The sequence below is a fragment of the Silene latifolia genome, chromosome 6 (genome assembly GCF_048544455.1).
Source record: "Silene latifolia isolate original U9 population chromosome 6, ASM4854445v1, whole genome shotgun sequence".
Lineage (NCBI taxonomy): Eukaryota > Viridiplantae > Streptophyta > Magnoliopsida > Caryophyllales > Caryophyllaceae > Silene > Silene latifolia.
In genome coordinates this window covers 3,898,237-3,969,743 of record NC_133531.1, presented here as the reverse complement: position 1 = coordinate 3,969,743, position 71,507 = coordinate 3,898,237, and the positions used below count along the sequence as shown (strand labels likewise).

General features: G+C 42.8%; 4 protein-coding genes and 1 non-coding gene across 8 annotated transcripts in view; 3 read left to right on the top strand and 2 right to left on the bottom strand.

Annotated features, from left to right (window-relative positions):
* LOC141586036 (MADS-box protein SOC1) overlaps window positions 1-7,925 on the top strand; it is a 16,691-nt gene extending 8,766 nt beyond the window's left edge. For all 3 annotated transcript variants that reach the window (XM_074407133.1, XM_074407135.1, XM_074407134.1), the window contains 6 exons: window positions 184-268; window positions 5,564-5,625; window positions 6,387-6,486; window positions 6,590-6,631; window positions 6,741-6,782; window positions 7,553-7,925. In XM_074407133.1, coding sequence (XP_074263234.1) covers window positions 184-268; window positions 5,564-5,625; window positions 6,387-6,486; window positions 6,590-6,631; window positions 6,741-6,782; window positions 7,553-7,708 — 487 coding nt within the window. In that variant the 3' untranslated portion in view covers window positions 7,709-7,925. The remainder of the gene's footprint in view (window positions 1-183; window positions 269-5,563; window positions 5,626-6,386; window positions 6,487-6,589; window positions 6,632-6,740; window positions 6,783-7,552) is intronic.
* Window positions 7,926-32,810: 24,885 nt separating this feature from the next.
* LOC141658481 (agamous-like MADS-box protein MADS3) lies at window positions 32,811-50,420 on the bottom strand. The gene is made up of 6 exons (XM_074465425.1): window positions 50,133-50,420; window positions 39,620-39,713; window positions 39,172-39,233; window positions 38,906-39,005; window positions 38,514-38,719; window positions 32,811-33,180 (listed from the first exon to the last, which is right to left on the bottom strand). Exons 1-6 carry the CDS (start codon window positions 50,312-50,314, stop codon window positions 33,045-33,047), a joined length of 780 nt encoding a protein of 259 aa, XP_074321526.1. The 5' UTR covers window positions 50,315-50,420; the 3' UTR covers window positions 32,811-33,044.
* A 2,433-nt stretch (window positions 50,421-52,853) lies between these two features.
* LOC141586035 (histone deacetylase complex subunit SAP18) lies at window positions 52,854-56,896 on the top strand. 2 transcript variants are annotated; one of them, XM_074407131.1, is made up of 6 exons: window positions 52,855-53,053; window positions 54,225-54,257; window positions 54,476-54,586; window positions 55,856-55,951; window positions 56,366-56,437; window positions 56,512-56,896. In XM_074407131.1, exons 1-6 carry the CDS (start codon window positions 52,922-52,924, stop codon window positions 56,575-56,577), a joined length of 510 nt encoding a protein of 169 aa, XP_074263232.1. In that variant the 5' UTR covers window positions 52,855-52,921; the 3' UTR covers window positions 56,578-56,896. The 2 variants fall into 2 exon arrangements, with proteins under 2 accessions (XP_074263233.1, XP_074263232.1); XM_074407132.1 differs by lacking the exon at window positions 54,225-54,257 and having other exon boundaries at window positions 52,854-53,053.
* Window positions 56,897-57,271: 375 nt separating this feature from the next.
* Window positions 57,272-57,343, bottom strand: TRNAM-CAU (transfer RNA methionine (anticodon CAU)). The gene has a single exon. It is a non-coding gene; the product is annotated as a tRNA-Met (tRNA).
* A 4,523-nt stretch (window positions 57,344-61,866) lies between these two features.
* LOC141586034 (polygalacturonate 4-alpha-galacturonosyltransferase) lies at window positions 61,867-69,719 on the top strand. The gene is made up of 10 exons (XM_074407129.1): window positions 61,867-62,284; window positions 65,728-65,762; window positions 65,865-65,924; window positions 66,012-66,140; window positions 66,244-66,283; window positions 66,418-66,464; window positions 66,549-66,883; window positions 66,981-67,338; window positions 67,836-68,417; window positions 69,108-69,719. Exons 1-10 carry the CDS (start codon window positions 62,146-62,148, stop codon window positions 69,381-69,383), a joined length of 2,001 nt encoding a protein of 666 aa, XP_074263230.1. The 5' UTR covers window positions 61,867-62,145; the 3' UTR covers window positions 69,384-69,719.
* The last annotated feature ends 1,788 nt before the right edge of the window (window positions 69,720-71,507 follow it).

The window sequence follows — 71,507 nt, the reverse complement described above, 5'->3', positions numbered from 1 at the left end:
AAACTAAAAATCCATTCTTTCAATGAGGTTTAGTGAATGGAAACATTTAGAAATTAGTTGCGTTTAGATTCAGAGTTTTGTCAAACTGAACCGTTTTCAAATTGAATTAAATTAGCGGTTTGGTAAAATGTACCCTTTTTAAACATCCCTAATGATAATTGCTAAAGAATTGGAGAAAAACAGCATGCAGGAAAGCATAGGACGATATCAGAGGCACGTAAGAGAATCACAACCTGACAGGGAGAAATCTATGGAAGAAGACCTTCAGGTAATGTCATACACCCTTTACTACGTCTCAATACTCTTCCGTTTAACCAAGTGCTTACAGTCTAGTGGTAGTTTGGGTAACCTCAAAGCTTGCAAAGGCAAGAATTGCGAGGTTCCGTGTTCGAACCCACGGATGAGCAATGCATGCGGTTATCTCGGCGGCCCCAATTGGGGTGGTTTACATGGTCCAGGTGGTGACGCTGGATTACCTGGGCCCGGGGGGATTAAACCCCTCGTCACCCAAAAAAAAAAAAAAAAAAAAAAAAAAAAAAAAAAAAAAACTTTTCCGTTTCGATTAACGTTTATCTGTTATTTTCCGCACAAAAATCAAGGAAATGAACGGATGAATAATGGATGAATAGGTAGCACCTGACTAAACTTTGTGGATCGAAAACAAAACAAGAGTAAAATGTTGGGCTGTGGACTAATATATGGCCCGGTCTGGTCTAAACAAAAAAATTGCATGGAGAGGACCAGGCCTAATCGGCTAACCATATGGAGTATGGACCAAATAACATACGAGTATTGCTTATTGATTTATTATTTCTACGATTGATTTTAAATTTACTTTAGAGATCTAGGTTTAGTCTTTTTAAGGGTACGTGTTTCGTTTGCGGCTAACCATATGGAGTATGGGCCAAATAACATACGTGTTTCGTTTGCGGAAAAGGCAACGAAGGTAAAATGTTTTCAGGTTAAAGACGGGCGCAAGAGTAAAATTCCTGCCCGTAGAAAGGTGGAGAGCAAAAGGTTTCTCTCCGGAGTCATTGACTAGGTTTAGGCTGTACAAGGTGCATTGGTCGTGATATTGAGTTAGGGGTGGGGACCGGATACTAACTCCGGTGTGCAGCTGGTAATTTCAAAAGGCCAATGGTTGATTCCTCGGTGGTTGTCTCTTGTGTTGGAGAGGGAGATTTGTTGGGTAACACCCAATTGTCCAACACAAGTTTTGTGCAATGTTATAAGATGTTACATGTACATACATTACAAAGTTACAATGTACATGGTGGAGTTCAATGAATTATATTTGATTCATTGTATTAGCTATGGACAAGAGGGATTAATGTCTTTATGAAGATGTTAGTACATGGAATTTGTTCCATAGGCTTTCCTATATAAAGGATGATTTTCATTTGGAAAATAACACAACAATATTTGACAACAAATATCAAACAAGGTGACTTAGCTTGGTAGAAAATAGCAAGTCGGGTTTGAGAGTGAGAGGCAGTATAACGGGTGTTATAATACAATAATTTAGGAGGTTACTCTAAGGGTGATATTAGTGACATTGACTAATATTACTGGAGGGCTAGAGATTTTTATCTTATATTATTGTGGGTTTCGAATTGGTATTAATTCGGGACGGTTACGTTGTACTGGTACTATATTATTATAGTGGATTCTAGTCGATTTGGCTAGTGAGTTTTACTTCCGGTTTGGAAGGTTTTACCCTGGGTTTGACCCTAAAATATCGTCTCATCTTATTATTGCTTACATTTATTTACTTTTACGGTTTACTTGTCGATTGGTTGCTTCCGTTGCACGTGGGAGATTGGCGCTAATTTCCCACCAGTGGTATCAGAACCACTAGGCTCGGTCTGGTGGCTGGTTTAATTGGCAAGGATGTCAAATATGGGGTCTCAATTTGTAGTACCAAAATTTGATGGTAAAAGTAGTTTCACCCTTTGGCAGAGAAGGATGAAGGATCTCCTAGTACATCTTGGCTTAGCTAGAGCCTTGAAAGGAGATGATGGTAAGCCGCAGAAGATGAGTGATGACAACTGGGAAGAGGTTTGCACCAAGTGTGCAAGCACTATTAGATTGTGCATCTCGGATTCAGTCATCAATTGTGTTCTTGATGACGACTCTCCATCGGTGATATGGGAAAAGTTGGAGAAGCTCTACATGGCGAAGAGTTTGACCAACAAGTTGCTTTTAAAGCGACGGTCATATCGGTTGAGGATGGACGAGGATGAAAATTTAATTGGGCATCTAAATGTGTTCAATGGATTGTTAGACGAGTTAAAGAAGATCGAGGTGAAGCTTGAGGAGGAAGATAAGGCGTTACTACTCCTCGATTCTCTCCCGGACACATATGAAACTTATGTGGATACTATTCTGTGCGGGAAAGACACCATCACGATGGAGCGAGACACATCTGACTTTATTGTCCTTTGATGCGAGGAAGAAGGACAAGGCTGAGATACGGATCGGAGCGACAGTACGGGTACAGTTGCAGTTGCTCGGGATGGGAGAGGTCGATCGTTTAACAGGGAGGATGGATCGAAGCATGACAGGTCTCAGTCCAGGAACGCTTCTAAGAATAATGATGTGAAGTGTTTCGAGTGTGGTGACCTTGGGCATATTAGGCGGTTTTGTCCTAAGAAATGCGGGAATGAAGAAAACAAGGACGACACCAACTTGGTTGCCGGCGAAGGAAGTAGTGGTTGTTTCCTTACCGATGGTAATGACATATTTGCGGTCACGGATGTGAACGACGTGTCTTCCAAGTAGAGCTGATCAAATGTGGGACGACCCGTTCGGCCCGCTAAAATAACGGGTTTGGACAAGCAAAATAAAAAATTAAACGGGTAACGGAGAAGAAAACTAGGCCCGCTAGTATAAATGGACAGACTTGGACTAAACAAAATTGTCCATGGGCGGCCCGCTATTAAAAGTAACCTTATAAAAGTTCTTAAAAACCCTCAATCATCCGACGTTTCTGCTCATTTCATTTACTATTTGTACACTCTAAACCAATTAGGTAGCGCAAATGAATACTTATGTCTTACGTATAAGTGGAAGATTGTCGGTATTTACACTTGTCGTATAAAGATTCATCAAGAATGGACATGCTAACGAGATTGTCGTATAAAGATAGTACCTTTTAAGTATTTATTACACGGGAGTGTATGTAACCGCTAACAATGCCGCACAAAGACCAAGGCAAAAATGAACTTTTGATGTTTGTAGTATAACATTGTCAAACTTGTATTTTTTCCAAAATCTAGTAAACTAATCATTTGAAAATTACTTACTTTCTTAAGGGTAAGCTTTTAAAGACAATTGTTAAGTTTTAGTGGGATGTAGCGATAACAAACTCGTGTTTTAATAAAAACACTAATTTATGTATTTGATTTTAGTCAGGCCCGCGAGCGGGCCCGCTTTTTTGAAGTGGGAGGGTACGAACAGTGGAAACTGGCCCACTTAGCGGGCTCGGGCTATAAAATAAGGCCCGCCGGACACTTTTTTAGCAGCTGGGCCCGGCCCGTGTCCGGCCCAAGCCCGCTTTTGATGAGCTCTACTTCCAAGGAAGAATGAATATTAGATTCTGGTTCTCTCAACCACATTTGCACCCGGAAGGATAGTTTTGACGTGCTCCAAGAAGGCGTGGCTAGGAAATTGAGTTTGGCTGATAACTCAATAGTTGATGTCATGGGTGTTGGGGTGGTCAAAATCAAAATGTCAAATGGGGGTGGTGCACACTTTGGACAAGGTTGCTTATGTTCCAAAGTTGCGGCAGGATTTAATTTCACTTAGTCAACTGGACTCCGAAGGTTATGGGTGTAAAGCTCATGGGGGAGTAATAAAAGTTATTAAGGGTTCTATGGTCCTCATGAAGGGGGAGCTACGTCATGGTTTATACCGTCTGGATGCATATGCAGTAAAAACCTTACAGGATGGCTTGAAACGGAAAAGTCGTGCACGTGTTTCGTTTGCGGAAAAGGCAACGAAGGTAAAATGTTTTCAGGTTACAGACGGGCGCAAAGGTAAAATTCCTGCCGGTAGAAAGGTGGAGAACAAGAGGTTTCTCTCCGGAGTCATTGACTAGGTTTAGGCTGTACAAGGTGCATTGGCCGTGATATTGAGTTAAGGGTGGGGACCGGATACTAACTCGGGTGTGCAGCTGGTAATTTCAAAAGGTCAATGGTTGATTCCTCGGTGGTTGTCTCTTGTGTTGGAGGGGGAGATTTGTTGGGTAACACCCAATTGTCCAACCCAAGTTTTGTGCAATATTACAAGATGTTACATGTACATACATTACAAAGTTACAATGTACATGATGGAGTTCAATGAATTATATTTGATTCATTGTATTAGCTATGGACAAGGGGGACTAATGTCTTTATGAAGATGTTAATATATGGAATTTGTTCCATAGGCTTTCCTATATAAAAGATGATTTTCATTTGGAAAATAACACAACAAATATCAAACAAGGTGACTTAGCTTGGTAGAAAATAGCAAGTCGGGTTTGAGAGTGAGAGGCAGTATAACGGGTGTTATTATACAATAATTTAGGAGGTTACTCTAAGGGTGATATTAGTGACATTGACTAATATTACTGGAGGGCTAGAGATTTTTATCTTATATTATTGTGGGTTTCGAATTGGTATTAATTCGGGACGTTTACGTTGTACTGGTACTATATTATTATAGTGGATTCTAGTCGATTTGGCTAGTGGGTTTTACTTCCGGTTTGGAAGGTTTTACCCTGGGTTTGACCCTAAAATATCGTCTCATCTTATTATTGCTTACATTTATTTACTTTTACGGTTTACTTGTCGATTGGTTGCTTCCGTTCCACGTGGGAGATTGGCGCTAATTTCCCACCAGTGGTATCAGAGCCACTAGGCTAAATTTGCACGTGGGAGATTGGAAATATTATTATTTTAACCTAAATTTGGAAATTTTAAGTCAAAACAATTAGGTTTTAATTAATTGCATATTATGGGGAATGCTAAACATAGCACTGGGAAGAAATAAATGCATTTAATTATATTGAATACGGAGCATCATTATACATTTATTTTATTTTATGTTATTTACAAAGTATTATGTTAACCTAAATTTGGAAAATAAAAGTCAAAACAATTAGGTTATAATTAATTGCATATTATGGGGAATGCTAAACATAACACTTGGAAGAAATAAATGCAAAAATAAAAACGCCTAGATGAGGGGTCGAACACAAGAAGTCTAACTCTCAGTAACTGCACTCAACCACTGGGCCAATATCATTGCTATGCACCATTACTACACTTAAATTAACATATCTTTGGGGATGCAGCTGCAGCCACTGCATCCCCATGGCAACAGGTGGACCGTTGGCAGCACAAATAAAGTACTCTGTATGATTTTGGTCCAGATTATTGAATGAACATGTAACTATTGATGCCTTTAATTTTTCCATGCGTAGAAATATGAACAAATTCAGTTTACCTTTCTGATGCATATTTTACGAGTTATTTCGCTGATGCGCATGGTGTTGTTGTTACATGATTCTATAATGTAGAACATGAAGGAGGAAGCTGCGATTTTAGCAAAGAAGGTCGAGACTATGGAAGCTTCCAAACGGTAAATTTACCTCCTTGCATGTTTTGGAATTTCATTTCATATCGAAAACTTATTATTGTATGACCCGGTGTCACAGAAAACACCCTGAGATATTTTAGTCCATTATCAGTTATAACTTATATCGGACCATAGTCCATACCGGTAAAATACTAGCCAAGTACTGATAGTATTGATCCAATCCCGGAGTTCCAGCAAAATATCGACTTTTTTTTTTTTTTTTGGAAAGAAAACGTCTTTTATTCATAACATGAAGTCGGAAGTTACATAAGCTGAAATACTCTCGGGCTTTGTGTCGAGTAGACTTGTACTCGGGCCGGGCTGGGCTGGCTAGGAGGCAGGCCGGGCTCTCCTGGTTAGACCCGGGCCAGGTCAGGGGAAGGGCGGGCTTGGCCCGGATGGGATATGCTTTACCCGGGCCATGGCACGAGGCGGGCCAGGCTGGTGGGGCTTTCCAATTTTTTTTATTTTTGCTAAAATAATGGGCCGGGCTGGGATTTTAGGCCCCGGGCCCAAGGCCGGGTCGGGTCGGGCAAAGTTGCATATGGTAACGGACAAAGCCGGGTTGGGGCCGGGCCGGGTCAGCCCGTGCTGATGTCCAGCTCTAGTGTCGAGTAAACAATAGGGTGTAAATATCGACTATTGTTGCAAGGTAATAAATTATGTAAAATAGAATCGATTTCACCAAAAAGTCGCAAATGTGGTACTTGTATATGGTAATAGTATATGCAGTATAAGTCTTGAATTGTGTTGCATAATTATAGGAAACTTCTTGGAGAAAATATTGGAGAATGCAGTTTAGAAGAGCTGCAGCAACTAGAGAACCAATTGGAAAAAAGTGTAAACAAAATCAGATCAAGGAAGGTTCGTCCCACCGAACATATAACTTCAATCCTCGATTTTATTTTAAATAATATCTGCGTTCGAATTCTTATTTTGCTTAATTAATCGCGTTTTCTTATTTCAGAATCAAGTTTACGTCGAACAAATTAAGAAGTTGACAGAAAAGGTACTTTTAATATAGTTGTCTGAAATAGTTATGTCCACTGTTCTATACGAATTGAAAATGAGATAGCGTAAAATGTCGTTCGTATTCTAACTTTTGACATGAAATTCAGGAGAAGCACCTTGCTGCTGAAAATCACAGGCTAACTGAAAAGGTGATGATCCCCTGTTTTTTCGAAATTCCTAATTGTTTTCTTATTTCACCCGTTTAATACCGTTATATGCGTACAATCAAATTATTAACGCGAAAGTGGTGATTAGGCTCTATAACTTTGAGCAATTGTGAGATTAAGTCCCATAAATTACAAATGTAGCAATTAGCCTCCATAATTTTTACAAAAAGTGAAATTCAAACCTGTTTTTAATTTTAACATAAATATATCATTAAATAATTTTATATTTATACTCATTGTACATTATATAATTTTTAATATTTTAAAAGTATTTAAGTAATTTATTAATTAACATAGTTTTTATATGGAATATTTTAAATATTTTCACTAGTTTTAATATAATTGATATTGATATACTTGTGAAATTACTTTACAAATTCTAAATTTTATGTAATTCATTCTAATATTAGTTTTTTTTTCCAAAATGTGTAATAATTAATAAATTCATACAATTTATAAATGTATTGACAAATTGCATAAATGAATGAAATTATTTTTTTTGTGCAACTTTGGTTGGAAACTAAAAATCTTGATTCAATTTCACTTTACTTAAAAGTTATGAGGCCTAATCAGTACATTTGTAACTTATAGGGCTCAATCTCACAATTGCTCAAAGTTATGGGGGCTAATCATCAATTTCGCATAAAAATATGTCATACTCCGTATGCATTGTGCGTAAAACATTCTCATATAAACTTTGTAATATAAATATGATCCGACTCAAATGTGTAATGTACTTGGGTTGATAACAGTACGTTGTCGTGCCAAAAGAATCGTCATCATCCGCAGTCCATCAAGTAGAAGAAGCATCTCCGTCTGAGGACATTAATAGCCAGATTTCAGACGTAGAGACCGATTTATTCATTGGATTGCCGGAGAGTAGATCGAAGCGCCTTAGCAATGCTTAAGTAATTCGTCAATTTCGAGTTCTTTGCAATGTATAATATGTATGTATAATGTCGGAGTTTTAAGGTTTTGTTTTCGGAACGTGAATTGCTGCTAAACGAGTGCAAACGCCCTATATATATAGCAATTTACTTAAAATGTTCCATCTACCTTAGCGGGTTTGCTCAACTCTTGTATAAGACGGTTTTTATCGTGAGTTGGTAGTTCTCGGAATGAATGTTCTATATAGTTTTCTGATATGAATATCGTAGATATACGGTTTTTATATATACGTATTTTTGTATTACTAACCATATCTGGTGTAGAATGTAAATTGCCAAATTGTAAATTGTACGTTTGAACTTGATACTTATTTGACGGGTAAAATAGCAAACACAAATTGTTGTGTGAGACCATTTTTTATATAAGTCTAAGGCTCTGTTTGGTAAAACTGACCGAAAATGTACCTGAAATCTGAAAATGTACCTGAAACCTAATAAGGTGACTGAAATTAAAAATGTACCTGAAAAGCTAGCTGAAAATTGGAAACTGATAAGGTAGCTGATTAATAGTAAAGTGTTTGGTAAAACTAACTGAAAAGGTAACTGGTTTTTGTAAAATGACATAAAAGGACATTAATAATTATAATAAATTAATTTAAATAAAGGATAAATATGTAAAGTAGAACATTTCAGCTATCTGAAACTTTAAAAAGCTACCTAGAGTAGCTTTTCATTTCAGGTACCTGAAAAGTCATTTCAGTTACCTGAAATGACTTTACCAAATAGCACTAGGTAAAACAACTACCTGAAATATTAGTCAAATCAGGTTGCTTGTTCAAATCAGGTACCTGAAATATCTTGTCAAACATAACCTAACCCAATAAGAGAAACCCAATAAAATTAATTGATAAATATATATATTAAAATATTTTATTTTGATAACCTAATATTTTATATTGATAACTTGCATTTTTAAATGTGTCGGTATTTATCATAAGATGTCAGGTTATCAAAATAAAGTTAAAATATAAATAAAACAAATTTTTAATTTTGGGCTATACTCCTTGATGGGGCATATTCTGCACCCGCTGACCAGGTCAACATATTGAGCAAGGTCAAAGATATCCACAAGCAAGTCAACGACCTAGACACCTAGCAAGCGCGACTGTCGGCTGTCACACACTGGTCCCAGTAGGGGCAACTAGCCAGTAGAGGCACGGTCCGCGAACTCATATCCAAGACCCCTCGGCGGCGAGTCAACAGGGCCCGCCGCCATGGGGTCCTCGGCCGAGGGTAGATCGATCTTTTCACCGCTAGCCACTTGGCCACTTGGCCACTACGGGACAAAAGGTGAAAGTCTATAAATACTCCTCAACTCTCATTGAGGAGGGGATCCACAATTTAACCTAAGAATCACTATTCATCTGGTATGATCTTCCTTATCTCTCTACAAAATACATTTCGCCAAGTAACAACAACTTATCTCTCTAAGTTTACTGACTTGAGCGTCGGAGTGAGTTCGCTCGGTCCAAAGCCGAGCCCTCGGTTGTTCAGCTGTTTCGAGACCGAAAGGAGGATTCAATCAAAGACGTCATTCTACAAGCACGGGTGGTAATAAATAACTGCTCTGGAATTACACCCGGAACAATTGGCGCCGTCTGTGGGAAAGGATACTAGAAGCTAGTCACATTCATTCCCAAACAAAAAAAAACACAAAACAAAAACCCACCCAAAAAGCTAAGAAGATGTCAAAACAGCAATAGGTATTCGTGACGGACGAAATCGAATTCTACCAAGATGATACCGTCCACAATTCTGGAGTTGCGTAGCCCTCCACCGGCCGGGTAATTCAACCGGAGTACGGGATGCCAATAATACCAGATACGCCGCTGCCCGCCAACCAGGTCACCATCATGGGACATGTGGTTGATGCGAAAAGCGAAGCTACTCTTGGACTTAATTGGTAGTACGGCTCACACACTTTCACACCGACAAGAGCGGCGGAACCCGTCCGGGAGACCGGGGCCCCGAGAATGTGACTCCAAGAGACTTGAATGGAGCACCGGAAGAAGGCGGCCCCGTCAAGACGCCGGGGGAGCCCAGAGTGCTAGTGGTAGACCTGAGTCCTTCCCGCACTCGCGGGAGGACGGCGTCGCCGCAGCACCGACGAGGCATGCCCCAGAGGAGTGAAAGAAGTCCGACTCGCCAGAGTCGGAGAAGGAGTCCGACTCACCAGAGTCAGAGAAGAAGCCCGACTCACCAGATTCGGAGAAGAAGCCCCTCCCGCCACGGGGAGAGGAGCCGGACTAGGAATGCGAGGAGCCGATCGCCTCGTGTCGTTCGACACGTGGTCAGACAGCCCCTCAGTGCCTACGTCCTTGAAATCGCCGTGCCAACCAAGCTAAAGTTGCCGGCGTTCACATACAAAGGGGACAACGACCCCACCGACCATGCCGAGGCCTTTGAGTCGTACATGTCGGTGTGGGAACAACCCGATGAAGTCTGATGCCGAGTCTTTCCAACGACCTTGCATGGGATGGCTCAGAATTGGTACAAGGGGCTGCCCGACGGCTCGGTATACTGTTACGCCGACCTAAGGGACGCCTTTTTAGCCCAGTACTCTTGCAATAAGAGAAGGGCCGTTGAGACATCGGATCTCCTGACTATCAGACAGGAGGGGAGCGAGTCTCTACGAAGCTATGTGAAGAGGTTCGACGCCAAGGTTCAGCAGATTCGAGAGCTGAACCCCGAACCGCGGCCTTCGGCGATGAAAGGCCTCCTAAGGGAGACTTAAAAAACGAGCTCATCAAGTACGGAGGCCTGGGCCTAGACGCCGCCAGGAAGATGGCCGATCAAGCCATAAAAGTGGAGGACTACCACAAAACCTGGGTAGGCCCCAGCGAGGCCGGGTACTCAGAGAGAAAGAGCCGCCGGGAGGACAACCCGAAGGAAGGACGCCGTGACAATAATAGGTCACGGTCTGACAGGTCCGCCAGGAAACAGAGCTCGGCGGGCGCCGGGGGGAGTTCGGGAACGTACTACCAGAAGCGGTACAGTGATCACACCCCCCTGGTCGTATCTGCCGCCGAGGTCTTCGCCCTGAGCAAGAACGAGGGCCAGAAGTGGGAAATGCCCCCCAAGCCGAAGGGAGACGGTGACACGAGCTAGTACTGTGAGTACCACGGCCACACCGGTCACCTTACTGACAACTGCCGGCATCTGAAGAATGCCATTGAAGAGCTGATCCGGAAGGGGAGCCTCGGCAAGTATGTTGGCAAAGGCCAAAAGACTGATGCCGGCGGTTCAGATAAGAAATCCGTCTTTGAACGGATAGGTGTGATCCATGTTGTCATCGGGGGCAACGAGAACGGTGGGTCCGCTCATGGGCACAAACGGCACCTGAACGAGCTGTATCAGGCCATCAACTTTGTGCCCAAAACAGCGGTCCCCGCTTCCAACATCCCCGACATGACTATTGGGAAGAAGGACTACGAGGGAGTCATCGCCCCTCAGAGCGACCCACTTGTAGTCCACTTGGACATATCCAACCACCTGGTCAAGAGGTGCTTGATTGACACAGGCGCCTACACGAACATCATGTTCAGGGAGTGCTTTCTCAACCTCGGTCTGAAGGTTGAAGACTTGAGCCCCCGCACCAATCCGTTGTACGATTTTTCCGGGGCGCCTGGTACCCACAGGGTCGATCGGGACCGCCGGTGATGTTCGGCGAGGGGGATGCGGCTAAGAATGTCCTAGCTGAGTTCGTGGTCATTGACGGCTCGTCCGCCTACAACGTTCTCATAGGCCGAGTCACTCTGAGCGAGGCCGACGCAGTGATGTCCATCCGGGCCCTGACATTGATGTATGTCTCGGACCGGGGGGAAGCACATAAGCTCGTCTCCAAGGACGAGGTGGTCAACGTCCAGATATCTGCCAGAGGATGCAACATGCAATCCCTCAAAGTGGCGAAGAAGTCAGAGAAAGGGAAAAGCACATCCTTACAACAGGAGGGCGACCTCATGGATGCAAATCGACGGCTAATCGGGAAGGTCCCTACAAAGTGGTTGAAGGAATAAGGCTGGGTACACACCGGTGACGATGACATGGAGGGTGTGCCTTTGATGAGCCATTAGGACACTGACAATCTCGGGAAAAATTTTGTATAGCGGTGGAGGTGCCCGAGATAACTGTGGGTACCCCGACGCATGTTTATATCTAATGAAGAATCGTCCAAGTTTTCCATAAAAGTGTTCATTTTCCCCCATAGTCACTATCAAGAAGCAGACGCCACGACAGTCACCCCAAGAAGTAGACGCCACGGCAGTCACCCAAAGAGGTAGACGCCGCGCCAGTCACTCCAAGAAGTAGACGCCACGCAGTCACTTTCAAGCTGTGCGCCACAGCGATCACCCCAAGAAGTAGACGCCACGGCAGTCACCCCAAGAGGTAGACGCCGCGACAGTCACTCCAAGAGGTAGACGCCACGGCAGTCACTATCAAGAAGCAGGCGCCACGGCACTCATCCCAAGAAGTAGACGCCACGGCAGTCACCCCGAGAGGTAGACGCCGCGGCATTCACTCCAAGAGATAGACGTCACGGCAGTCATTATCAAGAAGCAGGCGCCACGGCAGTCACCCCAAGAAGTAGACGCCACGACAGTCACCCCAAGAGGTAGACGCCGCGGCAGTCACTCCAAGAGGTAGACGCCACGGCAGTCATACACACCATAGCTTGATACTCGCGAAAGCGATCAACATGCCTTAGAAACGTGAAACACAGTTGAGATACGCACTCTAAACTGCCTCGTGCAGGCCGAGGCGGAAACAAAAGAAGCGCTCAATTGATAACGTAAGAGGACAACTCAGACGAAGACAAGAAAAGACCTCGGCCAAGCCAGAGGCAAAATAAGCAAACTCTTATTAAAAATTATAACAGGTTACAAGTGAGGAGAATAGAGACGACGGCCGTCCCCATAAGGATAAGCCAAAACACAACCTACCAAAGTTGTACAAAATACAAGGAAAAGAAAAGCAAAAGGTTACAGACATATCATTTGAAGCGCCAAAAGATGGCAGGGAGGAAAGGCTTAATAATTGGCTCCCGAACAGCTGAAGCTATCCGAGACGCCGGGTGAGCCTGGTGACGACCGCCCGTCTCCCTATGCCTGTTGCCGCTTGCCATCAGTAGCGTTAGCAGCATCATCGTTGATGGGCGACCCAGAAGCTGTCTTGGCAGCCTCAGTTTCAAGGACTCGGCTTGACTTTCTTAGCGACCTCGGCCTCGGCCTCACCCGCCTCGCCTTCATCCTCTCGGCTTCCTCCTTGGCGCCTTAGCCTTCTCGGCAAGGGCCGCTTCTCCGCGGCCGCCTCTTCCTCCTTCTTCACCCTTACCTCCTCCTTGGCCTTCTCCTCCGCGGCTTTCTCCTTAGTTTCGAGCTTGTCGTCAAACAGCTCGTCAAATTTGTCCCACGTAAAGGAGCCATCAAGGGGAAGAGCTCCCAATCACTTCCCCGGCGACTTCTTCGGCCAGGTCCGTGTATTGGCGCACATGTTAGGGAGGATAACGGTTTGGAGCGTCTCAATGTCCTCCTCCCTTTGGGTGATGATAGCATCCTTGTTCCGAACCACCTTCCCCCAGGGCACTGAAACATGCCCCTCCATTCGTCCCTCTGCGTACGGTAAAGGTCGGCGTGCTTCGAACAAGGTCACGCCCCTCCAGGCTTAGCGGCTTCAGCCGCGCGACCTCGGCCTTGGCTCTCTCGGTGAGACCTCCTTTTCAGCGTCCTCCCAGAGTTTTCTCTCGACGGACTGCCTCTTCACCTCGCCACATCCCTCTTAGCCTCCTTGTTCGCTGCGTCGAGCTCAAGCCTTAGCCGCTCGAGTTGTGGGGCAGCTTCAGCCATGGTCTTCTCTTGCTCCACAATAAGAGCACCGGCCGTATCAGCCCACTTCGCCAGTAACCTAATCAAACTTAGGCCCTCCGACTTAATCTGGAGGGGGGTAGGCTTCGGGAAGGAGGTGACAACGGTGGCGTCTTGACCATTTGCTTGCGCGATTTTCCCCTCGCACGCCGTTCAATAGTGTGACCGGTGAGGCGGGGGGGTTGATCTACAAAAAATTCAATTAAAGCATCCGTGTCAATATACATGGACATATCGGAGAGCTTGTCATCATCGAACGCCTAATGAACCAGAAGCTAAGTCCGAGCCACATGATAGATCTGTACCATGCTTGGCCTTCTTGGGCGGAGGACGCACTTCCTTGCGGCGTGTAGCGACGATGCAGCGGCCAGCGTTAGCGGCAGGGGCAGGCTCTTTCCTCTTACGGACAAGGGGAGATCCCTCCGCATCGGAGTCCTCCCCATTGGTAATGTCAACGATCACCACGGTTTCCTTCTTAGCTGAAGGGATGGGAGGTGGAACGGATGTCGACGCCGTCGCCGCCGAAGACTTTGTTTTCCGCGTTCGGCGCGGCATGTTACTAGCAACTTTCGCCTGGGCCGCCTCCACATTCAAGCCTTTCAGCTGCTGATCCATGAGATCATTCGGCGACGTTCTGCGATCGCGAGCTAGAGCCTTAGGATGCAAATCAGCAACGGTCTTATCCTTGTGCAGCCCCATTCTCCGGAGGATATCCTCAGACAGGTCCGGTCCAAAGTGGTGTGCAAAGGAAACAAAGCAAGAGTTAAGTAGAAGAAATGAACCAAAATTCAAATACAGAAACATTTAGAGCAGAGATGGGCCTCACACCGACCCCACTCACCCCGTGCTAGGGCCGGTATGAGGCCGACATGGCAGAGCAGCTCATCCTGAAGAATGATCTGCGTTGGGGGAATCCATCTTTTCGGCACCCCACTCTTGTCCGCCTCAAAAGCCTCATCGCCAGCTTCTCATTCGCCATAAGAGGGACCTTGCTGGCGTCCATTTTAAGCTTTTTCCGGGTGACCCATTTGTCATGCTCCGCCTTAGTCTCGCACCGCAAATTAACTTGATGCTGGAAGGACCGGGGCAGCGGGTAGTCATCCGGCACCTCAACGTACACCCACCGATCTTTCCAGTCTTTGCAGGAAGAAAGCTTATCGACGGAGACGTAACCCGGCTCCATTTGCACGATGTACCCTCCGACGCGACCAGCAAATGACGGCCGAAGATGGTGAAGCCGACGGAATAAATTAACCGTTGGAACTTCCCCCTTGAAGAGACAGAGCCAGACAAAGCCGACTATGGTCCTAATAGCCAACGGGTGCAGTTGGGCCACGGCGACGTTCATGGCTCTAATAATGGCCATGACATATTCATTCAGCGGAAACCGGAGCCCGTACTCCAAGTGCCGGATGTATACGCCGGTGCAACCCGGTGGAGGGCAACAAACGGCCTGACCCTCCTCAGGGATAACAATTTTGTATCCCCTGCCAAAGTAGAAATGGCCCTCGAAAAATGTCTCGCCGGAACAACTGACGAACTTATGGGTCCAAGTACGGTCAGGGCCGACCTTACAAGGGTCGCCGTGATCCATGACATACTGCCTCCCCTCATTAGGACGAGCCCTTTCAGCATCATCGTCGTCATCATCAACATCATCATCGTCCTCCCAATCCTCCAAAACCTTTGGGTCGACTTCGGGAGAAGGAGACCTAGGGCCCCCAGACCTTATCGGGATGGCGTCTAGTATCTCCTCCTCATCAAGACGCGACGAAACCCCCGTAGCAGTTTACTAGGTCCGGCATCAGCAGAAGACATGTTTACAACAAAACTTACAAGTTAAAAAGAGAAAAATTTGGTTGTTTACCTTGAAGAAAAGTATTAGCCGAAATAACGACTCTGAAGATTAGAAGAGAGAGAAGTCCTTGAAAGTTTAGAGAGAAGAAAATTTTAGAGAAAATGAAATTGGTGGCCAATTTCAGGGACTAACTGCCCTATTTATAGGGGAAAGCCCATGAAGAAGGACCAATCGTGGCACACCCATGAAACGTCGACCAATCGGCGAATGACACGTGTCGGACATGCAACCACGGAATGTCAATCGTTGCAACAGTTGAACGTCAATCAATGCAACAGTGATCAAGCGTCTTCAACACGCCCCTTCATATCTCTCTGCCTATTCATCTTCCTCAACAAATTCCTAAGTATTTGTTCTCCGCTGGCCACATGATCAACCAAGCTAGGTAGCACCGGCCGGGGGGCAATCAAAAACAACCGGCACTCTCAACCCTGGTCTCGGCCAACGTCACTCTCTTTTCCACATCGGATGCCCTTTACACATCCATGTGGAGGGGGGATATGGTACGGCCTAAGCAGAACCAAGCCGAGGTAGAAGAGGCCGAGAAAGAAATTTTTTACTTGCGCAGAATATACGCTCAACATACATCGGAGCCCATACCACGACATAGACTACGCTGGGGGCAAATTGATGGGGCATATTCTGCACACGCTGACCAGGTCAACATATTGAGCAAGGTCAAAGATATCCACAAGCAAGTCAACGACCTAGACAGCCTAACCGACGCGACTGTCGACTGTCACACTGGTCCCGGCCGGGCAACTAGCCTGGGCACGTCCGCGAACTCATATCCAAGACCCCTCGGCGGCAAGTCAACAGGGCCCGCCGGCCTGCCATGGGTCCCTCGGCCGAGGGTAGATCAGTCTTTCCACCTGCTAGCCACTTGGCCACTTGGCCACTACGGGACAAAAGGTGAAAGTCTATAAATACTCCTCAACTCTCATTGAGAAGGGGATCCACAATTTAACCTAAGAATCACTATTCATCTGGTATTATCTTCCTTATCTCTCTACAAAATACATTTCGCCAAGTAACAACAACTTATCTCTCTAAGTTTACTGACTTGAGCGTCGGAGTGAGTTCGCTCGGTCCAAAGCCGAGCCCTCAGTTTGTTCACTGTTTCAGGAGACCGAAAGGAGGATTCAATCAAAGACGTCATTCTACAAGCACGGGTGGTAATAAATAACTGCTCTGAAATTACACCCGGAACAATTGGCGCCCCTTTTGGGCCAGTCCTATGCTATAGAAGGGTCCTATAGGAGAATTTACCCCCAACGGTTTTTAGACAAAAAACTCCTTCCTTCAGGAAATCAAAGTCATGGCGATTGAGTAATATGCCAAGATGTCATTTTGGGTAAGGCGGAAAATTTATCATATAATTTGAAGCGTTAAGGAAAACATTGTTCGCAAACCCGCTCCAGCCCAGGTGTGACTTTAACCTGAATGACCCAACTCGTAGCCCAACAAAGGACTAGAATTTGGCATGCAACCCAAATTGATATGATTCAAACATTTATCGTAATATATTCATCATTCTCCCTAAATAACTTAATAACAACAACTTTAAAATCGATCCCGATCACAACAACTTTAAAATCAATATGATGGGGCATATTCTGCACCGCTGACCAAGTCAACACATCGAGCAAGGTCAAGGATATCCACAGCAAAGTCAACGACTTAGACAGTCTAGCCGATGCAACCCATCGGCCTGTCAATTGAGTCTCGGCCTGGCAACCAGACAGCCGGGACACATATCCGCGTACTCATACCCAAGACCCTCGGCCGGCCTGCCATGGGTCCATCGGCCGAGGGTAGAACGGTCTTTCCACCTGCTAGCCACTTGGCCACTTGGCCACTACGTGACAAAAGGTGAAAGTCTATAAATACTCCTCAACCTTCATTGAGGAAAGGATCCAGAAAATTAACCTAAGAATCACTATTCATCTGGTAATATCTCCCTTATCTCTCTACAATACATCCTTAGCCAAGTAACAACAACTTATCCCTCTAAGTTTACTGACTTGAGCGTCGGAGTGAGTACGCTTGGCACAAAGCCAAGCCCTCAGTTCGTTCATTGTTGCAGGAGAGGCCGAGAGGAGCGATAAAGACAAGAGGGACTCAACTCAAGACATCATTCTACAAGCCACGGGTGGTAACAATACTTGCTCTGGAATTACACCCGGAACAATTGGCGCCGTCTGTGGGGACAAGACACTAGAAGCTAGTCACATTCATTCCCAAACAAAAAACCCACCCCAAAAGCCAAGAAGATGTCGAAACAACAAGAGGTATTCGTGACTGACGAAACCGAATTCTACCAAGATGATACCGTCCACAAATCTGGAGTTGTGCAACCCTCCGTCGGTCAAGTGATTCAACCGGAGTACGGGATGCCAATAATACCAGACACTCCGCTGCCTGCTGATGCGGTCGTTTCTACACCAAAAATAAATTACCTAGATTACTGCTAACAGAAGTCAGCGGCAAGTAGGGTCGATCTCCACAGGGAGGCTAAGTTGCTATCTATCTGTCTAATTCGATGCATCGGGGTGTCACAAAATGGGGTTTTGAATTGATTCAACTAAACTAGAAATTAAGGCAAGGAAAAGAATTAACGAAGAAAAAAGAAAGAAGTATGCTAAGAGTCGGTCCACCGTGGCGGCTATCGAGATCTATTATATCAGGAATATTAAGGCGATTAGACTATTGATAAGAAGAGCTATGGTCGTCACCTTTCGGTCCTTAAACCGCCCTAGAGCGCAAACAGCTTAACTTTCGCCCTCACTGCAATACCCTATTGTAACTAAGCAAGCCTTCCCTTCCAATCTTTCGATTAGGTCGGGGTTAACTAGAATTATTGGTCTCCTGTATGTCACTCATTCGACCGGATAACAATTAAATTGCCTAATACAATTCCTACTGCAAGACTAATCTATTCAATACAATTAAAGCATTGCTACCACGGCTTCCCTAATCCTAACATACTAAGGGAATTAGCTAATCATAATTAAATAGAGAACAAGAAATAAAGAAATAACAATAAACATAAACAATAATTAAAGAAGAAAAGAAAGGGGAAGAATTAATACTGAATTATTGATCCGGAAATTAAGAACAAAGTAGCAGTGTACAGTAACCGAGTAAGGGAAGGAGAGAAGAGAGAATTAGAGTGTCTCCCGATAAAAAGAAGATGGATACAAATGACATCCTAACTCCTATTTATAAGAAATTAGGGGTAGGATTAAACCTAATGACGGAAAATTAGACTAAAAAGCCCAACCCGTAGCAAAGTACACTCGATCGAGTAAAGAAAGTACTCGATCGAGCAAACTCAGCCAGGAAACAGCTCGATCGACTAAGGAAACTGTTCGATCGAGTAAGGGCATAAAGAAACTGGTCGATCGACTTAGGCTAGAGCTCGATCGACTGATTATTCAACCTAAAACCACTCGATCGACTAGAATAGCACTTGATCGAGTGATAATTGACTTCAGCAGCTACAATTCTCGTTAGTTTGACTTTGACTTGTCCTTTTAGCTCCCGAAACACCTTCACGCATCCCAAGACAGCTATAATTCCCGCTCCAAATCTACTCTTTCTCCAAATGCATGCAAAATGGACGGTAAATGACTTGATTTCGCTACTTTATGGCTCATTCCTGCAAATAAGACAAAATACAACAAAGTAGCATATTCGGGCATTTCGTAGCATAAAACTACGATAAAAGCATAGAAATACGTGCATAAAATAGGCTAAAAAGACTATATAAAATGCACGTATCAAATCTCCCCAAACCAAGCCTTTACTCGTCCCCGAGTAAACTCAAAACTATATGCTAATGGAACGGAAAAATAACTCAGAGCTAGCTACAAATGCCCGCTTAAGCCAATTTAATGCAAGCAAACTAAAACTTATAGCTAAACAGTCAAATGCAAACGAGTTGTAAGATGTTTATAAATAAAGCTGAACCGTCGACCTTGCAAGACCTTTAACAATGGACTCTCACGGGTCACTCTTTCTCTCATGAAGCAAAGGGCAAGCATAAATATGTAAGAGAGAGAAAGAAATATAGTCGCTCACCTAAACTACGACCCACATAAACATGCATGCAACTAATATGATAGACAATTCTAACTACCAAACATACATTCCAACCAACAAGGTCCTGTCACAGCCGAGGGCTTACAAAAATATGGTAAAGTGAGGCAATGGGTAAGAAAAGGCAAAACATGTTATGGGAATGTGGAGGTATAGGTGATCAAGCTAGTACCTAAACAGAACCATATGACAACAACCAATTCTCAACTCAATTATGGAATAAGCACATGCCTTTCATTTGGCATAAAATCTCACCAAACCAAACTGATAGTACTCCTCAAATGATATAAGATAGAACATAGGAGCAGAAACCGTCTCATCAACATCTTTCTCTTTCGAAATCTTTTTTTCTTTATTTTTTTCCGGTTTCTTCATTTTTCACATCATTTTTTTTTTTTTGATTTTTTTTTCATTTTCTTTTCGAATTCTCTTTTTTTCTCTTTTTTTTCTTTCTTTCACGTCTTATTTTCGTCATCCTCCTCTCCTTCATAAATTACTAACTCCGAATCAACAGAATATGCGCCAACATTTGATACAATGGGAATATATACCGCAAAACAACAATCTAAACTAGCTTGACAAGGCAGGCTAAATTTGGATGTAGCTAAAGGTCAACTGGCAAATTTGGCTAATGTGGAGTTTATGGGTAAAAACGAAAGAAAGGGAAAATGTAAGCACCTCCCTGCATGTGACACCAACCACTAACCCGAATGTATGACGGCAAAAAGCAATTGAATTTCATATATGTGCAAATTAATGATACATGATATGCAAGGAGTAACTACTCACAATCCTACATGAAACTGGTCATAAATGACACCAGTTTATAAGGCTCTAATTCCTTAGAAATTATAAGTAGGTTGCCAAAATTTCAGGTCGAGTCTACATGTTCAGCTAAATTTAAACATTAACTCGTAGATTATGCAAAAGACAAAGCTAATAAGATAAAAGTCCAATGCAAGGCTTAAGCAAAAAGACAATTATAGTGCAATTTCATCATTGAAATCTACCGTTCCGACTCAACCTATATGCTGAAATAAACGTGCAAATTTTTTTGAATTTTCAAAATTTTCTATTTTTATTGAATTTTTTTGAATTTTAACAAAAATAAACAACAATGCAAGCATAAATTAAACGTGATAACAGAAATGCAAATAAAAACAATATGCAGACACAGATATGGATGCATAACCTCCCCAAACCAAACCGTACAATGCCCCCATTGTACCAAAACATGGAAAGGAAATGCAAACTGAAGGAGGAAAAGAGTAAAAGCGGAAAAAACTCACAAGATTGCGCGAAATAAGGGGACCTCCCCAAACCGACCATGAAATGGGAGGTTGCTAAGGCCCGGAAACCGTCTCAGGAAGCTAATCCAAGTCAAAAACACTCGATGGCCGTCCAACAGTGGTCGATCGAGTGAGTGGGCATCCAAGAACTGCTCGATCGAATGGAAACTAGGTCGATCGAGTAGTTTCAGTTCTGCAGGCGGTCGATCGAGTAACATCTTCACTCGATCGACCGGATTCATCAGCAAAGGTACTCGATCGAGTAGAGAAACTACTCGATCGAGTGGATCTCAGCGTGTACCTGCAAAACACAATGGAAAACAGCCCGTAAACTAACTAGACAAGCAACTGATAAAGTCTATGGTTCAAAAACCATTTATTACAACTGAAATGAAATAAAAACAAAAATAAAATCGCCGGGTTGCCTCCCGGGTAGCGCTAGCTTCAGTCAGGTCCCAGCTCGACCTTCTTTTTCTTCGAGCCACTATAATTAATCATGATCAAAACAGCTCAAAGCGCGCAGCATCAAATCATACATCTGCGCATGTGCTACACAGAACAGTAAGTAGCACCAGAGTGGAATAACAAAATAGGAAATAAGAATGTTTAACTTTTTAAGCCGAACAAATTTCCTATGGGCGCTCCTAAATTTATCCACAAAATAAAGGAGCGCGGGAGCAATCGTCAATACATTATGGGTTGAATTCAAATTAGCGATTTTGAGATGACATGTACGGTGAAAATCAGTTAAATTATATGCCCATATGGGAGGGGGTAAAGCGTTAAAAGGACATGCATGAATCAGACGAGGTAACATACAAACAATAATAAAATTACCGTTTACTACCTCAGGTTGGTTGCTCTTAACCATGGAATCACTGATAAAAGAATGTGATACCTCATCCGTGCTAGGGGCAACTACCGTCTCAACTGCTTCTTCATCTACCTCCTCAGTGGAATCTGCCCCGTAAATCGCAGCTTCAAGTGTATCCGACTCGGCTGTGAATAGGGGAGGTTCACCGTAATCCTCATCATCGTCAAACTCGTCATCCAATATGAACCCAAGTGACGAATAAAAGCTCCCATCAATGGCCAATTCAGTCAATCGAGCAAATTGCTCACTCGATCGACCAAGTTCCTTCCGCACCTCACTCGATCGAGTAACAACATCATTCGATCGAACATCATCCTCCTGCAATTCACTCGATCGAGTAAGAAGACTACTCGATCGAGGACTGTCTTCTGGAAGCTCACTCGATCGACTATTAAAGGTCACTCGATCGAGTGATTCTTCCTGTACAGCGCTGGTATCCTTGCATGCATTCTGGAAATACGATAAAAAATCTTCATCCGAAATATAGAAGTCATTTTCAGCATCGGACAACGCGGGTTCTTCATGGGAAAAACCACTCTCGGTCAAGCACACCTCTTCGGTTGCTTGGTCATTCAACCCAGTAGATAACCGAGCAATTTGGATCAGTAACTCAGCAATTTCGGTGACTTGAGCACCCACATGTCTACCAAATTCCAGAATTAAGGATTTCAGCTCCGCGGTTTCTTTTTTCTCTACATCACGAGGATCCTGTTGCGGTGGCCATTGATGGGGTGGATGTGGCGGCACAACTACAAAACATTGTGCTCGGCGGACCACATCCCAAGATTTCTTCCTTTCCCAACTAGCGGGTTTCTCGGCTGGGCTTCAAACTGGGCAATCGGTCGGAGACAGATGTCATCTTGGCAAGAGGGATCGAAGGTACTCAAGTCTTCCCTTCGATAATCTCCCTCAGTAGCCTGTCTAATAAACCTGTAGGCCTATCAAAACAATGCTAAAAAAAAAAAAAAAAAAAAAAAAAAGATAAGAACAACCTCAAGGTACTTAGTCTTCCCTTGAGGCGAAAAGACAAACAAAAATAAAACAGATAAAAAGCGTCGCCTCCCCGGCAACGGCGCCAAAATTTGATGCGGTCGTTTCTACACCAAAAATAAATTACCTAGATTATCGCTAATGTCGGCGGCAAGTAGGGTCGATCTCCACAGGGAGGCTAAGTTGCTATCTATCTGTCTAATTCGGTCTGTCAGGGTGTCACAAAATGGGGGTTTTGAATTGATTCAACTAAACTAGAAATTAAGGCAAGGGAAAAGAATTAACAGTAAAAGAAAGAAGTATGCTAAGAGTCGGTCCACCGTGGCAGCTATCAGATCTATTATATCAGGAATATTAAGGCGATTAGACTATTGATAAGAAGAGCTATGGTCGTCACCTTTCGGTCCTTAAACCGCCCTAGAGCGCAAACAGCTTAACTTTCGCCCTCACTGCAATACCCTATTGTAACTAAGCAAGCCTTCCCTTCCAATCTTTCGATTAGGTCGGGGTTAACTAGAATTATTGGTCTCCTGTATGTCACTCATTCGACCGGATAACAATTAAATTGCCTAATACAATTCCTACTGCAAGACTAATCTATTCAATACAATTAAAGCATTGCTACCACGGCTTCCCTAATCCTAACATACTAAGGGAATTAGCTAATCATAATTAAATAGAGAACAAGAAATAAAGAAATAACAATAAACATAAACAATAATTAAAGAAGAAAAGAAAGGGGAAGAATTAATACTGAATTATTGATCCGGAAATTAAGAACAAAGTAGCAGTGTACAGTAACCGAGTAAGGGAAGGAGAGAAGAGAGAATTAGAGTGTCTCCCGATAAAAAGAAGATGGATACAAATGACATCCTAACTCCTATTTATAAGAAATTAGGGGTAGGATTAAACCTAATGACGGAAAATTAGACTAAAAAGCCCAACCCGTAGCAAAGTACACTCGATCGAGTAAAGAAAGTACTCGATCGAGCAAACTCAAACCAGAAACATTTCGATCGACTAAGGAAACTGTTCGATCGAGTAAGGGCATAAAGAAACTGGTCGATCGACTTAGGCTAGAGCTCGATCGACTGATTATTCAACCTAAAACCACTCGATCGACTAGAATAGCACTTGATCGAGTGATAATTGACTTCAATGACTACAATTCTCGTTAGTTTGACTTTGACTTGTCCTTTTAGCTCCCGAAACACCTTCACGCATCCCAAGACAGCTATAATTCCCGCTCCAAATCTACTCTTTCTCCAAATGCATGCAAAATGGACGGTAAATGACTTGATTTCGCTACTTTATGGCTCATTCCTGCAAATAAGACAAAATACAACAAAGTAGCATATTCGGGCATTTCGTAGCATAAAACTACGATAAAAGCATAGAAATACGTGCATAAAATAGGCTAAAAAGACTATATAAAATGCACGTATCACCTGCCGACCAGGTTACCATCATGGGACATGTGGTTGACGCAGCAAAACTGAAGATGCTCCTGGACCTAATTGGAAGTACGCCGGCTCACACTGTCACGCCGACAAGAGCGGCGGAAACCGTCCAGGAGACCAGGGCCCAAAATGTGACCCCAAGAAACTTGAACGGAGCATTAGGAGAAGCTGACCCTGTCAAGACACCGGAGGAGCCCAAAGTGGTCGTGGTAGACCTAAGTCCTTCTCGCACTCGTGAGAAGACAGCGTCGCCGCGGCACGAACGAGGCACACCCCGGAGGAGCGAAAGAAGCCCAACTCGTCAGAGTTGGACAAGAAGCCCGACTCACCAGAGTCGGAGGAGAAGTCCTTCTCGCTACGAGGAGAGAAGCCGGACGAGGAATGCGAGGAGCCGATCGCCGCGTGTCGTTCGACATGTGGTCGACAACCCCTCGGCGCCTCGTCCTAGATACCCGTGCCGACTAAGTGGGTTACCACCTATAGCATACAAAGGAGAAGGCGACCCAACCGACCACGTCGAGGCTTACGAGTCTCACATGTCGCATATGGGAGCAACCCGATGAGGTTTGGTGCCGAATCTTCCCAACGACACTTGCATGGGATGGCACGAGTTGGTATAAGGGGCTACCCGACGGGTCGGTATCTTTGTTACGCCGACCTAAAGGACACGTTCCTAGCCCAGTATTCCTGCAACAAGAGGAGGGCCGTGGAGACATCGGACCTCCTGACTATCAGACAAGAGGGAGGCGAGTCTCTCCGAAGTTATGTGAAGAGGTTCGACGCCAAGGTTCAACAAATTCGTGAGTGAGCAATGAACCGGCGACCTCAGCGGTGATGAAAGGCCTCCCAATGGGAGACCTAAAAAACGAGCTCATCAAAAGCGGCGGCCTGACCTTGGACGCCGCCAGAAATTGGCGATCAAGCCATTAAAGTGGAGGACTATCACAAAACCTGGGTAGGCCCTAGCGAGGCCAAACCCTCGAGAAAGAAGAGCGCGGGAGGACAACCCGGATGAAGGACGTCGTGACAATAATCGGTCACGGTGCGGCGAAAAGACGCCGTGACAATAATAGGTCACGGTCGATAAGTCTGCCAGAAACAGGACTCGACGGCGCCACTGAGTTCGGAACTTCCTGTGGACATCGGGCCGGGTTGGTGCGGGCCGGGCCGGGCTGTAGGCGGGCCGGGTTGGTGGAGAGGGAACCCGAGCCCACACCACGGGCCGGGGTGTGCGGGCTGGGGCGGGCCGGCCGGAGAAGTTATGGCCCCGAACCGCCCAATTGCACAAAATGAGCTAAAAAAGGGCGGGCCATGCGGGTGGGTGGTGTGGGCTGGGGTAGAGGAAGCCGGGACCGCCCGGGTATTGTGGTGGGTTGTGCGGGTGGGGGACCGGCCGCACACGGCCGGGAATAATTGAGCCTGTTGGTGCGGGTGGGCTGGTGTGGGCCGGGCTGGCCCGTGCTGGAGTCCAGCTCTAAACGTACCACCAGAGGCGGTATAATGATAAAACCCCACTCGTCGTATCAGCCGCCGAGGTCTTCGCCCCGAGCAAAACGAGGGCCGGAAGTGGAAAGTCCTCCCAAGCCGAAGGAGACGGTGACACGAGCGATCTTGTGAGTACCACGGCCACACCGGTCACCTTATCGACAACCGCTTCGGCATCCAAGAATGCCATTGAAGAGCTGATCCGGAAGGGGAGCCTCGGCAAGTACGTTGCCAAAAGCCAAAAGACCGACGCGGTTCAGGATAAGAAATCCGTCTTCGAACGGATAGGAGTGATCCATGTTGTCATCTGGGGCAACGAGAACGGAGGGTCCGCTCATGGGCACAAACGGCAAATCGAACGAGCTATATCAGGCCATCAACTTCGTGCCCAACGCAGCGATCCCCGCTTCCAACATCCCCGATATGACTATTGGAAGGAAGGACTACGAGGAGTCATCGCTCCTCACAAATGACCCACTCGTAGTCAATTTGGACATATCCAACCACCTGGTCAAGAGGTGTCCGATTGACACAGCGCCTACACGAACATCATGTTCGGGAGTGCTTCCTCGGCCTCGGCCCAAAGCCAAGGACTTAAGCCCCCGCAACAATCCACATGCAGACTTCTCGGGGCCGCCTGGTACCACCGGGTCAATCGGACTACCGATGATGTTCGGCGAAGGGAACGCGGCTAAGAATGTCCTAGCTGAGTTCGTGGTCATTGACGGTTCGTCCGCCTACAACGTTCTCATAGGCCGAGTCACTCTGAGCGAGGCCGACGCAGTGATGTCCATCCGGGCCCTAACACTGATGTATGTCTCGGACCGGGGGGAAGCGAATAAGCTCGTCTCCAAGGACGAGAAGGACGAGGTGGTCAACGTCCCGGATAGGCGCCGAGAGGATGCAACATGCAATCCCTCAAAGTGGCAAAGAAGTCAAGAAAAGGAAAAAGTCCATCCTTACAACAGGAGGGCGACCTCATGGATGCAACAAGCGGCTGACTCGGAAGGTGTGCCTTTGATGAGCCATTAGGACGCTGGTAATCTCGGGAAAACTTTGTATAGCGGCGGAGGTGTCCAAGATATTTGTGGGCACCCAAACGCATGTTTATACCTAATGAAAAATCATCCAAGTCTTCCATCAAAGTGTCAATTTTCCCCCATCAGTCATTAACAGGAAGCAGACGCCGGCTCACACTGTCACACCGACAAGAGCAGCAGTCTCCATCAAGAGGTAGGCACCGTCGCATCACCCCAGTAGTAGACGCCACGGCGATCACCCCGGTAGACGCCGTCGCAGATCACTCAAGTGGTAGACGCCACGGCCGTCATCATCAAGAAATAGACGCCACTCACACTTTGTCACACCGACAAGAGCGGCAGTCTCCATCAAGAGGTAGGCACCGTCGCAGTCACCCCAAGTAGTAGACGCCACGGCGATCCACCCCGCAGGTAGACGCCGTCACAAGTCACTCAAGTGGTAGACGCCACGGCCGTCATCATCAAGAAATAGACGCCACTCACACTTTGTCACACCGACAAGAGCGGCAGTCTCCATCAAGAGGTAGGCACCGTCGCGCCACCCCAAGTAGTAGACGCCACGGCGGTCACTTCGAGGTAGACGCCGTCGCGATCCTCCAAGTGGTAGACGCCACGGCCGTCATCATCAAGAAATAGACGCCAGCTCACACTGTCACACCGACAAGAGCGGCAGTCTCCATCAAGAGGTAGGCACCGTCGCAGTCACCCCAAGTAGTAGACGCCACGGCAGTCACCCCAGAGTTAGACGCCGTCGCAGTCACTCCAAGTGGTAGACGCCACGGCCGTCATCATTTAGAAATAGACGCCAGCTCACATTGTCACATCGACAAGAGCGGCAGTCATAACCAAGAGGTAGACGCCACGACAGTCACCATCAAATAACAGACGCCGGCTCACACTGTCACACCGACAAGAGCGGTAATCACCCTCAGGAAGCAGACACCGCGACGGTCACGACCAGCGCGGTTGATACTCGCTGAAGCGGTCAAAATGCCTTGGAAGCGTTAAACACAATTGAGATACGCACTCTAGACTGCCTCAGCCAAGCCGAGGCGGAAACAAAAGAGACGCTCAATTAATAACGTAAGAAGGCAACTCAGTCGAAGACGAGAAAAGACCTCGGCCAAGCCAGAGGCAAAGTAAAAACGCTAAGTACAGTTGAGACGCTCAACTATTAGCACAAGAAAAAGATATGAGGTAAAAACCTCGGCCAAGCCGGAGGCAGAAGAAACGAACTCTTATTAAAAATAATAACAGGTTACAAGCGAGGAGAACGCAGACGACGGCCGTCCCCATAGGGATAAGCCAAAACACAGCCTACCAAAGTTATACAAATATAGGGAAAAGAAAAGCAAAAGTTACAAATGTCATTTGGAACGCCAAAAGATGGCAGGGAGGAAGGGCTTAATAATTGGCTCCCGAACAGCTGAAGCTATCCGAAACGCCGGGTGAGCCTGGTGACAACCTCCGGCCTCCCTATGCCTGTTGCTGCTTGCCATCGGCAGCGGTAGCAGCATCTTTTTCGATGGGCAACCCAGCAGTTTTCCTAGCAGCCTCAGCTTCAGCAGCCTTAGCCTTGGCAGCCTCAGCTGCACTCATTCTCTCGGCCTCCTCCTTCGCCGCCTTAGCCTTCTCAGCAAGGGCTGCTTTCTCCGCGGCCGCCTCTTCCCTATCTTCACCCTCACCGCCTCCTTGGCCTTCTCTGCCACGGCCTTCTCCTTGGCTTCGAGCTTGTCGTCAAACAGCTCGTCAAATTTGCTCCACGGAAAGGAACCATCAAGCGGGAAGAGCTCTTCAATCACTTCCCGGCGACTTCTTCGGCGGATCCGAATTCGGCGCACATGTTAGGGAGCATGACGGTTTGGAGCATCTCAATGTCCTCCTCCTTTTGCCTAATGATGGCCTCCTTGCTCGAATCACCTTCCCCTGGATCGATGCATGCCCCGAATTCGTTCCTCTGCTGGAAATAAAGGTCGGCGTGCCTCCGAACAAGGTCACACTTCTCCAAGGACTTCGCAACTTCGGCCGCAGCGACCTCGGCCTTGGCTCTCTCGGCAAGGACCTCCTTTTCGGCGTCCTCCCGAGTTTTCTCTCGGCCCAAAAGCGCTTTCTCAGCATCTCCCCTAAGCCTCTGCTCATTGAGGAGATCCAACTTCGCCTTCACGGCCACCTTCTTAGTGGCATTAAGCTCAAGAGCGGATTGAGCCACGGCCTTCTCCTGCTCTATAATACGAGCACCGTCGGCTCGTTCCACCTCGCCACCTCTCGATCAACCTCGCGCTTCCGCTACAAGGTGGGAGGGGAAGCCTTCAGGATGAAGAGTCGGTGGTGACGTTTCGATCACCACTGCGGTCGGGAGGGGGAAACCTTCTGGATGAAGAGTCGGTGGTGACGTTTCGATCACCACTGCGGGAGGGAGGAAGCCTTCGGGATGAAGAGTCAATGGTGACGTTATGATCACCAGCCTGCGCAGGGTCCTCCTCCACTTGCTGCTCAATAAGAGCGACGGCCGACAGCGGCTGACCTACAAGATTTAACGAAAGCATCAGTATCAACATGCATAGACATGCCGAGCTGTCATCGCTAGCGCTAATGAACCGGCTAAATCTGAGCCACAAGATAGATCAGTACCATGCTTCGCCTTCTTGGCCGGAGGACGCATTTCCTCGCCAGCAGCAGAAGCAACGACAGCGGTAGATCCTGTCACCTTTCTCTTACGGATAAGGGGAGACCCCTCCTCATCGGAGTCCTCCCCATTGGTGATATCAACGATCTCCACCGTCACCTTCTGAACAGGGGGGATGGGAGGTGGAACTGATGTCGACGCCATCGCCGACGAAGACTTTGTCTTTCGCGTATGGCGCGGCATGTTACTAACAACCTTCGCCTGGGCCTCCACCACATTCAAGCTTTTCAGCTGCTGATCCATGAGATCATTCGGCGACGTCCTGCGGTCATGGGTTAGAGCCTTGGGATGCAAGTTAGCAACGGTTTTATCTTTGTGCGGCCCCATTCTCCGAAGGATATCCTCGAACAGTCCGGTCCAAAGTGGTCTGCGAAGGAAACAAAGCAAGAGTTAAGTAGAAGAAATAAATCGAAGTTCAAGAAACAGGAGCATTGAGAGCGGTGATGGGCCTCACACCGACCCCACTCACCCTGCGCTAGGGCCGGTATGAGGCCGACATGGCAGAGCGGATCATCCCGGAGGATGATCTCGCGTCGGGAATCCATCTTTTCGGCACCCCACTCTTGTCCGCCTCAAAGAGCCTCATCGCCGACTTCTCATCCTTCTTAAGAGGGACCTTGCGGCATCCATCTTGAGCTTTTTCCGGTGACCCATCCGTCGTGCTCCGCCTTAGTCTCACACCGCAAATTAACTTGGTCTTTGAAAGAAGCGGGCGGCGGATAGTCATCCGGCACCTTAACGTACACCCACCAATCTTTCCAGTCCTTGCAAGAAGTAAGTTTGTCAACGAGACATAACCACCGCTCCATTTGCACACTGTACCATCCGACGCGGCCAGAGATTGATGGCCGGAGATGATGAAGCCGGCGGAATAAATTCACCGTTGGGGCCTCTCCCTTTGAAGAGACAAAGCCGGACAAAGCCGACTATGGTCCTCACACCAACGGGTGCGGTTGGGCAACAAGAACGTTCATGGCCCTAATGATGGCCCATAACGTACCCATTCAAAAAAACCGAGCCCGTACTCCAAGTGTCGCATGTATACGCCGATGTGACCGGGGAGGGCAACGGACCGCTGACCCTCCTCGGGGATAACAATTTTGTATCCCCTGCCAAAGAAAAAATGGCCCTCGAAAAATGTCTCGCGGAACAATCGGCGAACTTATGGGTCCAAGCACGGTCAAGGCGGACCTTACGGGCATCGCCGTGATCCATAACGCATCGCCTCCTCCCCTCATTAGGGACGAGCCTTTTCAGCATCATCACCAAAATCGTCTGCGTCATGATCGACATCATCGTCATCCTCCCATTCCTCCAAAATTTGAGGATCAACTTCGGGAGAAGGAGACCTAGGGCCCCCAAACCTTATCGGGATGGCATCTAGTACCCCCTCCCCATCAAGACGCGACGGGGAACCCCCCGGCGCAGAAGTGATAGTCTCAGCGTCAGCAGAAGACATGATAGCAATGATTATTTAACAAAATAAGAAGTGAGGAAATTTGTTTGTTTACCTTGAAGAAAAACACTCGCCGGAGTAACAACTCTGAAAATTAGAAGACAAAGAAGCCCTTGAAAGTTTAGAGAGAAGAAAATTTTGGAGAGAATGAAATTGGTGGCCAATTTCACGGAATAACTGCCCTATTTATAGGGAAAAGCCCATGAAGAAAGACCAATCGAGAGAACAGACCCATGACGCCACCAATCAAGAAATGGACACGTGTCGGACATGCAACCATGGAAAGTCAATCGTCGCAACAGTCAAACGTCAATCAATGCAACAGTGATCAAGCGTCTTCAACACGCCCCTTCACCTCTCTTCGCCTATTCATCTTCCTCAACAAATTCCTAGGTATCTGCTCTCCGCCGGCCACAAAATCAACCAAGCTAGGAAGCACCGGCCTGGGGGCAATCAAAAACAACCGGCACTCTCAACCCTGGTCTCGGCCAGCGTCACTTTCTCTTCCACATCGGATGCCCTTTACACATCCATGCGGAGGGGGGATATATATGGTACGGCCTAATAAGAACCAGGCCGAGGTAGAAGAAGCCGATCTGAGAAAAAGTTTCAAAATTACTTTCGCAGAATATACGCTCGGATACATCCGGAGCCCATACCACGGCATAGACTACGGCCGGGGCAAATTGATGGGGCATATTCCTCGCACCGCCGACCAAGTCAACACATCGAGCAAGGTCAAGGATATCCACAGCAAAGTCAACGACTTAGACAGTCTAGCCGATGCAACCCATCGGCCTGTCAATTGAGTCTCGGCCTGGCAACCAGACAGCCGAGACACATATCCGCGTACTCATACCCAAGACCCTCGGCCGGCCTGCCATGGGTCCATCGGCCGAGGGTAGAACGGTCTTTCCACCTGCTAGCCACTTGGCCACTTGGCCACTACGTGACAAAAGGTGAAAGTCTATAAATACTCCTCAACCTTCATTGAGGAAAGGATCCAGAAAATTAACCTAAGAATCACTATTCATCTGGTAATATCTCCCTTATCTCTCTACAATACATCCTTAGCCAAGTAACAACAACTTATCCCTCTAAGTTTACTGACTTGAGCGTCGGAGTGAGTACGCTTGGCACAAAGCCAAGCCCTCAGTTCGTTCATTGTTGCAGGAGAGGCCGAGAGGAGCGATAAAGACAAGAGGGACTCAACTCAAGACATCATTCTACAAGCCACGGGTGGTAACAATACTTGCTCTAGAATTACACCCGGAACACAATAGTACCTTACTAGTGTCTCCTAAAGAAATGTATAATCTTATTTATGGTATTGGGAATCATATTTTGCACAAATTATTGTATGGGACTGTCTTATAGCATAAGACCAGCCCATAATCCAAAAACCCAAACAATTACTTAAAGCTCCCTTTTTTTAATCAAATAACCAAAAGTCCTTAATATACTTGTAAAAAAAATATTTTATTTTGATAACCTAAAATTTTATATTAATAAATTGTATATTTAAATATGTTAGTTTTTATCATAAAATGTCGTGTTGTTAAAATAAAAATAGAATACTAATTAACTTAGAGGTGTTATTTTTGGGCTTCTCTCCTTTTGGGTCAGTCCTATGCTATAGGAGAGTTGTTGCATATTTTGTAATTGTGTGGGCCTGCTTTTACAAGGCCTTATCGAGCCCAAAAAGTAGTACTCCTTGTTCATTCTATGGTGTTGTGATTCTGGCTCACACACCAGCCATGAAGGGTCCATTGAATGAAAAATTCTTGTGTTTTTCGGTAGGATCGTTCTCCTTATATCTAAAGACAATTCACCAAATAAAATATTATAAAGGTTTAGGTGTAAGGAATATAGTCCTCCCGAATGACACCAAAAATTTTCCCCTTGAACAATATTTAATTTGGTTGACATAAGGAAATAAAGAATTCAAATTTAGATAATAAACCTAAATTCATTGTTATAAACTCTCATATCTACTCAGCTCGATTTCACGAGCTTAATCCAATTAACGTCACACTCGAACACAAAAAGAAAATTGTGAACCTTACAGTCACAATGAGGACGATTGGAACGAAAAATATAAATAGTTTGTAACACTTGATAAATAAAATTATTTATATAGTTAATATTTATTTTATTTTATTTTTTTTGGCAGCCGTAAATGGTACTTTACTAATAATTAAGAGGCAAAGAGATTAGGCTGAAGCAACCAGCCTGCCTGGTTAAAGCTACTATCATCACCATTAGCCAAGCTTCCTCTTTGGCTTGATGCTGCTCCCTCATCATTCACTTTAACAGCATACTGGCTAGGATACCTGTTCATCGCCGCAATCCGAAACTCTTATTATCAATAATTTCATTCAAATATTATTAAGTACGTAATGACACAAGGTGAATTTAAAAAAAAAAAAAAAAAACTCAAAAAAAAGTCTGAATGTCCAGCGAAAGCAAGTGTCCCTGCTAATCTCCATAATTCATCAGTGGGATCAAGATCAGTAAGTAGATTATATAACCAGTTATACAAGTTGTATAGTATAGAATTCGAGCTTTATAAAGCATGACTCGAGCTTACACTTACAAATTACGAGCTTTACTTGAAAGGATTTGAGCTTCATTATAAAAATATTGAACTTAAAAATTGTAATGAAATTCAAAAATAATACAGTTGTTAGTTAGTGTATATTATGTAAATATTAGTTAGCATAATATCTTCCTATTAGTTAGCTAGTATCTTGTAAATTAGGTAAGTGTATCCCCTAATTATAGCTAAGATAGTTTGTACACTAACTATATATAATTAATGAGAAACCTAACCCTAATCAAGGGATTCAATCCTTAACATGGTATCGAGCTAAGAACGGAAATTTCGATCTCCTTCCTCGATCACTGTGCCTGCCGTCGCCATCAGCCCTATTTTTTCGAAAATAGCGAGCCACCATGGTCTCTGATGCCGACTCTTCTCATTCCAATTCCTCAAAATCTCCTCTACATCCCGTTTTTACGGTCACCAACATCCAAAACAAGGTTCGTGTTCTTGACGACACGAAAGTTACATATGCATCTTGGGTTCGCCTTTTCAAGTTACATGCTCGTGGTCATGACGTTCTATCCCACATCGATGGGACGCCTGCTCCACCAACGACCGATGAGTCGCATGCTACTTGGGTCAAAATCGATGCACATGTCTTGCAATGGATCTATGGTACCATGAGTGACGAGCTCCTCCCTCGCATTTTGGAAGATGAGTCTACTGCCCGTGAAGCATGGGTGCGGGTCGAAAACATTTTCACAAATAATAAGGGTGCTCGTGCTGCCGCTCTCGAGGCCGAATTTCATTCGCTCCGTCTCGAAGGCATGCCATCACTTGAGGCATACTGTCAACGCCTCCGTGAATTGGCCGGGATGCTTAAAGATGTCGACGCCGCCGTCTCCGACCGCCGCCTTGTCATTCAACTGGTACGTGGCCTAACCAATGAATATGACACTGTCGCATCATATATTAATCAAACCATGCCTAGTTTCGAAACTGCTCGCAGTATGCTTGAATTAGAACTCCATCGTAAATCTGGCCGTGACGAGCCTCCCACGGCATTGGCTGCTCCTGCCGCCTCCCCCCCTGATTCGTGGACTGACCAACCTCCTAAGGCCACCCCTCCCCCTCCACGACAGAATAGTAATAATAATTCCAATAATAATAATCGTTATCGTCGCAACAATAATAATTCTAATAATAACAATCGCAACAATAGTAATAACAATAACCCACCTCGCTACACCACCACCTCGGCTCCTCAGGCCGTATCCTACCCACAACAGTGGGGACCACCACCCTCCTGGCCCGCTGCTTGGGTCCCACCACCCTGCCCCTACCCAACACAACCCGGCTGGGTTCCCTGGCCAACCCAATCCCCTCGGCCTCCCTCTTACTACCCACGAAATCAGGCCCCTCGAAATCAGGGACAAGCTTATGTGTTGGACTCCGAGCCTCCTCAACCAACGGACCTCAGTCAGGCTTTCCAAGCACTCTCCATACAACATCAGGCTGACCCGTGGTTTATGGATACGGGTGCATCATCTCATCTCACTTCCGACCCAGGTATGATTGCTAATCCTCTTAATACGAGTAAAATTCGTTCGATTTATGTCGGAAACGGGAATAGCATTCCAGTTTTAGGCTCGGGTACCTCGACCCTAACCACAAATTCCCGTACCTTGCATTTACGACACATTCTCCATACCCCTAACATTATAAAGAATTTAATTTCCGTCAGACAATTTACCAAAGATAATAATGTTAGTGTCGAATTTGACCCTTTTGGCTTTTCTGTGAAGGATATTCCGACTGGGAAACTGATTATGCGGAGTGACAGTGACGGAGAACTTTATCCCGTGTCTACACACCCTTCCTCGAGTCCGTCCAAGTCGCCTCAAGCTCTCATTACTCACGGTCAAGATGTTTGGCATTCCCGTCTTGGTCACCCCGGGTCATCAATTTTAAGTCTTTTAAGTTCTCAGCGTCGTATTTCTTGTAATAAGACTCATGATTTCAATTTATGCCCGTCGTGTCAAATAAGTAAACACAAACGTCTTCCATTTTATGATTCCACTTCGCATTCATTAGCTCCTTTTGATATCATTCATTGTGATCTTTGGACATCCCCTTTATTAAGTAAAACTGGCTTTAAATACTACATGGTCTTAATCGACAATTTCTCTCAATTTGTATGGGTTTATCCGCTCAAATTTAAATCACAAGTCTTCGATAAATTCACACAATTTGCTAGTTTTGTATTCACTCAATTCCACACAAAAATTAAGTCATTCCAATGTGATATGGGTCGTGAGTTTGACAATGCAGCCTTCACCGATTTTGCCAACAAAAATGGACTTGTGTTTCGATTCTCGTGTCCATAAACCTCCCCTCAAAATGGAAAGTCCGAAAGAATGATTCGTCGTCTCAATGACATTGTCCTTGTCCTCCTCCAAAATGCCTCTCTACCTCCAAATTTATGGGTCGATGCTCTTCATACCGCCACACACCTTCATAACATTCTTCCGACCTCCACTCTCAAATTTCGAACTCCCACATCCATCCTCTACCTTAAAAACCCGTCATATGACCACCTTCGAGTCTTCGGGTGTGCTTGTTACCCGAACATTTCCGCCACTCGCCCACACAAACTCGCCCCTAAGTCCCTCCAATGTGTTTTCCTTGGGTACCCCCCAAATCAACGGGGCTATCGTTGTCTTGATATGTCCTCTGGTCGTGTCTACATCTCCCGTCATGTCACTTTCGCGGAATCGGTTTTTCCCTATGCATCTGTCCCTTGCCCCAAACCCAATTCCTATCACTTCCTTGACCCCACCTCGGACCACCTAAACCCCCTCATCCTTGACCAGTTTTGCACACCAGCCCAACCCAACAACCCCCCCGACACTCCTGACCCTAACCCATCCCCCCTGCCTCCAACCCGCCATCCCCTACCCCAACCCGTACACCCTCTCCAACCACTGAACCCACTACTCCTAATCCACCCGTTACTACCCCTTCCAGCAGCTCCTCCTCCCCACCAACAGCTTCCGCCTCCCTCTCTCCATCTCCACCTCCACCTCCACCTCCCCCTCCACCACGTCAAAACCCCATACCCACTCACTCTATGTCTACCCGAGCAATGAACGGCATCTTTAAGCCTAAAGCTCTCACCTCGACATCCTCCATATCCCCATTACCCAAGTCCCCTACCCTCGCCCTAGCTGACCCCAACTGGAAACGTGCTATGACTGACGAATTTACCGCATTAAAGGACAATCATACATGGGATTTGGTCCCGAAACCTAATGATGCATCTATTATTCGCTGTCTTTGGTTGTATCGTCATAAATTTCATGCAGATGGCACACTACAGCGCTATAAGGCAAGGCTCGTCGTCAATGGTAAGACACAACAGGTCGGTATTGATTGTGATGAAACTTTTAGCCCGGTTGTCAAACCAACGACGATTCGCACTATTTTGAGTCTAGCTGTATCCAGGTCATGGCCTATTAATCAACTTGATGTCAAGAATGCTTTTTTACATGGTGACTTGGAAGAAACAGTTTATATGCATCAACCGCCCGGGTTTGTTGATCCCTCTGCCCCGAATCATGTGTGCAAGCTTCGGAAATCTTTATACGGCCTAAAACAGGCCCCTCGGGCATGGTATCATCGATTTGCTACGTTTATTATTTCCCAGGGCTTTATCAGTAGTCGATGTGACCCGTCCTTATTCATATACAAATCGAACACGGGCACTGCATATTTACTACTATATGTCGATGACATTGTTCTTACCGCCTCGAGTGCAACTCTTATACGGTCCATTATCGCTACATTATCTCGGGAATTTGCAATGACGGATCTTGGAACTCTTCATCACTTTCTTGGCATTAAGGTAACTCGTTCCAAAGCTGGTCTTTTTCTATCCCAAGAGCAATATGCCCGTGACATTATTAACCGAGCCAAAATGAGCTCATGCAAGCCCAGCCATACTCCCGTGGATCCCGGCTCCAAACTCAGTGCCAATTCCGGTCCACCTATTGACGATCCCACTTTATATCGCAGCCTTGCAGGTGCTTTACAATATCTTACATTTACAAGGCCCGATATCTCCTATGCCGTGCAACAAGTATGTCTTTTTATGCATGATCCTCGTGCCCCGCATCTTCATTTCCTTAAGCGAATTCTTCGCTATCTACAGGGCACAACTGGTCACGGCATCATCATCTCCCCATCTCGGTCACTGAACCTTACTGCTTACTCCGATGCCGACTGGGGTGGGTGCCCTGACTCACGACGGTCAACGTCCGGCTATTGTGTATTTTTGGGTGACAATCTTATTTCATGGTCGTCTAAGCGTCAGGCCACTATTTCCCGATCAAGTGCCGAGGCCGAATATCGCGGCGTGGCCAATACTGTTGCCGAGACTAGTTGGATACGAAATTTATTACTTGAGCTGAATGTTCCAATCCAACGGTCCACTATTGTGTTTTGCGATAATGTTTCCGCGGTTTATTTATCCGGCAACCCAGTTCAGCACCAACGCACTAAGCACGTGGAACTAGACATTCACTTTGTTCGGGACAAAGTAAAGCTGGGCGAAGTTCGCGTTTTACATATACCAGTCGAATACCAATACGCGGACATTTTTACAAAAGGTCTTCCACGTCCTCTGTTCACCCGTTTTTGCTCCAGTTTGAGCGTTCGTTCTCCTCCCGTTCCAACTGCGGGGGCGTGTTAGTTAGTGTATATTATGTAAATATTAGTTAGCATAATATCTTCCTATTAGTTAGCTAGTATCTTGTAAATTAGGTAAGTGTATCCCCTAATTATAGCTAAGATAGTTTGTACACTAACTATATATAATTAATGAGAAACCTAACCCTAATCAAGGGATTCAATCCTTAACAACAGTATATGTAAGCTCAATCAGATTTTAATGTTTGACATCAAAATATTAAAATATAAATGAAAAATTATAAACACTCGGAAAAAATACACAAATATTCATTTAGAATTGTTATGGTTATACAATGCTCTTGTACATCGTTCCTAGTACAAATATAACTTGTTTGAATGTTAGGATAATAGGTGGAGTGAGTATATACTTACCCGGTTTCGGGTTCGAATTGAGGTTTGTGACCGAACTGAAACATAGCAGAGTCGGAATCAAAGGCAGCAGATTGAGAAGGAAGCATAAATGGGATGTATCCTGTAGTTGAATGACTTGAATCGCTTATTGGCCTAAAAAAATGTCCATGGTCTTCTACCTTAAACTCCAATTCCTTGTTCAAATCATTAAGCTTGTGATGATGCTCCTATTTAATCAAACAAGGTATAAAATATTTGTGTAGGACAATCCTAAATTATTTTAAAAAATTAAAATTATAGTATAAAATATGTATGTTTTGGTTACTGTCTTCTGCTTTTATTTTATTACTTTTTATATATAAACGGATTACAAGAGACTAACTGATTAAAAATACGGAGATTGTATACACCACCTTTCTTTGCCTGACTCGAGCTAGAGCTCCATCAACTTGCTTCTCAAGGTTTTGCAACTCATTCAAATTTAAACCTTCAAGTTCTTCTCCATACATATTCCTAAACCATTAATAAAAAGGCTAATTATTACTAAACCACCAATACTCATTTAATTTATTGATAGTAATAAATGAGTGTTTAATCAATAAGAGAATCGTCTCATACTGTAAGACGGTTTAATAAGCCCGGTCTAATTCTATATTGAACATCTCAAATTGGAAACTACCTTTGGGGTTTTTTAAGAGATTGACATTTTGACTTCAAGTGTTCCATTTCTTGGTACCAACTCTGCATATATGCATGGTATAAGATATGATAATTAATCTGAGGTTATTGTTTCAAAAACATGAATGTAACTATAACAAAATATTTAGGATACTAATCTTTTGGAAATTAAATTAGTTGCCTAGAAAATTATGATTAAAAAAAAGTTAAGAAGCCAATCAACATGTAAAGAGAGCTACATGCATGGACGTTGTAAGATATGGAGGTTGAGAGATTCGAACTTGGGATCAATATTTACTATATATATTTTTAATTATTAGGCTAAGAAATTTTAGGTACGATAAAATATTATATTAAGCTTACATAATTTACATGAAGCTATATCACCTCACAAAATAATTATGAATTTCATCTTGAGAAAAAAGAAGAAAGTACGAATTCATTCAAACCTGAGTCTGGGCAACAAAAATAGATGGGTGATCCGGTTGATTCAAATTAACATTGCTAGCTTGGATGTAACGATCTATTGTTTTTGGAACAGAACTGCACGATTAAATAACAATGTTAATCATGATACTACTAACAATGTTAATTTTTCCCAATCTATATGATGAACCACATTTTTACGTGATTAGGGATTGCTTAAAACAATAAAAATACGTGTCAATCAAAAGTTCAAGCTGATAATTAAAAGTGATGGGGCATATTCTGCACCCGCTGACCAAGTCAACATATTGAGCAAGGTCAAAGATATCCACAGCAAGTCAACGGCTTAGACAGCCTAACCGACGCATCCTGTCGGCCTGTCTCTTGGGTCCCGGCCGGGGCAACTAGCCAGCCGGGGCACACATCCGCGAACTCGTATCCAAGACCCCTCGGCGGCGAGTCAACAGGGCCCGCCGGCCTGCCATGGGTCCCTCGGCCGAGGGTAGATCAGTCTTTCCACCTGCTAGCCACTTGGCCACTACGTGACAAAAGGTGAAAGTCTATAAATACTCATCAACCCTCATTGAGAAAAGGATCCACAATTTAACCTAAGAATCATTATTCATCTGGTAATATCTTCCTTATCTCTCTACAAAATATACTTCGCCAAGTAACAACAACTTATCTCTCTAAGTTTACTGACTTGAGCGTCGGAGTGAGTTCGCTCGGTCCAAAGCCGAGCCCTCAGTTTGTTCACTGTTTCAGGAGACCGAAAGAAGGATTCAGCCAAAGACGTCATTCTACAAGCACGGGTGGTAACAAATAACTGCTCTGGAATTACACCCGGAACAATTGGCGCCGTCTGTGGGGAAAAGATATTAGAAGCTAGTCACATTCATTCCCAAACAAAAAAACAAAAACCCACCTAAAAAGCTAAGAAGATGTCAAAACAACAAGAGGTATTCGTGACTGACGAAACCGAATTCTGCCAAGATGATACCGTCCACAATTCTGGAGTTGCGCAGCCCTCCACCGGCCGGGTAATTCAACCGGAGTACGGGATGCCAATAGTACCAGATACGCCGCTGCCCGTCGACCAGGTCACCATCATGGGACATGTGATTGATGCAGCAAAACTGAAGCTACTCCTGGACCTAATTAGTAGTACGCCTGTAACACCCAGGATCTTTAGGAACGTTGTCGACCGATCTTGTTGACCAAACCGACCTTAGGGATGAGTGGTGTAGGATCAGACTTGTAATAGGAGACATATGGGTTTGTCACTCGACCTAGCGGAGACCACTCGGCCGAGTATTACCAATACTCGACCGAGTGGAGTCTACTCGGCCGAGTGTCACTATACTCGACCGAGTATGGTTGCTGTCGATGCGTTATTATAAATGTGAGTTCGCGAGATTCATTTCTATTTCCTCATTTCCTCGACAGTTTCTCTTTCTCTAACCCTAAACCATCTCCCTCCTCTATCACTCCATAGTTTCATACCTTAAAGAAGTTAGCCTAAACCCCTACCATGAGAATGTCGGGATTCGCGAAGCAAGGATGACGTAGGTGGTGGTTGTCTATGTGGTCATCGATGAGTAAGGTTAGGTAAGTTTCTGCCTTGTGTCCTTTCGATTGATTCTTTGAGTATAGTCGTGTAATAGGACATGGTTATTATTGTTAGGGTGCTTAATGGAGTCGTGCGTGGCTATAAATGGAGTTCTTTCATGCTTTGCTATGAGGTAGGGTTTTCCTACTCGACCTCTTTGTTAATTGATTTGAGTTTATGATTGCATTGCGATTCATTGTTATCCGCTGATCATCGGAGTATAGTGGTTGTGGTAGTGATGGCGTTGTCAAGTGACAGCTGCGATGCTGTGTTTGGGATTGTGGTGGAGTCACTTGCGGGAGTGGCTTCACACCCTAGTTCGCCCTCCGTGGAACCCGCCACGGGAGGGGATGTGCACATTAAGGGACGGGACGTTAGTCGCTCGTTGATGAGCCGGGACTAGGTGGGGATGGACTGCGGTCACCATCGGCGGCGAGGATTACCTGTTGCGATGGGTAATCTGGCAGGGCTACACACTTCGTGTGTAGTCGGTGTTTGTACGAGGTGGTGAGTTTGGGATAGTGGATGATCAGCTGGTTACTTTATTGCCTTATCTTATATTTGATTAGTCAGTGCTGACCCCGTGTTGTTTTGTGGTATCTGCGGTGATCCATTCGGGATGGTGAGCGATTGTTTTAGCGGTATTGTTGAGTACGGCTGCTAGGTTTGGAGGGATCGAGTCACCACGCTTCTGGTCTAGAGATGTAGAATCACAAGTTTTGTAATTGTACTTTATATTAGTGATCTTGAATAGAATGGTATTGTAATAGATAATCTAATAATATAACATTGTTCTTGTATTGTCTAATTTGATCAACTTCCTCGGGAAACCGAGATGGTGACACTGTCATACACTGGAATGGTCCTTGGTAAGGCGTTCTGGTGTGCGGGGGTGTTACAACGCCGGCTCACACTGTCACACCGACAAGAGCGGCGGAACCCGTCCAGGAGACCAGGGCCCAGAATGTGACTCCAAGAGACTTGAACGAGCCTTTGGAGGAAGTCGGCCTGTCAAGACGCCTGGGGAGCCCAAAGTGCTAGTGGTAGACCTGAGTCCTTCCCGCACTCGCGGGAGGACGGTGTCGCCGCAACACCGACGAGGCATGCCCCAGAGGAGTGAAAGAAGTCCGACTCACCAGAGTCGGAGAAGAAGCCCGACTCACCAGAGTCGGAGAAGAAGCCCTTCCCGCCACTGGGAGAGGAGCCGGACTAGGGATGCGAGGAGCCGATCGCCGCGTGCCGTTCGACACGTGGTCAGACAGCCCCTCAACGCCTACGTCCTAGAGACCCCGGTGCCGACTAAGCTGAAGTTTCCACCCATTGCATACAAAGGAGAAGGCGACCCAACCGACCACACCGAGGCTTTCGAGTCTTATATGTCGGTTTGGGAGCAACCTGATGAGGTTTGGTGCCGAGTCTTCCCTACGACTCTGCATGGGATGGCACAAAGTTGGTAGAAGGGGCTACCCGATGGGTCGGTATACTGTTACGCCGACCTAAGGGACATATTTTTAGCCCAGTATTCTTGCAATAAGAGGAGGGCCGTTGAGACATCGGACCTCCTGACTATCAGACAGGAGAAAGGCGAGTCTCTCCGGAGTTATGTGAAGAGGTTCGACGCCAAGGTTCAGCAGATTCGTGAGCTGAACAGCGAACTGGCGGCCTTCGCGCTGATGAAAGGCCTCCCGAGAGGAGACTTAAAAAATGAGCTCATCAAGTGCGGCGGCCTAAACTTAGACTCCGCCAGGAAGATGGCCGACCAAGCCATAAAGGTGGAGGACTACCACAAAACCTGGGTAGGCCCCAGCGAGGCCGGGCACTCAGAGAGAAAGAGCCGCCGGGAGGACAACCCGGACGAAGGACGCCGTGACAATAATAGGTCACGGTCTGACAGATCTGCCAGGAAACAGAACTCGGCGGGCGCCGGGGGGAGTTCAGGATCGTACTACCAGAAACGGTTCAATGATCACACCCCCCTGGTCGTATCTGCCGCCGAGGTCTTCGCCCTGAGCAAGAACGAGGGCCAGAAGTGGGAAAGGCCCCCAAAGCCGAAGGGGGACGGTGACACGAGCCAGTACTGTGAGTACCACGGCCACACCGGTCACCTTACTGACAACTGCCGGCATCTGAAGAATGCCATTGAAGAGCTGATCCGGAAGGGGAGCCTCGGCAAGTATGTTGCCAAAGGCCAAAAGACTGATGCCGACGGTTCAAATAAGAAATCCGTCTTTGAACGGATAGGAGTGATCCATGTTGTCATCGGGGGCAACGAGAACGGTGGGTCCGCTCATGGGCACAAACGGCACCTGAACGAGCTGTATCAGGCCATCAACTTTGTGCCCAAAACAGCGGTCCCCGCTTCCAACATCCCCGACATGACTATTGGGAAGAAGGACTACGAGGGAGTCATCGCCCCTCACAGCGACCCACATGTAGTCCACTTGGACATATCCAACCACCTGGTCAAGAGGTGTCTGATTGACACAGGCGCCTACACGTACATCATGTTCAGGGAGTGCTTTCTCAACCTCGGTCTGAAGGTTGAAGACTTGAGCCCCTGCACCAATCCGTTGTACAGTTTTTCCGGGGCCGGCCTGGTGCCCCTGGGGTCGATCAGACTGCCAGTGATGTTCGGCGAGGGGGATGCGGCTAAGAATGTCCTAGCTGAGTTCGTGGTCATTGACGGCTCGTCCGCCTACAACATTCTCATAGGCCAAGTCACTCTGAGCGAGGCCGACGCAGTGATGTCCATCCGGGCCCTGACACGATGTATGTCTCGGACCGTGGGGAAGCGCATAAGCTCGTCTCCAAGGACGAGAAGGACGAGGTGGTCAACGTCCCGGATATCTGCCGGAGGATGCAACATGCAATCCTCAAAGTGGCAAAGAAGTCGAGAGAAGGGGAAAAGCCCATCCTTACAACGGAGGGCGACCTCATGGATGCAAATCGACGGCTAATCGGGAAGTTCCCTACAAAGTGGTTGAAGAAATAAGGTGGGTACATACCGGCCGACGACATGGAGGGTGTGCCTTTGATGAGCCATTAGGACACTGACAATCTCGGGAAAAACTTTGTATAGCGGCGGAGGTGCCCAAGACAACTGTGGGCACCCCGGCGCATGTTTATATCTAATGAAGAATCGTCCAAGTTTTCCATCAAAGTGTTCATTTCCCCCCATAATCACTATCAAGAAGCAGACGTCACGGCAGTCACCCCAAGAAGTAGACGCCACGGCAGTCACCCCAAGAGATAGACGCCATGGCGCTCACTTCAAGAGGTAGACGCCACGGCGATCATCATCAAGAAAATAGACGCCACTACAGCGATCACCCCAAGAAGTAGACGCCACGGCGATCACCCCCAGAGGTAGACGCCGCGCAAATCACTCCAAGAAATAGACGCCACGCAGCGATCACCCCAAGAAGTAGACGCCACGGCAGTCACCCCAAGAGGTTGACGCCACGGCAGTCACTCCAAGAGGTAGACGCCACGGCAGTCACCATCCGGAAGCAGACGTCACGACAGTCATTACCAGCGCAGTTGATACTCGCGAAAGCGATCAACATGCCTTAGAAGCGTTAAACACAGTTGAGATACGCACTTAGATCGCCTCGGCCAGGCCGAGGCGGAAACAAAAGAAGCGCTCAATTAATAACGTAAGAAGACAACTCGGGGCGAAGACAAGAAAAGACCTTGGCCAAGCCAGAGGCAAAATAAGCAAACTCTTATTAAAAATGATAACATGTTACAAGTGAGGAGAATACAGACGACGGCCGTCCCCATAGGGATAAGCCAAAACACAACCTACCAAAGTTGTACAAAATACAAGGAAAAGAAAAGTAAAAGGTTACAGACATATCATTTGAAGCGCCAAAAGATGGCAGGGAGGAAAGGCTTAATAATTGGCTCCCAAACAGCTGAAGCTATCCGAGACGCCGGGTGAGCCTGGTGACGACCGCCCGTCTCCCTATGCCTGTTGCTGCTTGCCATCAGCAGCGTTAGCAGCATCATCTTTGATGGGCGACCCAGAAGCTGTCTTGGCAGCCTCAGCCTCAGCAGCCTCAGCCCCAACTTTCTTAGCAGCCTCAGCCTCAGCTTCAGCAGCCTCAGCTGCCTTCATCCTCTCGGCTTCCTCCTTGGCCGCCTTAGTCTTCTCAGCGAGGGCTGCCTTCTCCGCGGCCACCTCCTCCTCCTTCTTCACCCTTACCTCCTCCTTGGCTTTCTCCTACGCGGCTTTCTCCTTAGCTTCGAGCTTGTCATCAAACAACTCGTCAAATTTGTCCCACGGAAAGGAGCCATTAAGGGGGAAGAGCTCCCCAATCACTTCCCTGGCAGCTTTTTCGGCCAGGTCCCGGTATTGGGCGCACATGTTAGGGAGGATAGCGGTTTGGAGCGTCTCAATGTCCTCCTCCCTTTGGGTGATGATAGCATCCTTATTCCGAACCACCTTCCCCTGGGCCTGAAACATGCCCCTCCATTCGTCCCTCTGCGTACGGTAAAGGTCGGCGTGCTTCTGAACAAGGTCACGCCCCTCCAGCAGCTTAGCAGCTTCAGCCGCCGCAGCCTCGGCCTTGGCTCTCTCAGCAAGGACCTCCTTTTCAGCGTCCTCCCTGAGTTTTCTCTCAGCACGGACTGCCTCTTCAGCCTCAGCCTTGGCCCTCTTAGCCTCCTTGTTCGCTGCGTCGAGTTCAAGCCTTAGCCGCTCGAGCTGTGGGGCAGCTTCAGCCATGGTCTTCTCTTGCTCCACAATATGAGCACCGGCCGTATCAGCCCACTTCGCCAGTAACCTGATCAAACTTAGGCCCTCCGACTTAATCTGGAGGGGGGTAGGCTTCGGGAAGGAGGTGACAACGGTGGCGTCTTGACCACTTGCCTGCGCAGTTTTCTCCTCGGCACGCCGTTCAATAGTGTGACCGGTAGACGGCAGCGGTTGATCTACAAAAAATTCAATTAAAGCATCCGTGTCAATATACATGGACATACCGGAGAGCCCGTCATCAGGAACGCCTAATGAACCGGCTAAGTCTGAGCCACAGGATAGATCTATACCATGCTTGGCCTTCTTGGGCGGAGGACGCATTTCCTTGCCGCGCAGCAGAGCAGAGCGGCAGCGGAAAGCATTAGCGGCAGGGGCAGGCTCTTTCCTCTTACGGACAAGGGGAGATCCCTCCGCATCGGAGTCCCCCCCATTGGTAATGTCAACGATCACCACCGTCTCCTTCTGGACTGAAGGGATGGGAGGTGGAACGGATGTCGACGCCGTCGCCGCCGAAGACTTTGTTTTCCGCGTTCGGCGCGGCATGTTACTAACAACCTTCGCCTGGGCCGCCTCCACATTCAAGCCTTTCAGCTGCTGATCCATGAGATCATTCGGCGACGTTCTGCGATCACGGGCTAGAGCCTTAGGATGCAAATCAGCAACGATCTTATCCTTGTGCAGCCCCATTCTCCGGAGTATATCCTCAGACAGGTCCGGTCCAAAGTGGTCTGCAAAGGAAACAAAGCAAGAGTTAAGTAGAAGAAATAAATCAAAATTCAAGAAACAGAAACATTGAGAGCAGAGATGGGCCTCACACCGACCCCACTCACTCTGCGCTAGGGCCGGTATGAGGCCGACATGGCAGAGTAGCTCATCCTGAAGAATGATCTGCGTTGGGGGAATACATCTTTTCGGCACCCCACTCTTGTCCGCCTCAAAAAGCCTCATCGCCAACTTCTCATCCGCATTAAGAGGGACCTTGCTGACGTCCATCTTAAGCTTTTTCCGGGTGACCCATTTGTCATGCTCCGCCTTAGTCTCGCACCGCAAATTAACTTGGTGCTGGAAGGACCGGGGCAGCGGATAGTCATCCGGCACCTCAACGTACACCCACCGATCGTTCCAGTCTTTGCAGGAAGAAAGCTTATCAACGGAGACGTAACCCGGCTCCATTTGCACGCTGTACCATCCGACGCGACCAGCAAACGACGGCCGAAGGTGGTGAAACCGACGGAATAAATTAACCGTTGGGACTTCCCCCTTGAAGAGACAGAGCCATACAAAGCCGACTATGGTCCTAATAGCCAACGGGTGCAGTTGGGCCACGGCGACGTTCATGGCTCTAATGATGGCCATAACGTAATCATTCAGCGGAAACCGGAGCCCGTACTCCGGTGCGGGATGTATACGCCGGTGGTGCAACCGGTGGAGGGCAACAGACGGTCTGACCCTCCTCAGGGATAACAATTTTGTACCCCCTGCCGAAGTAGAAATGGCCCTCGAAAAATGTCTCGCCGGAACAACTGGCGAACTTATGGGTCGAAGCACGGTCAAGGCGGACCTTACAGGCCTCGCCGTGATCCATGACGTACTGCCTCCCCTCATTAGGATAAGCCCTTTAAGCATCATCACCGTCATCATCAACATCATCATCATCCTCCCAATCCTCCAAAGCTTTTAGATCGACTTCGGGAGAAGGAGACCTAGGGCCCCCAGACCTTATCGGGACGGCGTCTAGTATCTCCTCCTCATCAAGACGCGACGGGGAACCCCCCGGCGCACGGTTACTAGGACCGGCATCAGAAGAAGACATGTTTACAACAAGACTTACAAGTTAAAAAGTTGAGAAAAATTTGTTTGTTTACCTTGAAGAAAAGCACTAGCCGAAGTAACGACTCTGAAGATTAGAAGAGAAAGAAGCCCTTGAAAGTTTAAAGAGAAGAAAATTTTAGAGAAAATGAAATTGGTGGCCAATTTCAGGGACTAACTGCCCTATTTATAGGGGAAAGCCCATGAAGAAGGACCAATCAGGGCACAGCCATGAACGTCAACCAATCAGCGAAAAAGACACGTGTCAGACATGCAACCACGGAATGTCAATCGTTGCAACAGTTGAACGTCAATCAATGCAACAGTGACCAAGCGTCTTCAACACGCCCCTTCATATCTCTCTGCCTATTCATCTTCCTCAACAAATTCCTAAGTCTCTGTTCTCCGCCGGCCACATAATCAGCCAAGCTAGGTAGCACCGGCCGGGGGGCAATCAAAAACAACCGGCACTCTCAACCCTGGTCTCGGCCAGCGTCACTTTCTTTTCCACATCGGATACCCTTTACACATCCATGTGGAGGGGGGATATGGTACGGCCTAAGCAGAACCAAGCCGAGGTAGAAGAAGTCGGGGCAGAAAATTTTTACTTGCGAAGAATACACGCTCAACATACATCGGAGCCCATACCACGGCATAGACTACGCTGGGGGCAAATTGATGGGGCATATTCTGCACCCGCTGACCAAGTCAACATATTGAGCAAGGTCAAAGATATCCACAGCAAGTCAACGGCTTAGACAGCCTAACCGACGCAGCCTGTCGGCCTGTCTCTTGGGTCCCGGCTGGGGCAACTAGCCAGCCGGGGCACACATCCGCGAACTCATATCCAAGACCCCTCGGCGGCGAGTCAACAGGGCCCGCCGGCCTGCCATGGGTCCTTCGGCCGAGGGTAGATCAGTCTTTCCACCTGCTAGCCACTTGGCCACTACGTGACAAAAGGTGAAAGTCTATAAATACTCCTCAACCCTCATTGAGGAAAGGATCCACAATTTAACCTAAGAATCACTATTCATCTGGTAATATCTTCCTTATCTCTCTACAAAATATACTTCGCCAAGTAACAACAACTTATCTCTCTAAGTTTACTGACTTGAGCGTCGGAGTGAGTTCGCTCGGTCCAAAGCCGAGCCCTCAGTTTGTTCACTGTTTCAGGAGACCGAAAGGAGGATTCAGCCAAAGACGTCATTCTACAAGCACGGGTGGTAACAAATAACTGCTCTGGAATTACACCCGGAACAAAAAGTTAAGTGGATGATTATTGATTAACACCTAATTAATAAATTATTTCATATCCTAGACTCCTAATGATCAATGATTGTGATTAGTTCGTTATGTGTAGGTTGTAACCCTTAATTAACTTATTAGATGAGGGACTAAAAATTGTTTAAATTAAAACAAAAAAAGTTGCTACAAATATTCAAATGAATATAGATGCAAGATCAGGTTGTCTCTCTTATGACACTCAAATTAAAATTGTGACGGAGTAAAACTAACCATCCAGAAATTCTTATTTATCATATAATGGTCATTTTTTTATCGTAAAATGTTCACATTTTCACTGCCACAAATGAGATATCATTATTATTACAAATTTGAAACAGGCCAAACAAGCAAAGTAATTGTTGGAGAAAAACAACAATCATTTATGGAAAATTGATGAGACATTGTAAAAGAAAAATCCTAGAAAATCTTTCTGACACAAATGTAAATATAAATTCCTCTAATTATTGCACATTCATAATTACTACACTGAAAAAATAAAATTACTATTACTGTATTTTTTGTGAAACATTAATTTCAGCAATAATTTTATCTCCAAGAGCCCAAGCATAAAAATAGAAGCTAACAACTTAACAAGTAACAACAAAAGAAACAATTCCAGCTACAGACAATATAATTTGAGAAAAAATTGCAAATATAATTGCAGGAAATTCAAAATGGAAGATGAAAAAAAAATTATTTTAGTTGAATAAATGCAGTAATAGTAATAATTATTGTATAATAACATCTTACAGTATGAGATGATTATCATTTTATATACATAAAAACAACACTTATATATTGATAATATTAAAAGAATGTTTAACTAATACGGAGTAATAAAATGATCATCTCACAATGTAAAACGGTTTTATTTGTAATTTGTAAAACAAAATGAAATGAGAAGTTGATGAAAAAAAAAACCCTAGATCTCCCACATGTCAGTCAGCCATTTGTATTACTAAGTAACCCTAATTTTTATAAAAACAAATCATTCCTTTGTTCTTCATTTTTTTTTAATTCACCAAAAAAATACTATACAAAAAATAGATAAAATGTAGAAATAAAATGTATTTACCCAAGACTGCTAAATTCATAGAGCTTTCCACGAGACGAGAAGACGATGAGGGCAATTTCGGCATCACAAAGAACGGAGAGCTCATAAGCTTTCTTGATGAGACCATTCCTACGCTTAGTGAATGTCACTTGTCTACTAATTTTGTTCGGTATTAACATAAGTTTCACTTTTCCTCTTCCCATATTACCCTTTATTATTTGCTCTTGAAATTTTTTTGGAGAAAAATGAAGAAGAGAAAACAATACTATGAAATTTTTGGATTGTTTTTTGGAGCTAATACTATGTGCATCATTTTTAGTCTATATAGCAACTTTAGTGGGTGAAGAAACTTTTCCCAAATTTAGCAATAACCTTTGTATATATTCTTAATTTTATTTGGCCTTTTTCAAGAGTAGTGTGGTGTGGTGGTTGCTTTTGCTTAATATGCATGTATAAAAAACTTAACGCGTAATAGAGAGTTATCGGATTATTCTGTTTAAGACGTAATAACGTGTTGGGTAAGTCTCCTGACAGACAGTTTCACAATAATTCATAACGCGTTTATAGTAATCCACTCTACAAATAACATGAAAACATGGAATCTCATGTATGTGATTGCACCAAATCTTTGTAACAACTAACAAATGAAGCAATTGGCATTAATTTGGTTTCATATGGTGTTCCAATACTAATAAGTCGTTAGTTTTGTAATATGTGTTATATGTGCACCTCTAGTGCAGTTAATGTATTATACAACCGGTTGTATATACAACTTATTCATTGTTGTGGAGCTTTGTTACAAAGTTGTCGAGCTCTATTAACAAAATTATCGAGTTATGATACAAAGTTGTTGAGCTTAACAGAATAATTATTAAGCTCAATAACTTCGTAAAATAGCTCAATAACTTGTAAAATAACTCAACAATTTTGTGTGAAAGCTCAATAACTTTGACACGGTTGTACATAGCTTTTATACAACCAGTTGTAGGATAATATTTGTGCCTCTAGTGTGTGTATGTGGAGATATAGTAAGATTCTTTAATGTGAAATTGTGGTGCACTAGTGGTGGTACGTTCATCTACAAGATGTTATTCAACATTTTTTTTAATTTTACAAGGTAATGTCAATTATAATTTTAATTACGGATTATAATTATAATTTTGCGGACTATAAAGAGTAGTACGGTATTATATAAGTTGTGGCAGTAAACATTCATGTGATTTTCACCCGCTTTAAAATAAAACTGCATAAAAGAGTTTTATGATATGACTTTTAGAAGAATGACTTATATAAATGGGCCGGTGATTGTTGCTTTATTCATTTTTTGTTTGATTATGATATTACATGGTACATTTTTTAATTGAATGCACGTATATCACATGAACATAGTGATTTTTTACCACTTCGCTATATGCTCAATTATAAGGTGCTTGCTAGGAGTGTCATCATTGGATTGAGTTGGGGCTAAAATAGATTTCATAACACTCGTACCCCGTAAAATAAAACTCATATCCTTATTTCCATATCCATCTATGATGGGACCTGCCCTAACCGAGTATCAAAAACTGTGGAGTTTAAAATCTTAATCATCCAATTTCTTCGGGTCAACTTTAAATTTTACTCAGTAACGTAACTATGCACATGTTTTTCAAAAAAACAAAAAAAAACTACAAACTATAATTAATATTACTACCCCAAAACGTGTACGATATATTAGACCTGGTAAAATTGACCCGAATCGAACAACTCGCCCGAATAACCCGACCCGACATTCGAACTTGACCCACCCGAATTGATCCGACACAATATAACCCTACCCGAATATTTATTGTTGCAAATTGATTATTATCCACAAATAATTTAATAATAGTTGGCCCCAAAATAACCCGGACCCAAAATAACCCGATCCAAAATCTACAAATCGGCACAAATCCATCTTAGTTTACCTATTTAGTCGTATACCAATTACCATATCAACCTTATACGAAGTACTGTGTTGTTTGGACACTACAAATCTTATCTTTATTAATTCAGAAGACAATTTCAATTCAGGGCGTGTCACGTCATTAATTCAACTTTTTTTTTTTTATAAAAATACATGTTATATATGGTGAGACCCGTTAGTGTGCAATGTATTTATTTCTTCAGAATTCCGGCTATACAAACATGCGACAAATTCCGTCTTAGAACAAATACTATGAAATAATTTTATACATTCGGAATAAATGAAATTAATGGCATATAAGCGGAATGAATTACAAATCGGAATAAATGAAACTAACTACAAATAAATGAATTACATAATTTAAAAAAAAAAACTAATAAAAATAAAATTACATAATTACGAGAATGAATTACATTTAATTACGGGATTGAATTACATTTACATATAATGCGAATAAATTACATGCATAATTTTTAAAAATTAGATAGTACGATATATTTTTTTTTAAAATATCTTTTGTTATTTTCTCTTAACCCATTGCACGTGAACAGATATATGTAATAAGTTTAAACATGTAGATCGCTGATTTAAACCAACTAGATAAGTACAATAGAAATGCAAAACAAAAAAATATATATCCAAAAAATATTAATAACGACCCAAATACATACCCGTGCAAAAAATTTTGCACGTATTTAAAACTAGTAATATTTCTAATTGAGTTACCCCGTACGAGAATCATGCTAGACGGTCCTATACAATAATTTGGACACTACAAATAATATTTGCTCTGTTGTACACTTGTACCGTTAATCACTTAAGACTTACTAAGTGACGAGCATCAGAGTGAGAGAAAAGCAAAAAAATGGCGGGAAATGGAGCACGTCCTCGGAGAATTCGGAGACAGAAGAAGACCAAACGTCCGCCGCAACAAACACCACCACTTCCGCCCTCTACGGCCGTCTCTCGCGGCGCTGTCTTCGTCGAACGGGAAAAGGTTCAATTTTTCGTCAATTTACCTTATTTTCAGCTTTCTTTAGGGTTTTAGGTTTACTTCTTTTCGTTCGAAATTCAAAATTATGAAGTTTTGTTGAGTAATTAGTGTTTTTAATTGCGGATATTTGTGTGTTTATATGAAATTTATGCTGAATTTCTGAATAATTTGAGTTTATTTGGATGAGGCGAACATTTGGTACTAATGTACAATAAAGATGATGAATTTTGTTGTTTTGTGTTTGTTTAGGGTTTTGTAGTGACGGTTTTCATGAATGTTAGTCGATATCGTGAAGTAATAATCTCCGTTTCATAGTGTTCTTCCCATTTTTCAAATGTGAACCTAAAGAAGAAGTCGAATTTTGGAAAATGGGAAGAACGTTAAGAATTGGAGGGAGGAATGAATATGTCATGTTGATGGATGTTTTCAGTAGAGGCGGTATTCATGAATGTTACTCGATATTGTGAAGTTTTACCCTTCGTTGCATAGTGCTCATCCCATTTTTCAAAATGAACCTGAAGAAGAATTCGGATTTTGAAAAATTGGATGAACGTAAAGAATGGAAGGGAGTAATGAATATGTCATGTCATTGGATGTATTCAGTAGAGAAAATGGCTAAGTCGGCTTTATGTTGGGTTAATTTGGTGATTTGGTGATTTGGTGATATTGAATGTCCTGTCACTCTGTCAGTTGATTAATGTAGTTACGATGATAAGGCCTTCTTCTTTTCCACTGAAACTCTCGGAAATGAACTTAACTTACTAGGACCGAACTGAACTGAAGATAAGTCCAAAAGAACCGGGGTCTTAATGTCTTTAACTCGTAGGGTGATTTAGATAGTGAGAAAATTGGTTGTTTGTTCGTGAGTTAATATTGATTTTATTGTAGGTATCTGTAAAGTTAATCGTCTCAATGACCCTTTTTCTTCAGCAGCAACAAAGAATGCTAGGTTAGAAAACCGTGGTTAAGAGTCCATCAGCCGCAGTTTATTATGAGTTGTGTTACTTCTGTAAAAGTTTTAAAAGTTTTTTTTTTGACTCATTTCAGTATAATGATATGAAATGCTGTTAAGTAACTTAAGTTCTTGTTTATGTTGCAATTTGTTCATTGTGATGTTTGTAATAAGACAAATTCAGCTATGAAGTCGGTAACGAAATTGTCGTCCTGATTGCAGACTTGTCCTATGCTGCTTCGAGTGTTTGCTAAGGTACAGACTACAGAGCTTGCAATTTCTGTGTTTTCGAAACATACATTACTCTTTCTCTGCTTTATTCATGTGAAGTAGTCTGCTATCTTCTTATTTTTAATAGGACATTCTGTTTCCTACCTCTTCATCTGTAAATGTGTCTTGGACGTCGTGGTTATATCAATTGCCTGAATGTAGATTGAATCATTGACATGATAATTGACTCGAACATGTTATAGATTGGAAGTCATCACAACATGGAGGACTTTGCAGTGGGAGGTAAAGAACCAAAAAGTGAATTTCAAATCTACACATGGAAGGATGCTACACTCCGTGAGCTAACTAGTCTGGTATATATTTCAGGCCTTCATGTCTTCCATTTCCAACTCCTTCAAAGTCGCTTACTTTTGCTACGTGTTTATTTATTGTTGTTGGTGCCTGGTGGTGAGTGTTATTATGATTTTTTTTCTTGCGTGGCTTGTACTTGGGGTTTTCAGTTCATACAGTGGTCAGTGGGAATATGTGTGCTTTTTCTCTCTCTAGAATCTAATAGTTGTTCCCCTGTCGCCGACTATCAGACCTTTGTGATGTAAATCCCAATTGTAGCGTGATTTTATATGCACTCTCCGGCAGGGTTGCTTTCTATGAGTTCATAATTAGTGCTACATGATTACATGATATACACTCAGTAGAGCGTCATATGTATAGCTGTTAACCAATGCCATTGTACGGATAATAACCACAAACGATTCATTATGTGAGGGTTGTGCAAATCATCATGTAACCCAAATCTCTACCATGCTAAATGGACCCCTCATGGCTGTTCCTTCTTTCTCACCATTCTCTTCTGGAACCTTATAATTCAGAAAATCTTTGGATTGTAAGATGATGAATAATACCATTTAGCCTTGTGATGGCTACTCGCCTTTATAATTCCTTATCCTGCAGTTTACCTTAGCTCCACTGTTTTACACCGGAACTGATAATTTATTAACCATGATTACTCCAGAGTTAAATTTTACAGATGGTGAATGTCTTCTATTTTTTTTTTTTGCTCTGTGCTCGGGAGACAAATAGTCTTCCAGAAAGGTGGGCTTAATTGCCTGCAAATTTGCCCTTGCCTATACCCAATTCAATTTTATTGTGTTTCAGAAGCCGCCTATATAATGAAGATGTACAACGATTGTCATGGGACCTGTGTGGCTCTGTTGTGCATGTGTGAATCAGCTGATTGTTAACTTTACGTTAATTATGATCATAAATTTACCTAACAAAGTCCCGCTGTTCCAGAACGAAAAGTTGAGAACCATTTACACACGTTCCCTAGTTTGTAACTTTGTATTGAATATGATGTCAACAAGTTAGAAGTTCGCCTTCATTCACATGCGGTTTATATCTGGCCAACATAGTTAATTTCTGGTCATCAGCTATAGCAAAAAATTAATTCGAGTGTAATATGTGATTAATCATGCTATCAATACTGCGATTGTGTGATTAATGTAATTTTACGAAATACACAAATCTCTATAATTGTTGACCTATTGTAAGGGCTGTGCTGCACAATGTTCTACCCCTGCTTCACTCAATTGTTGTAAATTGACTAAAAAACTGTATGATAGGTTAGGGAGGCGATTCCACAAGCAAGAAGGAGAGATGCATTGTTATCTTTTGCTCTTGTTTATCCTGACAGAAATGGTTGCTTCATAGTTAGACGGGTAATTTCCTCATCTCCCCTTCTTTTAGCTCTATCTGACTACTAAAAAAAACTTCTATTTGATATGTATGTTGATTTGTATGGTAGATTTATAGCCATTTATAATAATATCAATATCCCGGTGCCTTGATGACTTCCACAGTCTCGCCTTTGGTGAGGTAGGGGGTTCGGTTTAGCACTGCCTTACCCTCGTATACATCTACAGAGAGGTGGTTTGTTTCTTAATGATCAAGAATGAATACTCGAATGCATAGACACCAACAGTTCCGAACCCATAAAATGACGTGTCTAAATAACTAATAGACTTTAAATACAACTGTAGATCGTGTTTCATACTTTTAAGCATTTTAGCGTAATATAGATCGCCTTGACAGCAGCCCTAACAGTATCATTTTCATTTTTCACGATCTTGAAGGTGGGTAAAACATTGTCACATTGTACAAGAGCGTTAGATGATGAGAAGACGCTAGCTCAACTCAGGTTTCAGGTATTCTTTAATCACTTAACTCGACCTTACATTACCCTAAACAAAGGTGTGTCTCAATTATTTTGGGTTTGCAGATTGGAGACTACTTGGATGTGGCAATATTCTTAACTGGCGCCTGCGGCATTACTGAAGTTCGTTAGTCATAACTCTGGAAAACATCTATTGCTCTTGTAATCGAACCCTATCCTATAGTATTGGAGAGCTCGCATAGAGGTTTAGATATATGGCAAACCCAACGACTGGAAGTCTAGTCTCTTCTCCGTCCAAGATTATGCTAATGGTCTGTTAATACTTAATAGCTGTGCTGGTGTCTGGTTCAATCTCGTGTAAATCTTTATGTACCTTACCAGCATTTTGTCGATAAGTCTGCTTAAATATCGTCCCCACGTACATTATTAATCCTTAAGGTGACTTCGGCTATATGCGTTTTGAAGTATTTGATGTCTCGATTCATGTTCACACAGGCCTACGTGCATAAGCTGCAGAAGAGACTTAATTTTTGACGGAATTTCCAATATTCACAAGAGTCATCTACAAGCAAATTTATTTGTATATTTATCGAATGGGGAACTGACAAGGTTACTTTCATCGAGCATCCTCAATCTTTATTTCATTATAGGCTTGTTTCATACTCCGTACTAGCTTAAAACTATCATTAGTTAATAAGTCGTAATTTTAGGACTAACATTAGGCCGCAAAGTTATCCTTAAAACGAACTAAATCACAAACGTTACGGGAACATGAAGAAATTAATGAGCTAACATGTAGCAGCCTCCTTTCTTCCGTGTGAGAATGAAACTGAGAAAAAAAAATTGGGCAGGAAGCTTTCTTATATATCAGAGCCAGGTTTCGATCCTGGGACCTGTGGGTTATGGGCCCACCACGCTTCCGCTGCGCCACTCTGATTTGGTGATTATTTAGTGTATAATAAGTATTAGTACGTGCAACATTTTAGATTCATAAATTCATTTGCCAGCTAGCTTTGGAAGTTACGAAATTACCCCCAATAACTATAGCATGTGTGCTCGATACTACTCAGCAACAGCTATGCCCAATTGCCCATACCGTAATTTATGGCAATCAGTGTACATAAATAAATTACTTAATGGCTGTCAATTGAATTTTGGGTTAAATACTTAAATGAGAAGTACGCATGCAATTTCAAATGTGAAGCTTACCATTATTATGGCGATTATTTGACTTTGAATTTACCGTAAATATATTTTGAATATTATGTAATTGTTATAATTAATTAAATGATGTTTTCATACATATACAATTGAAAAATATGATACTGAGAAAAAAGCATGTATTGTACGCAACCAAGTCACCGACAACCTAATCCTGAACTAATATCGCATAACCTATATAAAAAAACAATAGGCGGATATACCCGTCTTAAGAATAAAACGTGTCAAATAACAACCCATGTGTATAAATGAGACAAACTTTTTACTATCTCAATGCATTCTGTTTTTGAAATAGGTGTGATGCTTGACCAGTCTCAAGGTTAAGGGTTAAGACAGATATATCCACCTTAGATGAGTCTTAGTCTTGTATAAGGTAGATTTACACTTAATACAGTTGTAAAACGGATTTAAATACAACCATATTTCTCAGTTAAATTGGTTACAAAAAGATCTCATTTTACGATAAATTTGTTTAAAACCGTCTTATACAAGTATTTTTCCTAACAATTGGTCTCCCTTGTGACGGGTCACCATTTGTGGCGGATATTTTGTGAGTTAAAATGGTAACAAAATGGGTTAGTGTAGAAAGGGGACCACATGAATAGTGTTGCAGAGAGAGAAAAAGTGGGTACTTTGTGAGGTAAAATGGTATTCGTCATTCCAAAGTGACGGATAGTGTTGGTCACAAATGAGATTTTGTGTTTTCCTAATTAGGACCATCAATTATCAACTTATAGCACAAAGCAACATTATTAAAGATGTCATTATCAATAATGACGACTCTTAGAGTAATTAATTAAGCATTAAAATCACTACTCCTTTTGTTAACAACTGCAGAATTCCGGCATTAGTATTGCAGTGACTCAATATTGAAAGCTAAAGCTATGTTGAAGTGTACTTGTCACTCTCACTCTCGTGATTAAAAACAAAGATTAAATTCAATGCCGACGATGACTATGAAACAAAACAAATATTTGTAATGTTTTGTCCACAATACACAGTTCGCTTTCTATTGAAGGTTCATGATAAATTAAATTTAGAGATATTCTATATGGTATTCCTTAACTTTTTGACTTTTTATATAGTACCCGTACACTTTTTAAAATATACATGATATCCCTAATGGTTGTCATTATCACTAAGTTTACCCCTAAACTCTATTTTCCGTCAATTAAACTCAGTTTTAGGCATTAAGTGATTACTTGGACGCGTAACCAAGCTTGTCATTTGTTTCCTTACCTAATAAAAAAAAAAAAAAAAAAAAAAACCAAGCTTGTCATTTATCATCTCATGACATAAGGACTCTATTAGGCTCAATATCCACCTTTGGACGTGATAATTTGGCATGGGATCAATAAATTTTCCATCAAAATTTTTTTAGCCCATATATAGCAATAAATATTAGGATCGAAATGGATATTGAGCCTAATAGAGTTCATATGTCGTGGGATAATAAATGACAAGTTTGGTTACGCACCCAAGTCATCACTTAACGCCTAAAACTGAGTTTAATTGACGGAAAATAAAGTTTAGGGGTGCACTTAGTGATAATGACAACAATTAGGGGTACCATGTATGTTTTAAATAGTAGGGGTACCACGTAGAAAGTCGAAAAGTTGAGGGGTACCACGTAGAATATCCCTTAAATTTATTGAGTGGAAGTAATTATTATGTAAATAAAATAAGTGTAATTTTTTATTAGGTCAAAAGTAAAATTGCTATTTATTCGACACCTTAAAATATTAATTTTTTTTATTTTTTCTGTGTTGCTCATCATGAATGAGCTACTTTAATTAGAACTTTTTATCAAAAATGATTACATTTTTTTATAAGATGATCATTTTTCCTCTGTTGTAATTTACTACCGTATAGGAAGACTAGTTGAAATTGTGTTGGTTTTGCGATCTTAATGATAGTAAAATCATAAGCGTTCAAGCTTAGAAAATCGTCCAAGGAAGAAACGAGTGATCTTAATGCTCTGCTATGTTCTTTTGGACTTAATTTCAGTTCAACTTCATCCAGTTCAGTTCAGTTCAATTCAGCTTTTCTCTTCACAAATTAATTCTTTACTTCAGTTCAAATAAATTCAGTCCAGTACAGCTTCATTAAATTCAGTTCAATTTAGTCCAGACAGTTTCAGCTTAAATCCGAATTAATCAACCCTATGTCAAATCTTCCCTCGGTGTTAAGTTCAACCAATCTCGCCCTATATAATACACTTAAATAAGCGCGAAAGTGGTAATTAGGCCCCTTAACTTTGTTCAATTGTGAAATTAGGCCCTATAAGTTTTATTTGGAGCAATCAAACCCCTTAAGTTTCACCAAAAGTGAAATTCAACCCCATTTCACAATTTTCACCAAATTCTTATATTAATATCACTTTTAATACAATTTATCAAATATAAAATATTTTGTTTTATAATTTTAGAACTTTTATATTTGTATTAAATATTGAGAATTATATTATTTTGAATTTTATAATATATAGACAATTTATCATATATGTATGAATGTTATATAAATTATAAACAATTTACTAAATATGTATGTAAAAGTGTTCTTCAATGATTAATAAATTATGTAAAAATTCGTAAAGTTGCAATTAGTAATTTTTAGTTGTTTAATAAATTGTTTAATACTAATATAAATTGTTTTAATTAAAATTCTTGTGTAAATTTTAAAAATAGGGTTGAATTTCACTTTTGATGAAACTTAAGGGGCTTGATTGCTTCAAATAAAAGTTACGGGACCTAATTTCACAATTGAACAGAGTTAAGGGGCTTAATTACCACTTTCGCGCTTAAATAAGTATTTTATATTATTATTCTACTAGTACCTTTAACTCTAACCAAGTTATTTACTTATTATTTTAACAAATAAAATTTTATTTATCTCTACTACCATGATGACTAGAGATAACCACTAATCACGTCTAAATAGGGTCGGGTCAGCTCCACCTCATCACGAGTTTGGGTCAGCTGGACCAACCTTGAATAAACCCTAGGGTGGGTTAGGTTGACCGCGTTAGCTCAGGGTAAACCTAACCCTAACATGCTTGTTGATTGGTTGGGGTGGTCTGTTCGAGCTAAATTAGGCTTATTTTATTTTTTTCTGATATAAAATATTCATTAATGTAATTTGGTTAAGGTCGGTTTAAAGACCGAGTTGAGTTAGGGTCGAGTACGGGAAGTTTAATTCTGACCCAGCCCTTGTAGGAGGCGAGTCACACGAGCTGGCTATATTTACATGAATGTTGACTCGACAAAGAGATCAAATTGGATCGACACGTACTATTAACCACCTCTAAATCTCTAATGATAAACCAGAATAATAAAAGAAAGGAAAAATAAAGAACGGGTTTGCTAAAGATCGCCCCTAGTTTTACTCATATCGCCCCTAAGTATTACCATTTTGCCCTTGAGTAATTAAAACCCCATATACCTTCCTTTTCTCTCATTTTCGATTTTGAATTTAAAATTTCAAAAAAAAAACCGCTTCAGAAATTAACAAAAACAAAACCGTCTCAAAAAATACGAAATGACGATTTAAATTGGACAAAAATTGACGATTAAAGAACCAAAAAACTTCAAACGATCATAACTTTGTGCTCGGGTGTCCGATATTGACAAAATTTTTTTTCAAATCACTTAACTCGACGAGACGAACGCAATGGAAAAAAAAAAAAAAAAAAAAAAAAAATTAAAAAGTGGTCCATTCATGTAAAAAACACGAATTGGCCTAGGCCGATTCATGTGGTTTACACGAACCAAACAGAGCGATTCGTGTAATCCACATGAATCGCCTAGCCCATTCGTGTGATTTACATGAAATGGCCAAGGCCGGTTCATGTAAACCACATGAATGCTTGCGCTGCTTCCGTGTTTTTCACACGAATTGGCCCACTTTTAATTTTTTTTTTTTTTTTTTTTTTTTTTTTTTTTTTTTTTGCGTTAAATCTCGTCGAGTTAAGTGATTTGAAAAAAAAATTCATTAAAATCGGACACCCGAGCACATAGTTATGATCGTTTGAAGTTTTTACGTTTCTAATCGTCAATTTTGTTTCTAATTTAATCGTGCTTGGTTATTAATTATCGTAAAATGGGTCATCGTCACTCATATTTTGAATTACCGATAAAAATTAGTTTTGAGAATGTTTTAGAGAAAAGGGCAAAGTTGGAAAGTGAAACGAACATTAGGGGCGAGATGAGTAATATAGGGGCGATCTTTAGCAATTTTGATAAAGAAAAGGAAATAGGAGTACTCAATACTCGCAACACTTTCCCTTTCCCGTGTTCCTTGAAACCAAAAATCAATCAATCTTGAATCACACACACAAATTAAACTCCCAAACTTTCTCTCTCTAACAATGCACCTCCGTTAACCTCAGATCTCTCCCTCCCTCTCTTTCTCTCTCTTCTCAAACCTTAATCTCCATTGTTGCTCTGTAACCTCCTCTCTCATGCTAATTTACTAAGATTACAAGATTTAATTATCTATTAAAATAATAAAATAATAATAATGGCGGTGAAAAGGTGGTTATTAGGTACAAGCGATTCCAGGAGTAGAAACGCTGCACCTTCGGTATCCGCCATTGTTGCATTCTTTCTTCTGCTTCTTATTCTTCCGCTCTTCGTCTTCTTCTTCGCCTTTTCTTCCGGTTCGTTCTCTTTAATTCCTTCGTTTTTTCGTCCATTTTTAATTATTTTTTTTGTTAAATTTAATGTTTATGCATGCTTAGATCTGTTTTTTTAATTAGTAGTTAATTATCTACAATTTGTGTAATTTGCGGTTTTTTGTTTGTTTAATTACAGTGCATTGTGCTTATTTGATGTGTTTTAGTAGCTGTAATTGTAGTTCGAACTTAGTTTGTTGAATGATTGATGATTTAGAAAGAAAACTAGGTTTCTTTGATTTGTTTAGTGTGTTTTAGTAGCTTTATTCGCGGTTTCGTAGTTTAATTTATCGTATTTAGGCTGTCACATGAATGATTGATGATTTAGAAAAGAAAACTAGGTTTCTATTATTTAATTAGTGTGTTTTAGTAGCTGTAATCGCTGTTTGATAGTTTAATTTATTTATCTGTATTTTTTGTTTACTGATTGATGATTTAGAAAGAAAACTAGGTTTCTCTGATTTATATATCGTGTTTTAGTAACTGTAATTGCGGATTGAAATTAGTGTGTATTAGTAGCTGTAATCGCTGTTTGATAATTTAATTTATTGAATGATTGATGATTTACACAGAAAAATAGTTTTCTTTGATTTAATTAGTGTGTTTTAGTAGCTGTAATCGCGGTTCGATAGTTTAGTTTATCGTATCTAAGTTGTGTAAGTTTCTTGAATGATCGATGATTAAGAAAGAAAATTAGGTTTCCTTGAATTATTTAGTGTGTTTTAGTAGCTTTAATCGCTGTTTGAATTTAATACTGTATAATTTATCTAGGTTATATATATATTTGTTGAATGATTGATAATTTGGAAAGAAAACTAGGTTTCGTTGATTTATTCAGCGTGTTTCGTAGCTGTAATCGCGGTATGATAATTTAGAGTATTTATCAGCTAAATATTCTAAGCTAGAATACTTTGACCTGCTTCTTTACATCTATGCTGATCTGCTTCTGTAGTCTTTAGCCCGTAGGAATCGTTGTCATTCAAGTCGAGATTGATGAAGTGACTTATAAATATCTTCTTTGTTAGTGGCGTCTAGGTCTTCATAGGTAAATTCAGCAAGGGAAGAGAAGGTTAGGGGGAGGAAATGTTGTATTAGAAGTGAGGCGTATGAATGAAAGCTTGAGAGATTTTATGTAATTTCCGTGGATTTAAGCAAGTTTTTTGGATCGTGATAGTTTTAGAAGGGATGTGTAATGGATTAGGATCTACATGCGCTCTATTAAAATGGAAGAATATAGCTGGAACTGCAATGTGAAAAATAATCCCTGAAAAAGCTGAGGCATTCATAGGTTCTTTGGTACCTTATTTATTGCCGTGTTAATGAGGCGCTGGACTTTTGTCTATTTGCTGTTTGTGTCTTGGAATTGTTTGTGCTGGACGGTGCTCAAGACCTTTGGAGTCGATGCGTAGAGTTGGATGGTCGAAGCGGAAGGATCATTGAGGGGATAGTGGTGTGACCGTGCGTGTTATAATATCTTATCTGTTAGTGGCGTCTTGTTTGTGAAGTATTCAGTTTGAATTTTACCTTTAGGTTCTAGTGCATCATTGTATGCTACTAATGCTAGGTAGAGTGATTCAAAGGTTTGTTTTTGACTTCTGTCATTTTAGGCTAGACGAGAGCAGGCTTAGCATGAGAGTTTAATTTCAGTCTTCAAGCTTGAGGCAGAAAGACTCGAGTCACATGTGCTGTTTGCTATTATTCAGCATGCTATTTGAGGCAGAAAGATTCGAGTCACGTATGTTGTCAGTAAGTATGTTGGGTCACTTGGGTGAGCTATTACTAAAGTGCATTTGTGATGGAAAAATTCAACAGAGTACAATTTAATGTAAGGCCTCGCTTGGGTGTGGGTAATTATTAAGGGAGTAATGGAGGCTAAAATAAGAAGAAATACGAGGAGATTAGGGAGAAATTATTACCTCCTCTTTCCACCCTCCACAACCACCACTAACCACCAATCTCCTTTCATTTCTTACTATTTTAGCCCCCATTACTCCAGTAACAATTACCCCAATCCAAGCGAGCCCTAATATGTACTCCCTCCATTCTCCTATAATGTTCCCATTTTCTATTTTGGGACAACCCACTATAATGTTCCCATTTGCTTTATTTCCTTTTATGGGTATTTAAAATGACCATTTTGTCCTAATGCCACTTAAATATTTACACATTTTACCCCATTTAACCCACCTAAATCATCTTATATCTAATTTAACCCACCTACTTAACTCTAATTACTCCTCCATATTTATTAACTTCTCAGTGTTCACTCTATCTCATCTATCTCCCTCCTCTCATTTAGTGTCCCTCTCACCACCTTTAGTCAAGTTAACCCACCACCTGATAACTACATCACCACTGCTCCGGCGACTTAATCTCAGGCGACACCGCCACTACTCCGGTGAGTTAACCCAGCACCTCACAACTCCACCACCTGCTCATCTTTCTCCTTCGCGACACCTTCACAATACGCCCTTCCTGTCCTCCAACCACCAACACCACCACCCACTCGTCGCCATTAACATATACTCGTTTTTTTTTAGATCTGTTGTTGTATTTTTCAGATCTCGTTTTTTTGGGGATTTCTCATTTTTTTAGGGTTTGTTGGTGGCGCCAATGGGCGGTGATGGTGACGTGAGGTGGTGGGAGATGTCCATGGTGGCGACTGATAATGGCGGTGATGGTGGCGTTAGATGGTGGAGATGTCAATGGTGATGTCAGGTGGTGGGAGATAAAGTCGATGGTGGCGGCTGATAATGGCTGATAATGGCGGTGGTGGGAGATATTGACAATGTTATAAGTTTGTTAAGGAATTTGGTGGAAAAATTAATCACTTAATCTCACTTGATTAGTCCTTCTTTTACTTCCTAAAAACTGGCCCACTTGGTTTAATCCTTTGTTCCTTGGTTGTTGAGCCATTTGCAAATGGGAACATTACTAAAAAATGGAGGGAGTATTGTTTATGCACATCATTCTTGTGCTGACTTTGCTTTGTGATTGGTACTCCATAGTTCATCATGGCGCTCCTTCCAAAATATCACCAATTTTAGTTTTAATTTTCTGTACAATTTTACGCTCTTTCCTTGTTGGACTTGTTGGGATGGAAACTGCAGTATTTCTGTTATTATTAGTCTTGTGAGCATACTGAGCAAAAGAATTAGAAACTGCTGGCACACTATAGATGAAAGTTGTATAGGAGCTTGGGACAGTATCTATATACTTTGGCTTGCTGCCTTGCTCATGAATCAAACATCATTGCAGATTATGATCTGAAATGTTTTAATTTGTTGAGACTTTGCAATGTTACTTTGAAATATCTATTGATCTGATTATCAACTGTTCTTCTCGGTCTCCTCGCATCAAAACTTTCTCGTGATTTTTTTCCTTGAATAATAATAGAGCTTTTGTTGACTATTCATTTCTTATTACAGGATGGTCTGAAAGTTCACCCGGTTCCCTTAAACAGGTAATTGCTATACACATATACACCCTTCCAATTTCCGTATATGCATTTTTCTTCTGTCGCATAGCTTTGCAAATTGTCAATTATCTGGACTGTTTAATGCAGAATGTGCATTGGAGAGATAGACTTGATTTGCAACATTTGAAATCATTTCTCTCAAAGGAGGTAAGGAATCCTTTAGTGTCTTCTTTTAGTTGCTTTAAATTAAATTGCGCAGGCAATTTTGTATGATAGCTGATGTATAATTTGCAGGACATTGATGTTATCTTAGATAGTGTGAAGGATCTGGGACCTTTGAGTCTTGATTCATTCAAACAAAAAAATGGTTCGGCATCGTGGAAGATTGTGGGCCGAGAGAGTGTCGGTGACAATTTATTGGAGGTTTGTTTGCTTGTCCAAGTTGTCATTGTCAATTTATCAGCTATATTATTAGAGTAGCCCTGATGTTATCCTCCACGTGTTTGCCATTCATGATATTTTGAAGGTGATTGAATCAGCAACTGTCAAACAAGATACTTTGTCAGGTTCTTATTTTCTTTCTTTCCTATCATTCGTAAAAACAATTTTCAGGTCTTTTGTTGGAATTGTAATATTTTGATAACCAGTAGTGTATTTATTACTGTGATGCTGACTAATTCTTTTTGGTTATATTCTGTAGATGGTCATGTTGATGTGGTGGATTCACCAGCTGTACAAATCCGAAGGGTAATTTTACTTTACTTTCAAATTTCAGTTAGCTATGATTTTTAGATCCTCAATTTACCTTGTGAACATTTGACATGCTTGCAGCGATTGAGAGAGAAGAAACGTGAAAGTCGTGCAGCCGAACTAGTAAAGCAAGATGATGAGACTACTTTGAGACTTGAAAATGCTGCTATACAGCGGTCAAAGTCAGTTGATTCTGCAGTACTGGGGAAATATAATATATGGAGGCGAGAGAATGAGAATGAAAATGCTGATTCCACTATACGCTTGATGCGAGACCAAATGATCATGGCGAGAGTGTATATAAGCATCGCTAAGTCAAAGAATAAGACTGACTTGTTTCACGAACTACAGAATCGACTTAAAGAGAGCCATCGCGTGCTGGGAGAAGTTGCAGCTGATTCTGATCTTCCTCGAAGGTAAAAATGAGCGATTTTTTGTATGCCTCCCGGTATTCTTCCTTTTTATTTCACACTGCAGGATTTAGTTTTCTTAGTTGGTCATCATTAATTTCAGTGCTCCTGAGAAAATCAAAGCTATGGGCCAAGTTCTTGCAAAAGCAAAAGAGCAGCTCTACGACTGCAAGCTGGTGACAGGAAAGCTTAGAGCTATGCTCCAATCGGCAGAGGAACAAGTGAGGAGCTTGAAGAAACAAAGCACATTTTTGAGTCAATTGGCAGCCAAGACTATTCCAAATGGAATTCATTGTCTAGCTATGCGTCTGACCATTGATTACTACCTCCTTCCAATAGAGAAGAGAGAGTTTCCTAAGCGAGAAAATCTGGAAAATCCCAATCTTTACCACTATGCACTTTTCTCTGATAACGTCCTTGCCGCATCAGTTGTGGTGAACTCTACTATCCTGAATGCCAAGGTGATATTTCCAGCTTTTTCTTTGGAGGTTATGTTGTAAATTTTGGTAGTTTTGAAAACTCGGTTATAATCACATTACGACCATTGCTTTCCAAATTGGTCATCATGGCCTGATATTAGTCTGTGCATCATAAAATAGTCAATCCCGCCCCCAAAGTGCTGTTTTGGTAACCTTTAAACCTTTACCACTTGGTCGCCATGCATGTCGTGTCCGAGATTTAAATAATACAATGGGTGGGAGAGTTAGCTTTTTTGGGACGGTAAGAGGTAGACGTCTCTCGAACTCATTGTTCTACCTGGGATAATATCTAAGTAAGCTAACATTTTGTTGCTGAAGTCATTGTGACCATATTGCAAGCTGCTTAATATTCCAATCCTATGTGCAATCACATTGGAGCGCTACACAACTCTCTTGCAGTCTTTAAGTTTGTTGTGTATGCTAAAATTGCGTCTGGTATTTGTGTTCTTGCTTGACAGCATCTTCTTCTTTCTTTGCAGGAGCCAGAGAAACATGTTTTCCATCTTGTTACCGATAAACTCAACTTTGGTGCAATGAACATGTGGTTTCTTTTGAACCCTCCTGGAAAAGCCACTATCCATGTTGAAAATGTTGACGAATTCAAGTGGCTGAACTCATCATATTGTCCAGTTCTAAAGCAGCTCGAGTCTGCGGCCATGAAGGAATATTATTTCAAGGCGGATCATCCAACCACATCTGGAGCATCCGCTTTGAAATACAGGAACCCTAAATACCTATCTATGCTTAACCACCTCAGATTCTATTTGCCACAAATCTACCCCAAATTAGATAAGATATTGTTTCTAGACGATGATATTGTCGTGCAGAAAGATTTGACTCCGTTATGGTCGGTTGATCTACATGGCAAGGTTAATGGTGCTGTGGAAACTTGTGGGGAGAGCTTCCACCGTTTTGATAAATACTTGAACTTCTCGAATCCCCACATTTCCCGGAACTTTGATCCTAATTCATGTGGATGGGCGTATGGCATGAACATGTTTGACCTCAAGGTGTGGAAGAAGAAGGATATTACCGGTATATATCACAAGTGGCAGACAATGGTACGTTTTAGTCCTTTTCTTGCTCTACATCTTGCCTTTTTTTTTTTGTCGCCTTCATTTTGCTAGGCCGTTGCTATGTCTGTCCTGTGTTATTGTGTAAATTCCTGTGAGTGCATTGTTAGTTAAGCAGCATGCTGCTCTCTTAGGAATTCTCAATGCGGGCAGAGGATTGACAAAGGAAAACAAAGAAGATTAAATGCGGGCAGAGGATTATTAGAATAAAAATTGTATGCACGATATGTTTATAAGAAATAACTAACTTGAATGCTTCTCAAAGATAAATCAGTCATGATTACTTGCATTTTCCCTAGTTTTATGCTTTCTCTGTCACTGCAAATACAAATAGTTTACATTTACTTGTGGATCGATTTTTTAGGTAAGCACATGCATGTGGGCTATGGAGCCTCACATTTATTCTCCTCCTCACAAAATACGCTTTAATAGAGAAAGTAAACTGATAACTGGGAAGTGGCGTAAAACAGTAAATGTAAATTATTTTCATGAATAGAGCGAGTATACATGTATTGGACACAGTTTCTTTTATTAGCGTCAAATTGACTGCTGGATTTACCTATTATATGGCATGATTCATGAATAGAGTTTACGAAAGACATCTTGTGCAGCGCAGTTAGTATTAATGTATTATCAGATATATTGTCATGGCTGCCAACTTTCATATTTGTTGTACAGAACGAAGATAGAACACTCTGGAAGCTGGGTACATTGCCTCCTGGGCTCATCACATTTTACGGGTTGACACATCCTCTTAAGAAGACTTGGCACGTACTCGGTTTGGGATATAATCCAAGTATCGACAAAACTGAGATTGATAATGCAGCAGTTGTTCATTACAACGGTAACATGAAGCCATGGTTGGAAATTGCAATGACCAAGTACCGACCGTACTGGACCAAATACATAAAATATGACCATCCTTACCTGCGGAACTGCAAATTGAGTGTGTGAAGAGCAGAGACGAAACTTTTCCGATCCAAAGAGCTTGACGAGATTATATGCACAAGAAGGACCGTGCTTTAATTTTTGTGAGCTACACTACCTTCTCTCTTTTCCTTAATGTTTCTTCCTTTATTTTTTTTAGGGTTCCCATTTATCTCGACTATTGTGTCCATAGTTCCTTAGTTCTGGAGTTCTAGTGACCGACACGTGTTCACCAGTGAGGTCCGATAGTACCATTATTTTAGGCCCGTGATCGTGCCAATATGAATATTCATGGCTGGATTCGGTACTTTACACCCTACACAATCAATTTGTAGATTTATATATGGATTTGTTAGTTTGTTACGGAGTACCGTGTTCTTTCTTTTTCGTATCTCCACTTAGCTGATTTGTGGTCGATCCGTTCCTTTTTTTCCCCTTGTCTTCTAGGAATCTTTTGGTTTCCTCTTTGGTTTATTTGATGGCCTGTCTTTTGTTGGGTCCCCAATCTGATAAAATTTGAATAGATTGATTTCGATGTGGCTATACCAGCTTATGTCCCTTTCGAATTTGTGTCATTAGACTATTCCTATATATGCCGTGGCGAAAGGTACGGACTGATGTATTTTGGGTTTTCAGACAGAAATTGAAGGCCTTGGTTAAATTTACTTTGTAATTGTGAGTGGATGTTTAAGTCGGAGAAAATCTTAAAACTGGAGTCGACTAAACTGTGAGGGGCTGTTAGCTCGGAGAAGACCCAATAAAATATCGATGACCTGTTCGAGTACAATTTGTTTGTTGGGGACCGAAACCCATTGTGGAGTGGAAGAATCCGCGTACTAAGACTAAATTTACAAGAATGTGAGAAAAGTAAATGAATTACAAACCTTCCTTTTTTTTTTTTTTTTTGTAGCTAACTTCCTTTGGTTCGACTGAGTTTACACGATATCAATTACTTTCTTTTCACTCGTGGCTTTTACAATCACATACTCATTTTTAATCGTATTTGGTATTCCTATCAACATGCAATTTAAGGTATGTAATGACAAAGCCGTATTTTCAAGCAAAGGCACTATGAAGAGAAAAAGGATTGTACTTCAGATGTACAACATCATACTTAATGACTTTTTGAGTTTTTGTGTATTTTTTTCGAGTACTATAAAGTTTAAAAATTACATCTTAGTTTTATGATGTCAAAATTAATTTTTTTTGAGCTTATATGTAATTTTTTTGAGTTATAATGTAACTTTTTTAGATTAAAGTTGAAGTAAATAAAGTCAAAAACTTTATAATAAAACTCAAAAAGTTTATCTTAATGCTCAAAAACTATACAATCTGATGTACTACATCAGATGTATAATCCACTTATTGCACTATGAATCTACGATTATATCCCCATTGGAAAGATTTCCAAAATTTTGAAGGTTGGATATTTTGCCCGAAATATTCAATTTTTTGATTTGGAAAATTTTAAGAGGTCAAAACTAATGTTTACAAGCTCAGAAAATTGACAATTGTTTTTTAGTTCAAATAGATCATCTTTCTGAGAACTCCGAGATATTATCACTCAGAGTTTTCCGGATCAAAGAATTGGGTATTTCGGACAAAATATCAAACCTTAAGTGTACCACTAAACCTGGCAAAACTGACCTGACCCGAATCCCGAAAATGAACCAAAAGTAATCGGATAGACCCAAACCTTAAGTGTACCACTAAACCTGGCAAAACTGACCTGACCCGAATCCCGAAAATGAACCAAAAGTAATCGGATAGACCCGGATTGTGTGACCCGAATGGACCAAAATGACTCGAAATGACTTAATTAAGGCAAAATTATGCCCTGAAATGACTCAAACGACCAGGGGCGGCCTAAAGTATTTGGACGCCCCGTTCCGAATTTTATTTCGAGGCCCCAAAAATTATGTTTGTGATACTTGTTAAGAAAACGTAACTTTGTTTTAACCATATTGAAGGTTATTTATATCTTTTTCATCACGTTTTTATCATCCTATTTGTTTTTTAGGAGAAATGTGAATAAATTAAATTGTTTAAGAGGAAAATTTTGAAGGTTACTTATTTTAGTTAATCACGATTCTTGTTTAGGACTGTTTTATCCGTCTTAAACTTAAATGGGTCAAGTAGCAAGAATAAAAT

Bases quoted from the DNA above. Each gene is read 5' to 3' on its own strand.
- LOC141658481 (XM_074465425.1), bottom strand. From the start codon at position 50,314: ATGGGAAGAGGAAAAGTGAAACTTATGTTAATACCGAACAAAATTAGT. The intron at 39,234-39,619 runs GTTTGAATGAAT...GCATATATGCAG, and splicing joins TTTTTGTTGCCCAGACTCAG to AGTTGGTACCAAGAAATGGA. The intron at 39,006-39,171 runs GTAGTTTCCAAT...TTAATGGTTTAG, and splicing joins TCTCTTAAAAAACCCCAAAG to GAATATGTATGGAGAAGAAC.
- LOC141586035 (XM_074407131.1), top strand. From the start codon at position 52,922: ATGGCGGGAAATGGAGCACGTCCTCGGAGAATTCGGAGACAGAAGAAG. The intron at 55,952-56,365 runs GTAATTTCCTCA...ACGATCTTGAAG, and splicing joins GTTGCTTCATAGTTAGACGG to GTGGGTAAAACATTGTCACA. The intron at 56,438-56,511 runs GTATTCTTTAAT...TTGGGTTTGCAG, and splicing joins TAGCTCAACTCAGGTTTCAG to ATTGGAGACTACTTGGATGT.
- LOC141586034 (XM_074407129.1), top strand. From the start codon at position 62,146: ATGGCGGTGAAAAGGTGGTTATTAGGTACAAGCGATTCCAGGAGTAGA. The intron at 62,285-65,727 runs GTTCGTTCTCTT...TTCTTATTACAG, and splicing joins CTTCTTCGCCTTTTCTTCCG to GATGGTCTGAAAGTTCACCC. The intron at 68,418-69,107 runs GTACGTTTTAGT...TTTGTTGTACAG, and splicing joins ATCACAAGTGGCAGACAATG to AACGAAGATAGAACACTCTG.